Source organism: Danio rerio, chromosome 20, assembly GCF_049306965.1.
Source record: "Danio rerio strain Tuebingen ecotype United States chromosome 20, GRCz12tu, whole genome shotgun sequence".
Taxonomy (NCBI): Eukaryota; Metazoa; Chordata; class Actinopteri; order Cypriniformes; family Danionidae; genus Danio; species Danio rerio.
This window is the reverse complement of record NC_133195.1, coordinates 38,135,440-38,207,528: the sequence shown is the minus strand read 5'-3', so window position 1 is coordinate 38,207,528 and position 72,089 is coordinate 38,135,440. Positions and strand designations below refer to the sequence as shown.

Below are 72,089 nucleotides of genomic sequence, written 5' to 3'. Positions count from 1 at the left end.
CAACAGAAGAAAGGCAAGAACGTGATTATAAGTGATGACAAGATGGCATTTTAGTTGGTTTGTCTGAGTTATTTAAATAGAAATTTGGCCCCAAAATTAAAATGTACTTACCCTCAACCTTTACAACTTACTTTATTCTATTCTTTCTTCTAGATAAGATATTTTGAAGCAAGCTGAAAACCTTGGAAATCAAGAAATCAAATACAATGGAAGTCAATAGTTACAGGTTTCCAACTTGCTTCAAAATATCTTCTTTTTCAACAGAAGAAAGGCAAGAGTGTGAGTATAAAGAATGACAAAATTCCATTTGAATTGTTTTGTCTGCGTTATTTAAATCACTATTTCACCCCAAAATGAAATTGTACTCACCCTCAACCTTTATGAGTCTCTTTCTTCTTTTAAACACAAAAGAAAATACTTTGAAGAAAGCAGAAACCTGTAACCACTGACTTCCATAGTATGAAAAACAAATAATATGGAAGTCAATGGTTACAGGTTTCCAGCTTGCTTCAAAGTATCTTCTTTTGTATTCAACAGAGGAAAAAAGGAAAGGAACAAGACGGAAATGAGTAAATGATGGCAGAATATTCAGTTTTGGGTGAACTGTCCCTTTAAGAGAATTTATGAACTTGCATTTTGTCAAAAAATTATAAACCTTCGACATCCAATGGTTTACCCTTATTAACAGTCTATTTGCAACTAACAAACGAGACGTATAGGGGTACATCTTTGTAGCCAATCTTAAAAATGGGGACAATAAATTGTATAATATTACAAACTATATTACTTAGATTGAATTAACAATAGAACTAGGTATATTTTAAGCAGGAATGGGCATCGTAAATCAAGATGAATCGCGGTCTGGTATCGCGTGAGTCACCACTTATTCGGGAACATCCCTACCGCCCTGCGCTCTGCAGTCAAGCCATAATAAGCCGCATTAAACCATCAGATTCAACAACAGAAGCGTGCCAACCTGTCTCTCAAACCGCCGCAAGACAAATCCACCGTGGAGCCAGCGAAACTGAAGGCTCTGCTTATCGCACTATCGTTTTCAGTTGCTCATATATGCGTCAGTAACAGCATGCGCATTTATCAACATTAGGACGGACACAAACAGTCGTGACGTGAAACAATAGAGCACTCTCAGGTGCAAGATAAAGACACGTGACTGAAAAAAAACAGGTCTTCTGCGCTATCCTGATATATACCCGAGTCACACTGCACTTTGACCGGATGATTAAGATGATATTTCGAGTTGTTGCGGAGGGATTTTACGCTTGAGGTAATACTATTGTGTAATCAGTACATTCTGTGAGCCAGAATGTGTTTAACACGTGAGGATTTTGCCAATGTGGCGAAGGCAGATATGGGTTTGGGAGCATAGGTAAATCTATTTCATAGGGTTTGTTATAAGTGTAATAGGGAGCCAACCCATTTTTTATTTTTGTGACATTCGGTTCATAGAGAACGATTCATATGAGTCGGATCTTTTGGTAAATTAAAATCATAGAGCGCGTCTGACTCCGAGTTCCTCTGTAATGTTTATTTGTATGAATTCTATTGAGTGAATCAGCAACACCTCGTCACCAATATGCCTATAAATCAATTCCATAATGAATGATTCATGTGAGTCAACTTTATTAATTAACAATAATTAATGTGAATTCATTTTAACAATTAACAGTTATTCTTCAAATCATTAAAATATCCTTTCTGCTGAGGAACATGAATCTTTTAAGACCTGTTTATTAAAAACTTAATTGGGAAAGCCTTTTGGTAATCTAATTGGCCTGACTGTGGTAAGTCAGTTCTTTTGTAGCTTTGAGTTGGTTCTTTATCGCAACTCAACAACGAACACTGTTAATCGATTGCAGAATGAATGATTGATCCGAGTCGATTCATTTTAGTGAGTCAACAACATAAAAAGCAATCTGTCTGAATGTGATAAGTCAGTTATTTTGTAGCTATTGGTTGGTTCTTTATAGTGACTTAACAATGAACACTCGTCTTAATCGATTACAGAATGATTAATCTGAATCGATTCATTTTAATGAGTCAACAACAACATAAGGAGCGACCTGTCTGGATCTTACGTGTCAGTCGTTTTGTAGCTATGAGTTGGTTCTTTATAGTGACTCAACAATAAACACCCTAGTTAATTGATTGCAGAATGAATGATTTATCTGAGTTGATTCGTTTAAGTGAATCAACATAAGGTGCGACACGTCTGAATCTAATTAGTCAGTTTTTTTAGCTATTAGTTGGTTATTTATAGTGACTCGAAAACGAACACCCTTGTTAATCGATTACTAAATGAATGATTTATCTGAGTTGATTCATTTCAATGAGTCAACAACAACAAAATAAAGAGCGACCTGTCTGAATCGTATAAGTCAGTTCTTCTGTAAAAAATCAAACCAAATCAGCCAGAACTCTTTTAAACAGGAAGTTATTACTTTAGTCAGATTAAATAAAAATAAATTAAATAAAAAAGTTAGGCTACTGAGATCCAATTTGTCACACTGGCTGATCATACAACATGGCTTCATTATAAGTGTAGCTGCAATCTGGCTGCATGGTAGCCTAATTAATGAAATACGTACATCGTGGCACCATGTTTAGTATACTTATATAGCTAATTAAGCTATATTACCCTTAAAAAGACTATTATCTTTTATATAAATCTAATTATTATTAGGCGTAACATTCTTTTCCTCATTCTCTTTCCTCAACTGTGCCTAGTGATCAATGGAATCGTGCAGTAAATTATTTAGAGGCTGCCAGATCCCCAATCACATACGTGAGCCCACAGAATGATAGTCAGTGAGGGTATCTCCAGCAACCGCCCCCGCTCGTCTTTGCTCGAGCCCCCGCCCATCGTCTACCACCACCAGGAAGACACGCACTGATAATTACCGTGCCTCATCACATACAATACAGCAAGGTTGAGATGATTTGGTCCAAATAAACATCCGCAGAAAACGAACGTATCGCTTCTGTTCAATAAGTTTGATCACGGTTTGATCCCACCTGACTGTTTTCTCCGCAACACGCTCATTAATTCTCGACCACTCTGTCGCAGTTTGCCATATTGACCTCCCCCACTATCAATCGCTGATCAGTTTTCGATACATTTTCATTCGATGGCATCAGAGCTTTGCTATTTATATTCTAAGGTGATGGAAAATGAGTAAAAAAACGAAACACAAAAGGTGTCATTCAAGTGATTAATGGCCTGATGCTGTAGCGTCAACACAGCCTTGTCAAAAACTGCCTTCGTCTCTTTAGCATCTGCTGAAATCGATCATTGTTTAGATGGCACCTATGCGCAAAACTTTTCCAGACATATAATGGAAATTTAGCTGCAGGAGCTGAAAGTGTATTCAGGACAGAAACGCAGTGGAGCAAACGCAGTCGCTGTCCAGGGTGCTGAAGCGCAGAAACCGCCCACATCGTGCCGCATCCAGCACACGATTCAGATGCGTAAATTAACCACTCAGGATTATCCCTAACATCTTACATCCCTTAAACACTGCAATTCAAGCTGTTAGACGCCAGATTAAAAGGTTAATGATTTCGTTTAATTAGCCTGTTTCCACATTTCATTTTAGCCAATAAAAATACACTGTTGCTTTATGCCAGCGCTGCGACTTAAAGTCAGCCAGTCTTTATGTATTTTCAAGCAATTAACATCATAGAAATAACAGCGTTAGATCTTTTCTGTTGTCTTAAATAAAGCTTACCTGATCCCGTAGTCGCTGGAGGAGCGTCAGTAATGCAGTGTCTGTCTGCGGATTTCAACAACGAACCACCATCAACCCCTTTCTGTAGGGACTGAGCTGCTGCAACGGCGATGCGCGTGTGTTCAATGATCGTCAATGGAGAGAGCAGCTCTGCCCTCCACAAACATGGCGTCCACTTTTGACGTCAGCGACGTTTAATAGAAATCTGATGGGGAGGAGAGGCCCAAATAAAATGTAGCACCTGCCGCGAAACATTGTTTGGCAGCAGCGTGTAATTGTTGTGTTGACGAGAACATCAAAGCTCGTCCGATCTAATTTGATCTGAGAATCACATAATCTTTTTGTTTTGTTTGGTCAGATATTGGCAAAAAATATTACATTTGTTTTTGAAGTATACACTGAGTATTGTTAGACCTTCTGAAGGGCTTTCCCCTCAAAGAGGGATTTTATAATATAATATTATGTCTTTTTATTTTATAAATGTTTATTCATTTATTCTATTTTTGGCATAGTCCCTTTATTTATATCAGGTGTGGCCACAGCGGAATGAACCACTAATGTATCCAGCATATGTTTTATGCAGTGGATGCCCTTCCAGCCACAACCCATCACTGGGAAAATGTATAAATGTTGAGTTATAATAATAATGATGATAATAATTAACATAATAATAATAATGATTAATAATAATAATAATAATAATAATAAAAATAATGATGTTTATTTAACCAGGTAAGTCAATTGAGAACTAGCTCTTATTTACAATGACATAGCCAAGAGGCAACATAAAAAGCAGATATGAAGCAGCAAGGACACAATACAATAATAATTTCACATATGCAGATAATAGCATATAAACTAAGGAAAAACAAAAAACAAACACAGTGATCTTGTGCTATTAACTAGATTGAATTTTTAAAGGATGATCGTGGAATAAAAGTGTCCAAGCATCAGCAGCAGAAAACTGAAAAGAGTAGCGACCAAATTAAGTGCAAACTTTGGGTATACAAAGGTTAACAAAACTACTAGAGCACAGATTTCGACATGTTTTCTGAAAGTTAAGAATAGTATAGTGGAGTTTTCCCAATAAGAGTTTTGTAAATGAACAGAAATCAATGAATTTGATGGCGTGGTTTAAGAGAAGGCCAATACAATAAACAGGGATCATACGGTCATGGAAACCTAGAAAAGTCATGGAATTTTGACATGGCACTTTCCAGGCCTGGAAAAGTTTTGGAAAACTCATGGAAATTAGTTTAACAGATATATTGAATTAAGGCTGTGCAATATTGGAAAAAATCTGACATTACGGTATTTTGTATTTCTGTGATTTATGTTGCGATGTGAGTACAATTTCAGCAAATGATTTAACAGGTTTTTTGATTGATTGGGGGATTTTGTAGGGGAGTGAATCTCGAATAATATATAACAAAAAAATTACAAGCGTAGATAAATAAAATATAGATAGAAGTGAATTACTGTTTTCAGGTATTCACTATTCAGGTACAGATATTAAATAATCAACACTGCATAGTCTTCATTGTATATTATTTAATCTGTATTAAAGTTACAAAACATTTCTTGTGGCCAGATGTTTAAAATATTAAAATGTTCACACAGTCACAGGCCTTGGACAGTTCACTCGAAGATTAAAATGTACTCACTATTTACTTACACTTAACTTGTTTCAATACTATAGGAGATATTAAATTATATTCTTTTTGTTTATAAAAAAAAAAAAAAGAAAACTCATAAATGTTTGAAACAAGAAGGGCGAAATTTAAATGGCAAATACATTTTGGGTGAACTATCTCTTTAAAAGTGCATGCAGATGATAAACTTTTACTCCATTATGATTAAACTCTTTATTAAACTATAATCCCAACATTGCATATTCTGCGATGTGACTATTGCGGATGCACACATTGCGATAACAATGCTGAAACGATACATTGTGCAGCCCTAACTTGAATATGTTAGTTGTCTTTACTTCATTTCTGACCTTGGCCAAAAACTTGCTCTCACATTGTTAGTGCTGTGTAAGCATGATCAAAATCAATTTTACATAGATAGAAAAACAGATTTTAATTATATTCTATAAAATTCTGTAATAAACTTGAACGTCATTGTTTTTCTTATTATTTACCATGTATATGTAGACATTACATGAAACATTACATCATGAAAATGATCATGAAAACGAGTTGCTGCATGGTAAATAACATCCAGTTTGTGAAGGAGAGTTTTTGAAGCTGATCTGAAAATTAAATCGCCATAATCCAAAATTGGTAATACTGTTAATTTGACCAAATGCTGCTTTGAAGAGTGCACAAAGGATTATTTTTTTCTGTAAAGAAAACCAATATCGGCTTTAAACTTTGATTGACGTTAAAGGGATAGTTCACCCAAAACTGGGAATTCTGTCATCATTTACTCACCTTTTACTTGTTCAAAACCCATTTCACTTTCTTCTGTTGAACACAAAAGAAGACATTTTGAAGAAATTTCCATTGTATTTATTTTTCCAATAGAAAATCAGTGGTCACAGGTTTTCAGCATTCTTCAAAATATCCTCTTTTGTGTTCAGTGGAAGAAAGCGATTAATAAAGGCTTGGGTGAGCAAATAGTGAGGGCACTTTCATTTTTGTGGACTATCCTTTTAAGCAGACAGCTGAAATGAAAATATAGCATAGTTGTTTGCTTGTCAGCATCGCAAGCACTAGAAACAGTTGATACTCAGCCATTGGTTAAATGCTAGACCGTCAGCCAATAAGGAAAGGAATTTTCGCACTTATTTTTATTCTGCTGGTTTACAGAGGTACATGGAGAGAGGTTAAAACTATTTTCCTTTTTCTAAAACCCTTGACTTGTTATGCCAGGAAGTCATGTGACAAAAGCTCAACAGCTCAGCTCACTGGGGAAAGCCCTCTGGAAAACCGCACAACCAGCAGGACAAACTGCTACAGCAAAAACACCAAAAACTGGAAGAATGACTTGCAGTAAGTTAGTTAGACATTGTATTTTTGTATTTTTCATTGAATGTACTGACTGTTTGTTAGATGTTGTAAATGTAACCCTTTTCTTTGAATCCTTTTATTTTAACCCTTAATTCTCTTAGTAATTATGTGTTTTATTTAGTAATGGTTAATGGTATGTTTTAATAATAAAAATAATTTGATTATTAAGTTGAAATAAGCTGTTATAAAGACATAAAAGCCATTCAAAGACCTGTGATATATGAAAGGAATTAAATTACATTCTTTGCAATAACAGTAACAATACTTCCAGCCATAACAACAAAATTAAAAATATACATAATGTATTTATTTCTGTTGTTATTGCTGAGACCTAATAATGTTATTTTATAACATAATGTATTATCTAAAAAAGCAGTATAAAAGCAATATAATTCATACAGAAAACAAAATATAAAGTAGTAATAGAAACTAAATAAGTAGTTTCATTTACCCTTATAATCTTGAATAATATTTTACTGCAACTTAGACGTTTCTAAATACAGAAAAGTTATTAGTAAGAAACTAATGTTTTAAGACAGACATAATAAATATACACATACACACTGGTTGCTGGAATTTAACCATTAAAAATACAGTCAAAACATTAAAGAAATTTTCTTTTTTTTTGTTTAATTACCTTGTTTTACTATTTATCATACACTAGTGTTTTGCAGTGCTAACATCTGCACCACTTTACTTTGTAACAGACAAAAACACAACCATAAGCAGGTGTGGACTCAAGAAAAAAAATAACCATGGTAATAACAACAAAATTCATAAGTAAAGTGATTTTATATAGAATAGAATGCCTTTTATTGTCACTGTACACATATACAATGTACATTATATACAGTTGAGGTCAAAATTATTAGCCCCCTGAATTATTTGCACTCCTGTTTATTTTTTTCCCTAATTTCTGTTTAACGCAGAGAAGATTTTTTCCAACACATTTCTAAACATATTAGTTTTAATAACTCATTTCTAATAACTGATTTATTTATCTTTGCCATGATGACAGTAAATAATATTTTACTAGATATTTTTTAAAGATATTTTTTCAAGATACTTCTATACAGCTTAAATACAATACAAATCACAGTAAACAACAAGTTACAGTAGAATTAACTGTAGATGATAAACAGTAGTGCAAAATACAGAAAAAAAATACACACACACACACACACACACACACACACACACACACACACACACACACACACACACACACACACACACACATATATATATATATATATATATATATATACATACATACAATATATATACTATACATATATATATATATATATATATATATATATATATATATATATATATATATATATRTRTATATATATATATATATGTATGTATATATATATATATATATATATATATATATATATATATATATATATATATATATATATATATATATAGAATAAAAGCTTCTTTAAAGGTTACTTAAACATTTTAAAACATTTTAAGGACAAAATTATTTGCCTCTTTAAGCTACATTTTTTCCCGATAGTTTACAGAACAAACCATTGTTATACAATAACTTGCCTAATTACCCTAACCTGCCTAGTTAACCTAATTAACCTAGTTAAGCCTTTAAATGTCACTTTAAGCTGTATAGAAGTGTCTTAAAAAATATCTAGTTTAATATTTTTACTGTCATCATGGCAAAGATAAAATAAATCAGTCATTAAATTTAAGTTTTTAAAACTGTTATGTCTAGAAAAATCTTCTCTCCCTTAAACAGAAATTGGGGAATTTTTATTTTTTATTAAATAACTCAACTTAATTAACCAATTAAATCCTATTATACATATTTTGAATGCATTATAAAGGCTAATATGAGGTTGCATACCATATAGACTAAACTATTAATACTAAATAGACCTAATAATAATAATTGTAAATTAATTAGTGATTTTTATCCTAGTTACTTTATTATTTTGAAAAGTACCTAAATACATTCTATAAATACATAATTATTGTACCTAAAGATATATTTATAGATATAAAGACAGCTGCTTGTTGTAAAACATTACTTAAACTTGAAACAAAGCTTACTGGTTTTCTCCCCTCTCCGTTTTGGTAATGCAGAGATTAAAGCAAACCTTTTTAAAAAGTCTCTTTGAAGTAGTAGTTTTTTTATTCATCTGCAATGTTTGACTTTGCTGCTGCTGTTATTGCACCTTTGGAACAGAGGCAGTGGGAGAGAATTAGTAGTTGCATTATCAACTCTCTTTGTGACTAGACCTCGCTCTCTGACGTGTCACTCACAGACTCATTTCCCCCTTAATTAAAGCCCAGAGAGTGAAAGAGAGAGAGAACAGAGAGAAACTGGGCTGCTGACAGAGATAAAGAGGCAGAAAAAAGTTGGGGCGGGAGCGGGTGGGTGTGTGTCGATGTGAATGTGAGAGGGGGATGGAGGAAGAGAGAGGAGAGTCCAGAGAGAGGAAGAAAGCCAGCGGTTGAAGGGAGGGGGGGAGCTCACGCTTCTGCAATGGATTCGACCAGTGACTCAGCAGTCTCCTAAAAACATTTTTGTGCTCTGCTGCTGCTGCTACAAAGGAATCTTTATAGCAGCCTTGAAAATATGACTCAGAGGAATGTGAGAATCTCATACAATAGCAGCAGATTTACAACATGCCCATGGGAGGATCTGGCCCTTTTGATTTGATTTGATTTTTGGATCATTGATGAGACAATTAGGCTTTGCATTAACTTTAAACACACAGGCATTATTTTTAGTCCATTACTTTATTTTTAGTGTACTTTCTTAAAATAAAATTTCCTATTTAATAACTTGCATAACATATTATTTTTTATATTTATATTTATTTATTTAATGTAAATATAAACAAGTGAAGTTTATTCATAAACTAATTTTGAGAGGATCACGTGATTATGATTGAACACGACTGGTTCTGCATTAGCTATCTATGATCCACCAATCAGGCCATTCCTAACCCACTATAAAGAGCAGGGTTTTTCACTACAGTCATCTTCGATTTGAAGAATCCCCCCTTCCACCCCTACCTCTTCACCTTTTCCTCTATAAGGCGGCATGATGGACCAGTGGTTAGCACTGTTGCCTCACAGCAAGAACGTCAACAGTTCTAGTCCTTTAACAGGTCGGCGGTCGTTTCTGTGCGTAGTTTGCATGTTCTTCCTGTGCTCGCATGGGTTTTCCCCGGGTTCTCCGGTTTCCTCCCACATTCCAAAAACATGCACAACAAGTGAATTGATCAATCTAAATTTAGCACTACAGTCAAACTCGTACCCTGCAGCATATTTCTTCTTCATAGCAATCATTTTAGTCATCGGCTTTTATCAAGGGTGGAGTTGTCAAGATCAAAAGCTCAAAGCTCCCCTCTCGCCCTGCAAACGGGAGGGAGCCCAGGGCTCAAGGACCTTTTAAGCTCAGGACTCTCTGCCGGGATAGTATGCCAAACTTACTTATAATTAATCATCAGCTAAGTGTGAACTCTTGAATGGAGACTGTGAACAATATTAAAGAAGTGAATCATGCACATCGTGCACATCACAATCATTCACAAAAAATTTACTTGTATTTTAAATAGTAGTGGATTCTGTGCTGAAAAATGACATGATGCTGTACAGAAGATGCATATATCTAACACAGGTATATATATATATATATATATATATATATATATATATATATATATATATATTAAGTGATCTGTATGATTAATAATCTGCAGAAAATTGTCAAACTACTTGCTCTATAAACAAGTGTTTGCATGACTATGCAGACAAAGCAAAATAATATAATAGGAAAATATCAGTTTGCAACATCAAGCAGCCTAACGACCTGTTTTTAACGTATAAAAATTAATGCAAGTAATTGAGACCAGAAGTCTAAAGCCAAAAAGAGTCAAATTGCTGCACCCATTCATACGCAAAGAATAATAATAGTGGATGCTATGCAGAAAATGACCCAGAGACTGTTTAGATGCACGTCACTGATGGGAAAATGATGGATATTTATTGTATGATGACCAAAATGGCCCCAAACACCCAGCAGGCACAGAATGTCAACATGACGTCAGCCATTGTACCCCAACATTGTGGGGATGTTGTATCTTATTTAGAAATGAAAATCAGGTTGATGTCAGAACTCAATGTCAGGTCAACGTCAATTTTTAACATCCAACATAAAATCAACCAAGTATCATCGTCTATGACGTATATCAGATGTTGGATTTTGGTTGCCATACCTGACCAATAAATGTCAGTTTATTGGTATTTGACATTAATGTGATGTTGTTTCAAGATGTTGGCTTAACATTGGATTTTGGTCACTTTCTAACAACCTAAAATCAACCAAATATCAGCGTCATAGACATTAAATTTTGGTCAGCTGACATCATAACCTAAATCTAACCTAATATTAACGTCTTGGGATGTTGTGTGGCTGCTGGGCAATAACTAGATGCACTACAGAATGTTACGTTTACACACATGTAAATTACATGCAAATGCATCAGCTTTTTACAGCATAATACTCACTACTCTTGAGTCCTTTTTTTAAAGGGCTACTTTATTCTCATACTTTGAGTAATATTTACAACAGATACTTTTATTTTACTTGCGCTACATTTTTAGGCAAGTAATGGTACTTTTACTTAAGTATGATTTTTTCAGTACTCTTTCCACCACTGGATATTTATCAGATTATTCAGATTGAACTCGCCCTTTGTATTCTTTGTTTCAATTGCATTTCTATTTTGGTGTCAATAACCCTGCTGTTTTCATTAAACATTTGACTAACGTTTGCTTTGGCTGCCATGTCACTCCAACAGACAATATTGTTCTGGCTGCTCATTACATGCAGTCTTCTTTTGTCGTAGTCGTGCATGACCTATTTTTCACAGAGGTTCATTCAGATTTCTCACCAAATTGCTCCACTGAGCCCTGTGGAGTGAAAATGCCAGACTGCGAGCTTGATAATTTGAGAAAGTGATATTCAGTGCGATAATTGATGAGCGGCTAGATTTGAGACGAGTGGCAGTGTTGATAAGTGTGTGACTGTGTGGCTCCCGAATGCACTGGTGCAAATACATGTCGGAAGAAATATTGATCCGTATTGATCCGAGCTTCAGCCTAGCAGGACTGTAGTTTCATTTTACACCCTTTTATTCAATTCAAACAAGAAAATAATTAGCAAAAACATTCAAAATGCAGTGCTGTTATCAAATATGAGCATTTTGGATGACAAAATACTCGCTAATATGAAATCACTTCATTTTATGCTTGCTGTCACTTTCTTTCTTAGTGTTACAGGGGGCAGGATGGGGTTACATTAATCCTTTGGGCATTGGGAGCTTGCTGTAGCTCTGAGGTCAAAGGTTAATTGCCACCTAAATTGATTTAATCTGAACTAAAGTTGTGAAACGTCAATATGCATTTATATGTATATGGAAGAGAGTGTAACCAAAATGGAGTTTTAAGGAGACCCAGTCTAAAGTCAACCCAGAAATTAATGTTTAATTCTAGTGAATAGTAAAGTGGCTGAGAGAGCTCAATGCACTGCAACTTAAGAAAACACCTGCAAATAGAAAAAACACTGGCAAATTAAGAAAATATTCTTAATATCGAACACCCTGATTACACGATTCCTTTACATATTTTTCCTAAATAAACAGACAATTAACTGGGAATTATTATTATTTAAGATAGCTAAATTATCGTAATATCATCAACTAAATATAAATTCAAGGCTAATAATGACAATCACTTCTTAATGCTTCACTGAAGGTCAAAATAAATTGCAGATAAGGATAATATTTACAGTGCTCCGCATTGCCCATTCCTCGTTGCAGTGCCTCTCAAGCTCTATCAAGTTAGATAGGAAGCGACGGAGTACAGCAATTGTCAGATCTCTCCAGAAATGTTAAGTAGGATTTTGGTTTAGTTAAGTTGCAGCTTAACATGCTTGTGTTCATTAGGCTTGAATGTGGTTTAAATTCTAGCCAATTTTATCATAAGACGTCTTCTATTTTTTAATGTGAGCTTTTCTTCTCTCCATGTACATGTGCATGTAAAGGGATAAAGTGCATGACGTCTGTTTGTTTTAACTGTAGGCTGTGTAATACTGTACATGCTTCTGTGCACATCAGTAATCACTTCAGTATTCTGCATTTTGTCTGGCTGTTCGGAAAACATTTAATCTTCTTTTTTTCTTTATTAATGTATTTATTACAATGTGTGTGTTGATTTATTGATTATTAATGTATTGATATTGTGTCAAATCTTTAATACATCATGACTTTATATATTTTATTTTATTTAACTTCTCCAGTTAACATTTCACATTAAAATTTAGCAACTATGGTCACACAAGTTATGTTGATGGTAACAAAACCATAAGTAGTTAATTTTGGGAATTAAAAATATTTCAAGAACACCACACATGTGCTATAATTAACAAATTAAATTGATATTTAAATTAATTCATATACATTTTTATTATTATTAAAGTCATTATTTATGATACTTTGACACAAAAGTAATAATAAAATATTAATAGTGACTAATTGTAAACAGTTACTCTGGACTAACTGGTAGACTCACAATTCATTTTATAGGTGGAATTTGAAATACGGGTGACGCAGTGGCGCAGTGGGTAGCACGTTCGCCTCACAGCAAGAAGGTCGCTGGGTCACTGATTCGATCCTCGGCTCAGTTGGCGTTTCTGTGGGGAGTTTGCATGTTCTCCCTGCATTCGCGTGGGTTTCCTCCGGGTTCTCTGGTTTCCCCCACAGTCCAAAGACATGCGTTACAGATTAAATTGTCCGTAGTGTATGAGTGTGTGTGTGAATGTGTTTGTGGTTGTTTCCCAGAGATGGGTTGCGGCTGGAAGGGCATCCGCTGCGTAAAAAAACCTGCTGGATAAGTTGGCGGTTCATTCCGCTGTGGCGACCCCAGATTAATAAAGGGACTAAGCCGACAAGAAAATGAAAATGAATGAATGAATTTGAAATACATTTTTTAATTAAATTTCAGTTGAATATTACATTAAAAAATATTTTAATAAAAAAATAAAACATGGGAAATATAGTTCTTCTTTCACCCTAGTTCACAATTCTTTCACTTTATTACTCTTTTGAAGTTAAAACATTGGTACATGAAGAGTTCAGATGCAAAAACCTCTAATTGCCACCTGAAGTTTACTTTTAAAATGAGCATTTTTTGCAAGCTCCTGTGTGTATGTTCAGTGAATCCACTTTTATGGCAAAAAATTGCTTCTTTGCATTGCTTTTAAGTAAAATCATTCCACAAAAATATTGGAGGCTGCAGAAAAATGCAAATTTTGTAAGAAAATTTCAGATAGCACTTTTTGCTTCTGAACTTTTGCATTTTTACATCTGAGTTTTTTTCATCTTAATTCATCTTATGTTCTGTAAAGATGAATATAAACATACTGTAAGAAATAATTGCATTGATTTTTGTTTTGTATTTTATGCAAAAAACAAAATGCTCTAAAGACGATATTTAATCTGTAATATTTTATTTATCTGCCTTCCTAAGAACAGCCATTTAAAAGTCAAGTTTCTTTACAGTTCTAAATGTTCCACGACCCTTCCACTCACATCAATTGCTCTTGTTCAGAGGATGTTTACGTTTTTACTGAAAAACAAGACAAAAATACAAATGAAGGCAATGATTTTTGCAGTGATGCACTTGCTCATTTGCATCACAGGAAGGACTGTGGAACAGCTGAGTTGCTCTTACTGCATGACTAGATCTGATGTGTCCAGTGAGCAGACGTAATGACCGCCGTTTTAAAATAGGGACATCAGGCCTATATTAACAACAAAACGAAACGTGTTAGACCACGTGGACTGGCATTTGAAAGTTTCCGGTTGCATTCTCCTTTTTGACGTCTGTGTGTGCTATTGTTTGGAAAATAGATTGGAAGTGGGGAAGGTTGCAGCGTGTCTCTGAAGTGATCAGTCTTTCAGGGCTTGTACACATGGTGCAATACCCGCTCATTCTCTTCTTCTCCCCCTCCACCGTGCAGTGTTCTGGAGCCTGTGTGTGATCATTATCATTTCAGGCTCAGCTGGAGACATTAGCAGAACACAGGTAATTGGGAAATGAGTGTGTGTGTTTGTGATGGATTTAAGCAAGGACTAGTGTAAGACTTGTGCTTCATAGATGAAGAACTAGATTAGTCCTCGATGCCTTCACCTGCACGTTACCATGGAAACATGGGGTTCTCTCTCCGTGCGTCACCTGGAGCTTGTTTTTTTTTCATATATACTCCCGTTCTTGTAGAAAACGTGCAAAGAGGTAAAAGTGAATATCCCTCAAGTTTCGTAATGCACGTGGGGTTGATGAAAGATACTCAAATTCAACAATGATGCACATTTTTGTGCTTTGTTTTGTTGCTGAAGGGTGATTTCTTATGAAGAGTACTTATGAAGGTTTCAGGAGATGCTTGCAAAGATTCTGATTTTGCTTTGATATACCTGTAAAATAGAAAGGCAGTAATTAAATATTATGTCTGACAAAGGTTTTAGATTAAGTGCATATAATGTCATAGTGAATTCAGTTTATTTTTATAATGAAATGCAATATGTGCTAAAAGAAACATATATTGATTTATCAAACATATCTCCATTTTTACACATGAGAATGCTTATGTAAATTGCACTGCATTCAAAGCCTGTGTTTTTGAATAGTGTGAAGGCATGTGACCAACAGAATTTATACATACAGTAACAGCTCTTGTTGTAACCTATAAACTGAAATAAAATAATGCAAAGTTGAAACCTGCAGTGTTGCAGTAAAATGGAGAATATTGCATAATTTTACCTTATGGATTTATTATAAGTAGAATACCATTTTTTAAAAAGATACCAGTGTGCGATTAGGGTGACCAGTGCTGGAACTGGGAGCTCTGTCTCATATTTCCACAAGACACAATCACTGTCACACATTTAAAGGGTCACGAAACACCAAACACATTTTTCGAGATGTTGACATTCGTATATATGTGTCCCACGTTGCTAAAACCACTATTAGGTGCAACCTCATTAATATGCATGATAGCTTCGAAGACTGTTTTTACCTGTTACAGTGTTCAGGCAGTGTGTTTCCAACAGTTGTGTTGCCAACCGTAATTAAAACAAGTGGAAGAAGAAGAATTGTTCGGAGACATGGGTCGTCAGTGTTGTTTATAAATATGCTGCAACAAAGGTTTTGTTTTTATTTCCCTGCTATGAGAGCGCAGCTGGACTCACGTGTGGATTACAGTTTTCTGCTAACTTGACAAATATATGTTTGTAAGGATAATTTTTACTCAAGAGCTTTTCGCATCTGGAAATGGTAAAATCTGAATTTTTTTTCACTTTGTGACAGGATATGCGCACCCGGCTGTTTGATGCTTTTCTCTGCACATACCGAGTCTCTGCATCTAAGTTACAGAGAAATGCGTAGGTTTTTTTCTCCCATACGACATGCGGTTTCAAAAATTTCATTAAAACAACACTCTTCCAGCAGTTCCTCACATCCAATATTTTGTTTGTCAGGGCGGGCATGCATGAAATGTTCCTGAATGAAAGTGAAAGTGTCAAACTGCAGTTGAAGTCGACAAATTAAGAATGAAACACCTGAAATTACATGAAACTCTGGAGGAAATGTGAAGTGCGTGGTGATGCGATAATGCTAATCGAATTATGTGTTATAACATGTAAAACAGGATCATAAAAGGAACATTCAAATAGCAACTCATGTAAACACCTTAATCATATTATTCTCTTACTAATATTAAGGCAAATAATTTGATTAGGGATGTCCATGTAAACGTAGTCACTGTCTATCTCCCCTGCGTCCGTGTTTGTGTTGCTGCTGTAAACATCTCCGCGTGCATGTACTAAAACTCCCCTTTTCAAGCAAACCCTTTTCTCTTTCGCTACTCTACACTCCCACCTAAACAAAGCTGGACTCACCCACTTTCCTAAATTTTTACAGGACTTTTTTTTTGTTAATTACCCTTTGAATATTAAAAAAACAATAAAACAATAATGAAGAGCTTGTTTAAAGCTTGAAATATTCATTTGCACAGCTGATCCACCAGATCTAACAAGTTTAAGATGCACTAAATTTGGTAAAACTCGAATGAATGTGATTTTGTCTACTAGTCTGTTACATTCAGTTCCTGTTATAATAAGAGATCTGAAGAGATCCAGTGGGGTGTTGTGTTAATCAATATGTACTTAGTTTAATGGTAGTAAATGTGTCTCTCCCCCCATGTCCCACAAAATCACATCTGCTGTCCCGGACAGAACAGTACCCAGGTTATCATTCTGTGAGTGTCCTCATATTACATTCACAGCAGTGTCCATTAAAATTTTGTGTACTGGAAGTTTAATTATGGCACTGTGATTGTGATTGTGCCCTTAAGGTTTGGTTTTGTTTATAATTTTTTGGTAAGACTTTAGAAAAGGGTTGGGGTTAGGGTTAGGGTTAGGGTTAGGGTTTTAGTGTATACTAAAGTGTGAATATAGCATTTATTAATCATAGTTCAATATTACTAATGTCTTATTAAAATCCAAAGTCGTGTTTGTCAACATTAGTTAAAGCATTCTGAATTAATAGGAAATTAAATAATATATAATGTTAACAAAGATAAATAAGTGCTGTAATAAATGTAGTACTATTTGTTTGTTCATTTTAGTAAACACACTATGGACCATTATTTTAAAGTGTTACCAGAATCTGTGTTGATTGTGGCTCAAACATTTAGAGTTTTACTACCATGGTTTAGTATCATGAATCTAAAATCTTAGAGTAAAAGGTTTCTACTTTTTACATTTAGAATGTGACATAACTGAGACATGAGTCACGGTTTAAGTTTATAACCTGCTTAGCGAAGGCCAGAGATGGCAAAAGTACACACATCCTTTATATAGGTAGAAGTAAAGATACTCATGTTTAAAATGACTTTAAAAGTTGAAGTACTGACTACACTTTTGTACTTAAAAAAAAAAGTAAAGTACGGCCTCAAAAATGTACTTAAGTAAAAAGTAGCCATTACTGTAAAACTGTAAAACAGCATAAATTCTGAATTAGGAAATTCAAACTCATCGGAAATGAAGCAAATGAATCTCAATGCATAAAGTTTTTAAAAAGTATCTGATTTTTATTTGTAATAAATGCCCAAACTTTACAAAAAAACACTTTTTTCATTAGAGTGAAAGACCAGAGAAAGTCCTATACGGTATGATCAGAACAGGACGACTCTAACCTTAAGCATTTAAAGGGCTATTTTTGAACTGGAATGTGTCTCTCGTTTACCTGTGATCTGATCGAGCAAAAGGTGTCTTATTACCATGCAAACATGACAGCATCAGACGCGTTAAATTCGCCGTCTCCCTCTGTCTCATCTGTGTAGTCATCCTTGCCTTTCTCATGGCAATCTTCATAAACTAGTCTACATAAGGTGCGTGACAGCCTTGGTTGAAAAGGCCGCACACTGCAGCACGCAGGCCGCAATGACGAAAAATGTTTGCATCAAAAAGGCATTCAAATTGCGCAATGACAAGAAACAATATAGATCGTGCCACCAAACACATGAAAACAAAAGTAACGAACACCAGACACCAACTGATTGGTGGAGAGGAGACAGAGTGATGAAGCCAATTATGATATGAGGATGGTTAGGAGGCCAGTGGGCAAATTTGACCAGGATGCTGGGGCTAAACCCCTACTCTTTTACAAAGAACATGCTGGGATTTTTATTGACCACATAGAGTCAGGACCTCGGTTTAACGTCTCATCTGAAAGATGGCGATCACTGAGCAGTATAGAGACCGCTTCACTATGGGGCGTTAGAATCCACACAGACGACAGGTTAAGCTGGTCCCTCCTGCTGGACTCACTAACACCACTTCAGGCAGCAACCTAGCTTTCCCCATGTGATCTCCCATGCAGGTACTGACCGGGCGCAGCAATGCTTAGCTTCAGTGGACGACCATGTGAGGGCTGCAATCTGCCAGCAACACATATTTAACACGCATAACAATTGAGTATTTGATGGACTCTGGTATTAAATGCAGCATTTAATAGTATCCTGTGCAAGGCTTCCCTATATAATTAATGCAGCATTAGCTAAGAAAAAAATAAAATTATAATTCTAACCAAATTTATTTAATAAAAGAGGCGTAATTTGTTTAACAGGCCACTAAATAAAAAATAAGTCATTTTATGTAGTTTTTTTCAACAGAAACTTGACCAAATCTTGACTTTAACACTCTTATGTACAAACCATTTTGTGTGTGCTCAGTTACACTAAACTGTATTCTAATGTCTTTAGTAATGTCACATCTAGATGCACACGTCCAGTGCACACATCCTGTAAAAGTGTAGAGAAAAGAGCTGGACCCAGACTATCATGTCTAGTGCCTGCTAAACTGTACATACATAATCTCATGCATTCCTGATGCAGCATTTTTTTGCCAGTGTGTTACTGGCAGATTTCATCCTTAAGGGCTGCTCAAAGGGAGACTAGTACCTCAGTGCCTTCTGCTGCTTAATGAACCAGAGCTTCCAGCTATGCAAGACCTGCGTGTGTGTGTTTATGTGGTTTTGTTTGCCCAGAGGTGGAACAGCAGACGCCTCCACTGCAGTGAAAATGAAGCTGGCCACCGCTGATACCGTGACCCACTCCAGCTTGGCCAGATCGATGGAGTGCAGAGCAGATCTTTGCCAGCTTCACCCTGCTGGCTCCGCAGTGCTCCGCTCCAATCTCAGCCTTTGAACCCTGGCACTGATCTATGGCCACTTACTCCAACACTGCGTGCCGCTAACCCTCACTACAACACAGTCATACATTAGTGATATTATCCCTGGGGGGTTCATAAAAATCGCTTTTTCGCAGACCGCTGGAATGGCAACAAGACAATATGATTTCTTTCCTCTCAGCATCTGGTTGTGAGATTAAAGATTAATATCTGTCTGGGCATCCTCTGCAGCGCCTGAATCAAATGCTAAATGACCAGCATGTTGATTAGATTATTCACTATGTTACAGGCTTGGGTTTCAAGACTGATTCTGATGAAAGTAACCTGGCTCAAAAACTCTGCGTTTGTGTTGTTGCTGTCAAGTTCCCTTGGGTTGGTACCAAAATAAACCAAGGACAGCAAGTAAAAATGCCCAGGGGGCAAAAAGTGATGCTAGAAAGAATGGATGCCAAATGCAAACTCTAATTGCAGGAAAATGCTCAACAGCAAGGTACTTGAACTTCTGCCATTGGCTTCTATCGACTGAAATTGTACACCGGCTACTCGAGAGTAGAAATGAGGGAGCAGATCAAACCAAAACAAGAAGAGCAGCACTTGTACTTAGGGCTGCTGGTAGGAAAACTGTATTGTGCTCATCATAGAGAAGAAAAGAGCTGTATTGGAACTGACCAGGAAGAAAATATTAATTTTAGAAGTACTGGTGTGGCTAATATTGGATTTGTAGGCCTACTTGAAGGGATGGTTCGCCCAAATATGAACATTTACTCACCATTTACTCACCCTCAAGTGGTTATAATGAGTTTTATTATTATGTTAAACATAAAAGAAGTTTCGAAATATAAGAAAGATGAAAATATTTAACTATTGACTTCGACAGTTGGAAAAATAGTTAGGTGTTCCCAGCTTTATAGAGACAACAGAATAATGAAACTCAAAACAGGTATTAAACAAGTGAGAGTAAATGATGTCAGCAGTGCTTAATTTGTAAATGAATAATTCCCGAAACAAAACCAGGAAATAAAAGTTACCGTGACCGACGTCACCATACAATTTCAGATTTTCCGGAACAAGATGCCATTAAACGGTGCTAGCGGAAAAAAAAGAGCAGCACATTTCGGTCGGTCTTGAATTAATTTGTGCCATATAATGTTATTGTTCAGTCATGGTTAATAAAAACATGTAGCTACAACGCGAGCAATGGTTCAATCTACTCACGGTTTGGAATGTATCATGGTTTTGGGGTCACGGTTTTTAGTATGTTACAGTTTGTGCTATGCTTGGAAAACAATAGCTACAGAACAATTCAAAGAATAATAAACATTGGGTAACAAACACCTGGCAATGCAACAGCTTGTAGATTTGCAAGTTCTTGCATGAATCAAATAAAAGTAAGGCATTTTGAAAATTGTATGTTCAAATAAAATGTTTAATAAAAATAATAGAAAAAGCTTAAACTTCCCCTTTTTCTGTTTTACATCTCGAATCAAAAGTCTCAATCAAATATGTAGATAGTAATTATGTTAACAAATCTTAATAATTGAGCAGTCTTAAGTATTGATTACTTCTGTTTACATTATGCTTGCATTACCAAGGCAACAGTGCATTTTTATTTATCATTTCTTTCTGATTTTATTATGAGTCCAGAGAGCTCTGTTTCACTTAGCACCATTGTAGTAAAATAAGAAAAGAAACTTAAGTGAAACTTAATAAAAGAGAGAGTGTTCGCCTATTCTCTCTTAATTCAATGGAAACAGTCAGTCGAGAAGAAAACTGTTCTTAGCAGACAGCGGGTAAACAGAGTGAATAGATGAAGTGATCTGGTGCGAAAGAACTTAACCACCAGACCTGCTGTATGTCCACGTCCGTATGTGATGTTTTTGGGTCTGGACACAAACCGCGAGCCGCCTGTTAGTGACCACTGATCTAGGCTATCCTTGCAACAACAACAAAAAAGCAGCATCAGTTATGTTTCTGTGTCTGTCTAAATTTACATTGAGTATCTGTTTAAAAATTTGGCCTTTCCTGTGCATTTGCGCTATATCTCCTTCACTTGCCATGCTGAAACCCACAGAAACTCCACACGCACACATCACATGAGAAAATGTGATGTCAACAAAAAATGTACATACTAAGAGGTGATTGGACAGGTCTTGGCACGTGAAAAGCGTACAAAGGCAGAACTGCTTTGTTGCAGTTGATTTTTATTAACAAACCAATATTATTAATGCATATTCTGAACAGGGGATCACAGGGCGCACCAAACCGTGAGAGGACAACGGGACGATACGTTTTTTTTTTTTTTTTTACAGAGAACCGTTGCATCCCTAGTAGCTACAAACATAAATCGCATGAACAACCTATTCTGTTCACTTCACTATTATGTGCCAAGTGAAAAAAAAAATTATTCTCACTCAGACTCACTCAGTCTAATCTTCAAGAATAGCCTAGAGTTAGCTCTTCTATCATGTTTTCTGGCTGACTTGAGATCAGTTTTCTTCTGTCTCCCACTATCCTGATCCATTTGTGGTTTTATCTTCTCAAGATTTCTTTTATCCGGCTCATTAACCAATTTACTCTTGATTTAAAAAAAAAATGAAAATATGCGTGACTGCCTATTTCACATTTTAAAAATACAAATATTATTTAGCTAGGCCACTATGCTTTTATTTGTTTTCATTTGTTGGTGAACTATCTCTTTAATGTTGTATATAAAAATATTTATCTATTTGTAGATCATGACTATTGGGGTACTATTTAAGTTTTTTTTACCTCAAAATTGACTAGATTAATTAGGTTAATTAGGCAAGTCATTGGACAACAGTGGTTTGCTCTGTATCACCTTGATGAATTTCTTAAGAAGGCTACTAATATTGACCCTAACCATTTTTTTAAAGGCGGGTTTTATTCCAGCCAAACTAAAATCAGACATTCTCTGAAAGAAAAAATATGAAAGCATGAACTAGGATGAAAAACTAGCATGAAAATAAACTGATCACAAAGAACCTGACAGTAAATCCTGTTTAAATAAATACAGCTCTACTTTTCAACGAATTGAAGATTACCTCCTTCAGAAAATTGTATGTATATACAGTATCATCACGACTTCAATATGCTTAATAAGAATGATTTGAGCACCAAATCATTGTATTCAAATGATCATGTGACAGTGAAAACTATACATTTTACATGATCACTTAAGTACAAGAATAAATTGTAATAAATAAAAACTGCCTTTTTTCATCTCCGCAAGATTGCACGGATTAAACTCCTTCTCTCACAACCTGATGCGGAGAGACTTATCCATGCCTTATCACATCATGTCTTAATTTCTGTAATTCACTTTTTGGGGGTTTACCTACAAATTCTCTCAGAAGATTAAAGTATATTCAAAATTCCCGCAGCATGGGTTCTGACACACATCATCACGCCACCATTACTCCTGTACTTTAATAACTACACTGGCTTCTTATTAAGTCACGGATTGATTTTAAGACCTTGATTTTAACCTTCAAAGCAGTGCATGGGCTAGCACCTGGTTCCATTTGTGACGTGGTGACTATCGAAACTCCAGCCTGCAGTCTTCACTCGGCATTGGGACCTACCATGTATCAGCCACGTTGTAAACTCAAGACCATGGGTGTTAGGGCTTTCTCATACAGTGCGCCTAAGCTGTGGAATGCATTAGCGTTGGGAATGCCTCCTCTCTGGACTGTTTTAAGAAACTTCTTAAGACTTGCCTATGTAGCATTGCTTTTAACTTAGGATGATTATTTTTGTTATGTATTTTATCTTATTATTCAAATTTTGATTGTTTTGTTGTATTTTTTTTATTGTGCTGTTTCTGCTATTGGTATTTTGCCTTGTAGCTTTGAGTCTAAGAAATGCAAATTACAAATAAAAAGTATTACTATTATTATAAAATTATAAAACAGCATTATTCAAGCGCTCAAAAAATATTACTACTTGTACAAACTACTTATATAAAATGAGCTGAAACAACACAATTATTGAGTCTTTTTGGGGGGGACAACTTCATTCTTTTATGTTCAATTCACTTAAAGTTGTAAAAACTAATAAACTAACGGTGACACGGTTGCTCAGTGGTTAGCACTGTTGCCTCAAGCAAGAAGGTCTGAGAATTTCTGTTTGGAGTTTGCATGTTCTCGCCATGTTGTCGTGGGTTTCCTCTGGGTGCTCTGGTTTCCCCCACAGTCCAAATACATGATAAGTGAATTAGATTAACTACATTGGCCATAGTGTTTAAGTGTGTGTGTGTGTGTGTGTGTGTGTGTGAATATGAGAGTGTATGGGTGTTTCCCAGTAAAGGGTTGTGGCTGGAATGGCATGCACTGCATAAAACAGAAGCCAGATTAGTTGGCGGTTCATTCCTCTGTGGCGACCCCTGATAAATAAGGGATGAAAGCCGAAGGTAAATGAATGAACGAATGAATAATAAGCTAAGTTAATTTTTTCATGTTGTCCCAACAAATCGATTGTGTGGAACCCAGCATTTTTTACAGAGTTGTGTTACTGTATTTGTATTATTTCCATTTCGTTATGGTATTCCAGCCATCTTAGCATAATTTTAAGTGCACATTCACATAAACATCTCCACCTTCCAAGAATTACCCGAATAAACCAGTAATGACCTTTTTTATAGTGAATGTCAGATTGTACCCTACGCCAGTTTGTGTTGGAAAGTTTGTGTATAAGGGCATCTGAGGACATAATATGATAAAAGTCACAGCGTATTCGGTGGACCTCATAAAACCTTAATTCACAGTCTCTATGATAGTATAAAACCTACGTTTAAATAGCTCTTGTGTGCTGGCTAAAATGTATGCAGATGCCAATCTCCGGGGTCTGCAGGAGGGTCTGAACTCTGTGTCAGGACAGACCCAGTCGTCTGTACTCAGATCAGCGGCCTCTGGCAGTGGGGCAGAGCTGTGACAGGCGCTGAATAAAACACAAACACAGCCTGGTCAGAGCTCTCCGTCTCCCCCTGGTCCCAGGAGGAGCAGGAATGCTGAGTAAGCTCTGTGTGGGGGAGTGTATGAGGAGAAACACTGCAGTGCTGCAAGGAAAGACTTTCAACCCAGAAAAACAAGGTGGACGGGGCAGGCAAATCATTTCAGACGGAGCAAAACAAAGACTTGGCACAGCACTGTGTGACCAAATTTACAAAAGTAAAACACACATGTATTACTAATTAAATAGAATCATTTTTGGTTGTTACGAATATATATTTCTTATGCTGACCAAATTATTTTTTTCAAAAATGTAGTAATACTGTAAAATATTACATTTTAGAAACTATTTTGATTTAATATTCGAATATTTTTTCTTTTCTAAAATTCTGTTTCTATTTTCATACATTTTATAATGTAATTAATTTCTGTGATAGATAAGATTAATTGATTGTCATTTTTTCCAAAGTCATGATACATGATATGCTTTCTGCAGAATTATTATCAGTTTTCATTAGTGATATTTATTAATTTTAAAATAATACTAATTATTATTAGATTCTGAATATTTTGATGGAAACTATAATGCATTTTCCAGAATTCTTTAGCAAATAAAATATCAAAAGACTATCGTTACTTTTACAGTATTAGTCTGCTGTACTTATATACAGTATCAGGTGTCAAACACCTTTTAATGTCAGTATATAAAGGTTTAAACGGAAATATTAAAGCAAAAAATAAATTAAATAAAGAGCATCAAATCAGTATTTTAAAATGATTTCTGCAGCATTATGTGACAGAAGACTGAAGAAATGATGCTGAAGAAAACCAAGCTTTAACATCACAGGAATAAATGACATTTTGGGAGAAAATGTAAACAAGCAACAGTTTAACTTTTTTAAATTGTAGTAATTTAATCACATTTTAATCAAATAAATCTTTGGTAAGCATTTGATAGTTCTATCAAAAGCAAGAAATTCATTTAATGTCATATATTGTATATATAGTTGAAGTCAGAATTATTAGACCCCCTGTTTATTCTTTCCCCATTTTTTGTTTAACCGAAATAAGATTTTTTTTCAACACATTTCTAAACATCATAGTTTTTAAAACACATCTCTAATAACAGATTTATATTATATTTGCCATGATGATAGTAAACAATATTTTACTAGATATTTTTCAAGACACTTCTATACAGCTTAAAGTGACCTTTAAAGGCTAGGCTGGTTAGGGTAATTAGGAGAGTCATTGTATAACGATGGTTTGTTCTGTAGATTATCGAAAAAATATAGCTTAAACAGGCTGATAATATTGACCTTAAAATTACTTTTTAAAAAATTTAATCTGCTTCTATTCTAGCCGAAATAAAACAAATAAGACTTTCTCCAGAAGAAAAATATTAACAGACATACTGTGAAAATTCCCTTGCTCTGTCAAACATAACTTGGAAAATAATTAAAAAAGAAAAAGAATTGAAAGATGGGCTAATAATTCTGACCAACTGTATGCTACCTGAAAAAAGTCTTGTCGTCAATCCCAGTTGTAAGAGCAATAAATAATAGCTTGACTTTAGGTTGATCGTTTGGAAAAGTGGTAGAAGGTAAATTTTCCCGATGAATCCTCTGTTGAACTGCATCCCAATCATCACAAATACTGCAAAAAGACCTAAGATCCTAAGAACCCGCATGGACCTAAGATTCTCGTAGAAATCAGTCAAGTTTTGTGAAAAAAACATCATGGTTTGGGGTTACATTCAGTATGGGGGCGTGTGAGAGATCTGTAGAGTTGATGGCAACTTCAACAGTCTGAGGTATCAGGACTTTTGTGCTGCCCATTATGATAATATCCATAGGAGAGGGCAAATTCTTCAGCAGGATAGCGCTCCTTCTCATACTTCAGCCTCCACATTAAGTTCCTGAATGCAAAGAAGGTCAAGGTGATGCAGGATTGGCCAGCCCAGTCGCCAGACATGAGCATTATTGAGCATGTCTGGGGTAAGATAGAGGAGGCATTGATGATGAATCTAAAGAATCTTGATCTCCTTCTTTGTCATTCCAGATGACTTTATTAATAAGTTATTTGAGTCATTGCAGAGATGTATGGATGCAGTCCTCCATGAGAATCAGACACAATATTAATTATTTTTCCACTGGACCATGACTTTATATTCTATACTGTACATTATTTCTGTTAAGTGACAAGACTTCTAAGCAAAGTCAGACCTTACAGTACTAATTAAATAATTAATAATCAAGGCATGATGATATTTTATTTAGGTAAACTAAGCTTAATCTAGAGGCCAAGACCTTTGTCAGCTAGTGTTTAAGAAATCTGTAATATATATATATATATATATATATATATATATACATATATATATATATATATATATATATATATATATATATATTTTTTTTTTTTTTTTTCTAAAATCCTGTTAAACACAGCAATGTTCTTGAGTATAAAGATAAAAAACAATGTCAGTTGAGATTAATTGACATGCACGCATTAATGTGCAAACATACGCCCATGTAAAAACAATGTGTATCTGTGTACTCTTTCCTCTTAAAAGATCTTGTTTGTACTGAAGCCAAGAGCATTGATTTTATTAAATATTCACACCATTTCCATCCCTGACTCACCCCACACTACTCTGTGTTTCCCACATCTACAGTGAAGAATGTCACCAACGGGTTCACACTCACACTATCACTTTCATTCGCCCTGTCCTTCTCTCTCTGACGCACTCTGAGCCACCCCTATTTCCCTCTCTCTCTCTGCCACTCTCACATTTGCTCTTTTGTTGTTTTATCTTCTCTTCCTCAGCCTCCGTATCAAACATAGTCAAAAATTGGATTCAGACACACATGCAAACACCAAAATCCATATATATCGCTCCGTTGCTAGTTACAGTATCTGATAATTGACACAAATTCTCCATAATCTGATGGATGTGTGGAAAGCCAGTAATTTCAATAGCCTTGATTTATAAGTGTTGGTTTTGACCATTTATTTTGTTATGTAACCATACTCAACAGAGCTTGAAGGCAAAGCAATCTAACGATCTAATTCTGTGGTAAACGCTGGTATCAGCAGACATGGGCGCTTTTAATCAGATCCACGTCGTACAAATACAAAACACCTTATCTCTGTTTTTCAGATGCCAGTGTTGACATTTACTGACGCTGCGGTTACAGTAAATGTGTTTCTACGTTGATTTGGCACTCAGATTTATTTCTTTAACGCTGTGCGAATGCTTTTTGCTAAATTGTGGTATTTCACTATTGATTTTTGAGCAAAAAAATGCATCAGAAAGACAGCAGCTATGATTCAAAAAGCATAAAATCCATAAATGCATATGCTGACTAAAACTTCAACTACATGTGATCTAAATTAAAGATCAAAATGCAACTCTAAACAATCACAATTGTCTTGGCTGCCATTTTGCAGCACTGTGCTGAGGCTGTAACACAAGAGTCCCAAAGGAGCTTAGAACAACCATCCAAAACACGCTGTAAATGTAAACACTATGGCGCCATCTGTTGGCCAAACAGATCAACAGCGAGATAAAAAAAATACAAGAGTGGCGCATTTACTTATACCAGAAAGAATCTAGAATCTACTCCAAGGCCATTGCTGTCTTAGTAGAGAAAATACAAATGGCTTACATTAGCAGACAGTTTTAATGTACTCATTTCCACTACAACTAAGTCAGACCTGGCTAATCAGTAGTTACTGTATCCATTTTAGTTAAAGCTAGCTTGGTTTTCTGAGATAAACAACATGAGGGGTTTTGCGCAACGCTGCCTGTGGTGAAAGGCCTGTACTCAGCACAGCCGACAGACGCTGAGACATGGAGGAGACTAACTGCATGCCAGCACGTAGGCAGCAGCTCTCATCTCATGCCTCTCCTAAACGCATAATCAATCTTACTTACCGTACCTCCCTCTCTGAGACGACAGAGAAACAGCCGTGAGACGTGCGCTATAATCCCTAAGTCACTACAGCATCAAACAAACAGTATATAAGTACCAAAACTACAGATGCCCAATGCTAAATATGATTTTATTATGGTAAGGAAGGTTGGAAGATAGCCAGGGCCTGGTGATAAAATGGAAAAGGTCCCTGTTTTCTTCCTGCATCTAAACATGCCTACTTTTATACCACTTAAAAGGCAATCAACAGTATGTGAGTTGAGTAGTATGTACAAATTTAAAGTAGGCAACGAGAGAGGATTTGTGAATGGCAAGTGAAGCAACACAATTGATAGTGTATGTGACATACAGTGACAACCTGCAGATATTCCACCAATTAGTGTGTGTATTAAAGGCTCAGTTCACTCCAAAATGAAAATTCTGCTATTGATTGTCCTCATGTTGTTCCAAAACTCCCTTACAAACACAAATTAATATTGTGAAATCTGAGAGCTCCCTCATCCTCTAAAAACGGCAAGCTTTCCAACTCGTTTAAAGTTCAAAAAATACGAAAAAACATATTATATGCCTTCAGAGTTTCAATCAGAATACTATCAAGGATAGATATCAATACATAAACATCAATAACACTAAAATAATGACATTCTCAGGAGTCTAGAATGACACTAGGTTTAGTAGTTCATCACAATTTCATTTGAGTGAACTTACCCTTTAAGACACACTGTATATCTTATTGTCTGTCATGTTGTTAATGTATAGTAAAAGCAAAGACTATAGAATACACAAGATGTGTCACTCGTATAGTTTTGAATGGGGAAAAGTGGCAAATATGGTGAATGAATTCCCGCCTACTAGTACAGGAGCCAATCATCGATCGCTATAGACTGATGTTTATCAGAGGGAGAAGTTTGGACCAGACGTGTGTTTTTACGACAGTTTGGTGGTCAACAAATCCACTGGAATTTCAGCGAATACATGCTTCACAGACATAAGAAATATATCTGAATAAAGCTTTACTTTTAAATTAACCAAGTACACTTGAAAACAAAAGTTTTCTGTTTGTGTAATTTGTATGAAACAAACGTGAGGTACAGTCCCTCCTGTCTGTAAATGCACGTCACATGACAGCAATTACTCAAATGCCCACAAACTTGTAAACAAAGAGTCACTTTTATTTCTGCAAGAGACTCGAGAAAGTTGTGATTTACTTCAGAAGAGCAGCGCGATCTGACAAAGCATTATCCAGAGGATGATAATGTGTAGAACAGCCATAAGTGAGGTTGGTGTCGTGATCTTGTTACTTTCGAGTGCGCATTAACGTTGGCAACCTGAAAATATGGCGATTTTGTTTGATTTGGTCTTTTAAAAACTAATCTTATGAGACGGTTGTTGTTTAACTTTATTAGTGATTCCAAATATGTATTGTAATTGTAAGCTTGGCAAACAGTTTTAGAGAATTTGATGTTTCCCCATTCAGACAGAATGCCCGAGCATACTGCCCAAGAGGCGTTTTGAAGATGGCAATGTGTTTCAAAGAAATGACTTGTCTTAAAGAGACTTGGGTAAAAGCACAAGCTACAATGTAATACCTCTCTTCTATGGAGTCTGTGCAAATCCCTTAAAATAATAGTTTTTGCTTTTGCACTCATCAATATTTCTACACTTTTTCAGTTTTAGAAAAGACATAGAGCTCACCTGTTAGTCAGTGAGCTCAAACTCCATAGATTTCTTCTGAATGTTTTTATTGAAAGGCATCTTAAAGTCATCAAAGTCCACCTCAAAACTGAAACGTTGCCTCCTCCTTGCCATCCTGTCCATCAAATCTCTGGTGGTCAGATGGTTTTGCCAGTTCTGCAACAGAAGCACAGTAGCACAGAAAAAAAGACATAATAATCCACTGAAAGCAAACCTGCAACCACATCACATTTTTTAATTAACAGTGTGTGAAAACATGTTTGTGTAAAAATAGATTTGATTACATATAATTCTAAAAATGTTTTATATAAGTGTTTTGAATACTACATTTTACGATTGTGCAATTAAATAATTAACATCTACCAAAAACTCTGAGAAAAATATGTAGATTTGTAGATTTTGCCTACTATATATAAAATATATAGTTACTCAGTAGTTGTGTGAGTTTCCAATCCAAAGACATGGAGTGTAGGTGACTTGAATAAACTAAATTGGCTGTAGTGTATGAGCATGTGTGGGTGTTTCCCAGCACGGGGATTTAAGAGTTAGCATACTGTCAGTGCTGGGTTGGATCAGTAAAGGCATCCGCTGTGTAAAACAAGACAATCAATGTATTTCAACAGATACTCACAAAAGTATGCATGGTCAGCTCTTGCTGCACGTTTTAATGCAAACCGTGATTGTTTACATTTAAAGAGATGCTTTACTAATTAATCAGTCCAATCCAGGGGTGCGTTTCCCAAACAACAACAACATAACTCGTGGCTGAACTATAATAGTACGATACATTGTTTGGGAAAAGAACGATGTAGTGACGAGTGTTTCCTAAAACCATGGTTTCTCTGTCACAGATCTGTCATTTGAACCATGATAGTTATAACGTAAAACGTCCATAATGATGCTCTAAACGGAGTTTCTTTAAAGAAAAAAACTATCATTTTTTGTGCAAATTATATTGTTTTACACGCACACACATTTAAGAAAAAACTGCCAATATTAGTTTTTAATAAAAATATGCACTCTTGATTTGAGATATATATACACGGCACATATAGGACCAGTGTTTCCTTTACAAATAATATTAAGAATATTCCATAATCTATTCTAAAACTATTCTAAACCACTTAGCTAACACATATTTTAATCTCATATATATATATATATATATATATATATATATATATATATATATATATATATATATATATATATATATATATATATATATATATATATCATACAGGATTAATTGCTGTTAATGGTTGTAATTTACAGTAAGCCACTTATTAAGAAATAAAAAAGTCCCACTTAAAAATAATTAATATTTTTATTAAGATTTTTTATTGTTATTAAGTAGGATATTGTTTATTTATTTATTTATTTTATTTATTGTAAAAGTCTACTTTTGCATTTTGACACTTTTAAATCATTGCAGAAATGTTCTAACCACAAGGCCCATGTCATATACAGGGCAGATACATTTCTTAATAAATAACCTACTATAAATTAAAACCATTCACGTATATTATACTGTATATTTTAGTATTGACAAGCTTTGGAGACATAAAATAAATTCCGCTTTTAAATAACAGGTCACCTATAACTTTTAAAAGTTTTTAAAGTGGCAAAAAGTGCACTGCAAAGGGAAAGCAATTGACAACATGAAGTTCGCTAAAACTGAACTGTAAAAAAAAAATCTTGCAAAGCAAATTAGACCTAAGAGAGATGACTTTATTGCTTTTTCTTAAATGACTCCAAGTTTAAATGTTAGAATGTTCTAAATAGGGCATAGGGGGGAAACTGGAAATAGAGCACAGCCAGGAACTATGCTTCTAACTACAGCTCTAGAGGTGTAGTTGCAAGCATACAAGTTTGGGACGGAGTTTGCGAATGTTCGTTGGAACGATGGATTTGGGAAACACCAAATCAACAAATTATGTTTGTAACGACGCAATTTGCGACCTTAGTTGGCTAATGATAGTTTTAGGAAACGCACTCTAGATTATTTAGGTGTAGAAAGAAAGTAAAAAGAATGTATGTGCATGTGCACTTGATTTTGCATGTAGACCAATCCACATTATTTAGGAGTAGAAAGCAAATAAGAAGAATATATGTGCATGTGCACTTGATTTTGTATGAAAACATTAGTTACTGTAAGTGTATGAGGCCTACTGTGCCCCCACACACGTAGTTGACATTTATCTGTGCGTACACCTGTGAGTGGTGTCCAGCTTACCGTTCTTGGCACAAAACTGATGTCCAATTTGTTGAGCCTGCCGCTGGTGATCTGAGTGCTGTGCACGATAACACTGTCTTTCTTCATTGCTTTCTTGACTGCTGAGTTTGAGGAGGCTGTAGGAGTGGGAACGGGGCCCTGCTGTGAAGATAAAGCGCCAACACCATAATCAAGACACAGCGGACGCGATGACACATTGACAATGGTGTGACTTTCAACAAAGGTTTAGTGGGGTTTCCCTGAGCACGCTTACAGAGTTACAAAGCCGCCCATGCCTTGTTGGGGCGTAATGTGACACGCTTGAACTCATTTACTTACTCTTTACTTGGGTTTCATTTGCTGTGTCACCTTAATTTCCCAGCGAGATGATTTTGATCACAGATCTTATCATCAATCGACCTTAGATTTGAAATGACATATTTGGCAAAGACAGTATTGTATTTACCCGCTTTGGAAAATGAGCAAACTGGAGCAAAGAAGAGCGATTCATTTGGTCACACTGCACTTTGCGCCCTATGGACCTTTTTGATCATCCTACCAAGTTTCACATGTTCACTCTGACCCCAGTGTGGTGAAAATTTTTTAAATCTGAATACAGCAAATCAATATAATGACCTGTTATCTAATGCCTCTGTTTGCAGAATGTGTGATTACCGCATTTATATAATGGCATCAAAATGTTTGGAACTGTATCAACCTGCATCCACACCATACATGTCGGCATAAAATATGTGGAAAGGGAAACAGCATTTCTTGCAGGTCAACTTCAGACTATTTTGTGAAGAAAATATATTGTTGGTAAATTTGGCATAAAACGGAAATTATGATAATTGTTTCCTCCCTTTTTTGACTTACAGTATGTGTGAGTGAAGCAGCTTTGCAAACATTAAAAAAAAAGTAAAGTGGGGCACAACTTGTGCAGGAATTGTTTGGCTCATTTTAGTTGCTGATTTCTGTTTTTGTGGGCCCAGAAAGCGAGAGTGGATGAGCTAGCTAGCATATCAGGCTTTGATGGTGTTTAACAGGGTGCGCGCGACGTGTCTGAAGATTGATGAGGGATGCGATGAGGATGGGTGAGAAGGGTGCGCGACACAATTTCCGGGAGATTATCACTCATTGTTTATGAATGAGATTTAATTATCACTTGTGGGCATCCGAGAGTCTCTGTGCATTTACGGGAGACTCCCGGAACTTCCAAGAGACTTTGGATGTCTAGAATGACCTCCCGCCCTACTCATAATTCTCTCTTCATATAGCCGTATGCCTATTACATATCCATAAAACACTGTGATATAGCCGGGCTCGGATCGTATCGCTTTCTCACTACAATCGATCCGCACCAGAGTTCGTTTCAATCGAGCCAAGACCACCTCATTCAGGCGATCTCAGACCGATTGTTTTGGCACGGATCCGAGCGCGATTGCTGGATTCACATATTCCAAACGAACTGCGCTAACTGGGCAAACGAGACAGGTTCCAAAACAAAAGTCTAGGTGTGAAAGCACCCTAGCCTCAGTATACATACAAAAAAGAGAGCACATGTAACATTTACTAACAAAAATAATATTTAAAAGACATTTTAAGGTAGTTTACCATTTAAAATGCTAATGGACACTGGTATAAATGACTTCTTATAACGATTACATTTTACACAAAGGAAATCTGTACTGTTTCCCCAATGGCAGTACTTTATACCTTTAAGGTAAAACATGATTTGAATCATTTGCTATAACTTGTGCATTCCTAAAGATTTCTTAGATCTCTGAGCTTCTGTGTCAAATCTAATGCTCCTTGTGCTCCAGAACAGAGTGGTAAGATCATGTCCGGCTCCCTTACCAGCTCCCATCCTGAACAAACTACATTTTTATAGTGATTCCTAGGCACCAGATTTTTAGACTATTCAATTTTACTATCAAGAACAATATATATATATCACTTTTTTGGACATTTTATGTTTGAAATTTTCACTTAATAAACACCTTTCTGAGCCCTGACACCCCACACACTGTGTCTATTTTCTCAAAACAGTTTTGTAAATGTTTATATACATTTTCTTTTAAAGATTGATTCTATGGGATGCTTTGTAAACATGTCTAATCACATAAAGTGCATGTGTTGTACCTTTTCTTTGATAGAGCCAGGCGTTGAGGCCGGTGTTGGTTTGTGGTGGATTTTGACCGGCTGTGGCTTCTTGTTGTCCTTAGGCCTGGGTTGTGTATTAATCTTAGCCTGGAGCAAATCCACCACCCTGAAGTCTGCATAAGCGTGGGCGACATCCAAGCAGTTCTGCTCTGCAATTAAAGGATTGAAAGTTCCTGAGTCGAATGACAGCAGAGCCAAAAGTTGATCAATCTCAGAGATTTAATGCACTGTAAATCAGGTTGTTCAAAAGATGAGTTGGCATTGTGGAAATGACGTAAGGTCTGCACTGAGACGCTTACGAAATAGACTTATGATATTGAGATGTTGAGTATTATCATCTGTTTTTGCAAGAAGGTGGGCTGTACCTGTCTTATTTACTGCATTGATCTTTGCACCAGCTTTGATGAGGTACTCCACACAGGACGGCCTACAGCTCTCAATGGCTCTCATTAGGGGAGTGGCTCCATTCAGGGCGGGCCGGTCCACTGAAGCGCCTGCCTCTAGGAGCAGCTGTATAATGTCCAGCTGTCCTGCATGACAGGCGTGGTGCAGAGGTGTCCATTTGAACTGATCGCATGCATTCACATCAGCCCTGTGAGGAGGTTATTAATTCGTTAAAATTGTTTTACTATCCATGGACATATGCAAATGTACTGCAAACATTTATTCCTTTAAAGGGGTGGTCCAGCGTGTATTTTTAAGGCTTGGTGGCATTTATAAGATGCAAAGCAATGTATGCTCATGCTTCTCTTGTAGAAAATCACGTTACTTTTTCATATATCTTATTTTGATTGTTTACAGCTACTCAACTAACATGAAAACCCCTGTCATATTTCCTGGTTCCTCTAAAAGGCCCGCACTGAAGAGGCTCTGATTAGTCAGCTAACATATTATGCTGTGATTCGTGAATTGCCTCGACGTCACCACGTTATCCCCTTACAAGCACATGCTTTTTTGCTGTGTAAGCAGCCATATCAGTTTGCCTGAATCAGACAGAAAATGAAGAGCACGCAGCTGAACCTCACACCTGCTCTCTAAAATAAAATCTGACAGGTGTCTTTCAAATATATTTGGAATAATGTAGAATGCAGGGAAAGCGGCTGCATATAGAGACAAGGAAAGCATCCGCACAGAGAGACATGCAGCGCTGCTGAAGAATGTGGGTGTTTACAGCGGTTTGACTAATAAATATGAATTTAAAGCTAAATTGTTAGCGGTGCCAAACAGCATTTTCCGTTGTTTACAACCTTGTTTACGTGCTCGTTACAACATACCGTTAATTCTAGAAACTGTGCATGCAATTGATCAATTTTAACAAATAAAAATACTTACAGGTTGTGGCTCACAATCCACAGCTTGTCAGTTGGAGGTGTTTTTGACCGAATCCAGCACTGAACTGGGAAAGATTCTGGTAGTTGTCCTTTATCAAATGGTAGTTATATATATATATATATATATATATATATATATATATATATATATATATATATATATATATATATATATATATATTTAAGGGTGGAGCCGAACCCGAATACGGTATTCGGAAAGGCACGAATAGCGTGTTTTTACGAATACTTGATTCGAACAAATACTTGAAAAATTATTTGTATTCGGGAGCAAGAAAAACACTATCAAAAAGCAGCGTTTCCTCATGAGACCACAGTGCATGCCCGCGTGAGTGAGTGAGAGAGTGAGAGAGAGAGAGAGAGAGAGAGAGAGAGAGAGAGACACACGCTCAGTGCAAAATGCGCCAAAGCCCGAAACTGAAAGCGAGACGTGACTTTTAAGGGGTTGTTTCATATGGATTTATTAACCATTCTTGCTGTTCAGTGATCGCAAACTGCCGTAGTTTAAAGACGCAAACTCCTCACAGCACGACAGCTGCACCTTCAGCAGACCTCCTCATTCCTGCAGCACGAGAGCTTTATGATTGTTTATGCGCGCCAAAAGTGGCGGATCTGTCCGGTAAAATATCTGACTGCGTGTCGCCGCATCCCTAAGGACTGTTTGGTGAAATATTTGACTGCATGTCACTGCATAACAAACGACTGAAAGGATATAACTAGAGAACTCTCCACTGTGCTACTGGATGAGAGCGTATGGCAAGCCGTTTTAGCATTTAAACCTTGTTCAGACTATCCATAAATATATTTAGAGATATCTCTAATTATATTTTGACTTGTCATAATTATAATTCGACTAGTCAGATTGGAAATATCTGCAAATATATTATGACTGACTAGTCATATTCCTCCATTGACTTCCATTGAAAAATATTTGCAGATCTCTAAATAAACAAACAAACAAACTTTGTGTCCGTTTTGTGGCAGGCAGATGATACTAGCAGGGCTGTATCTTTTAGTATTATATAGAATACTTTTGTTCTGCCAGATCTCCCAGGCAGGGTTTTATTTAGATTTATTTACAGTAGTTAATTTTAGTTTTCGGAATTCTGTGCATTGGAAAGAAGTTCTTTCAGAAGAAGAACAGTTTTAGAAGTATTATTTGTTTTTATTCTGTCTATTCAGTGTCCTTCAACAAGAACGGTGGTGGTGGGGTTCATAATATTCACAATGGTATTTTATTAGTTGTTGGTTTAACCATGGATGAGATAATGGCTTCTATGTTATTTTCTTTTCAATGACATTTCTTATCACATGTTCAAAAACAACAGCCAATATTGCATATCTATAATTTATATAATGGGTATAATTAAACAATTCTTTCACTATAACGTAAATTAGAAGTGTAATAGAAAAAATATATATTTTTGCGCCATTTTGAATTTTACTCGAATACAAATACAAATACTTTTCCCCCCTCAACAAATACAAATACCGGCTGCTCTGCACATCCCTAATATATATATATATATATATATATATATATATATATATATATATATATAATTCTCTGGAACACAATTAAAATTAAACTGTAAGCACTTGTCTTTGTGTAATGTCAATTGGATGCCCAAATACACAAACAGAAGAAGCTCTGTGGAATTAGCAACAATTGTACTGCATTTTAGCTTTCTCTGCTATAACATTACAGCCCCTCTGGCCATGCCCCTTCGCTGTGCAGGGTGTATGTGTGTGGTGAATACGTGTAACCTAAAACCCTTGTAATCTCACTAGCTCGGATGTATTTATTTGTAGTCCCAAAACTTTGTTAGCTGCAGGCTTTGCTAAGCAAACTCTGTAAAAGCCAATGTCTCTTTTTGCATTGAACTGCGAGCATATTACATTCAGAGATGTTGTTTATGTTCACACAGCTACATTATACATCAGCTAAAGTTTAAAATATGATATCGTAGTGGACCACCCCTTTAAAAAAAAATTTAAATTGTCGTTTGCTACCCTTATATATTTCCAAACCTGTATTATTTACTTTTCTGTGAAACAAGGAAGAAGATATTTTGAAGAATGTTGATAACTAAACTGCTTTGGTTCTAATTGAGTTCCATTGTAATTTTTTTTTGCCAGAGTCCTGCATTATCAACATTCTTCAAATATGTTCTGCAAAAAAACGAAACAGGGTGTGCAGAACTGACAAAAAATAATCTCAAGATTTTGGGTGATTCGTCAATTGATTGTTCTAAATATCTACTGATTGTCCTCAGTGCTGTTAATGACAAATTTGACACTAAAACCACCAATAGGTGGCAGCATGTGACTGTTCTAATCAGTAATTCATTGAATAATTCATTGATACGATTTGTTTTGACTGACTTATTTTCAAAATGAAGCAAGTAAGTCTAAATGAACGGATCATTGAATCTCGAAATAAGATGAATGATTAAAAAAGAAATACCACAGTGTTAACAGTAAACACGAAGATGTTCTGTTCCAGCTTTGTTTGGAACAATTTTTGTTGCGAAGCATTAAAAATTACTTTTAATATTAACTTCTTGCTTGTTGATTTACTGTTCAATTTACAATAAAATCAAAATCCCATTTGCGACTGTGCTCATACTGTATGCTGGTATTCAGAAAAGTGGCACTCTTGCAAAATTTGACATAAGGTTTTCCTGCACATTGTTGAAACTACAATATTATAAACGATAAATGCTGCACAACCCTAATACAGGTTTAGAAAAACATGAGAGTGAGCAAATGAAAAGAGAATTGTCCTTGGCTGTATTGTCTCTTTAATTCAATGCTTACAGTTGCTAAGTCTTACCCATTATCGAGGAGAAACTTCGCCATTTCGTAGTTCCCACTTGCACATGCAGCCATAAGTGGTGTCTTGTAGAAGCGATCTTTCACATCTACAGGAACCTTTTGGCTGAGTGCCAACCTAAGAGACTCAATATCTCCAGTTTTAACGCAGTAGTTCAAATTGATGTATATCTTTTCTGGCTCATCGATGTACCATGCCGTGTCATCTTCAATAGGATGTCCCGGTCGATGGTCCCGGTCGTATCTTTGGGTGTCTGTAGCATGCTGCCAACTTTCAATCATAAAATGAGGTGGCCCTCCATCATCACGCCGATGAATGAGATCTTGCGGGACTGTACAGATGGGCAATGGAAGGTTGAACTTACTCTTTTTGGTCTTTCCTGCCTTGGCTGCCTTCTTCTTCTTCGGCCCATAGGAAGCCATAACATATGTCTTCGGAAGATATTTAAGACCTCTTAAGAAGTCATTTATATTTATAAAGCCCTCTCTTCTCTTATCAAGAGCAAGCAGAAGAATGTGAATTTGAACATCATCTAGAGGAGCGTGAAGTTCCTTTAGAACAGACACAAATGTCCCCTTGGGCACAAACTCTACTCCAATGAAGCCATCTGTTGCAGACTCGAAAGCACTTCTCAGTTCATTCTCATTTTCATGAGACCAGTCATGAAGCATCAGAGCCCATGGCCCATTCGTGCCTCCTTTTGAGGACTTTCCATGCAGCCGTTCAGCCTTCTTAAGCTCTTTTACAGTGGCCTTGTGCCCACAGTCCTTAGCAATCTGACGGGGAAGCAGACCTTCTTGGTTCTTCAATTTGGGACTGCACCCTGAAGTAGAAATATATAAAAGAATTAAAGATTATATTTCAGATTTATTTTACTTTAGCTAGTATATTTCAGTTCAGCTTGGATTGAATATTGCTTTTATGGTAGGGCTGCACAATGTAAGTAATTATTTTCAGTTTTCTGAATAAAAAATTATGAATAATTTTATTTACTTTTCCAAACATGAAGCATTAAGAAATATTATTATTGCAACATTACAATTGAACAGTCACTAATCATGTATTAAAGAATAATAAAACAATAAATATATTGTGTATACTGATTTATGATGGACTACTCAGATTGGGAAAGCAGAATAGAACAATGTAATACATAAACTTTTTTCAGTGACCACTCTTCAAGCATTCCGTTAAAAAGGAAAAAATACACAAAACAGACTGTAGTAATATCACAAAATGCAATTCTAATAAACTACTTTACAGTTCAGCTAGTCAGTTGTTTAATATTGAAATGCACACCGTCATTTGTAAAGTACAACAGTACTTAATAAACAATCTTGAGTAGACTTCATAACAAATTTATAGGATGTTTTCAATCACGTGGTTCTGGTGACACACGAAGTTCATATGGAGGGCAGAAAGTAAAAAACTAAATGGGAGACATAAAGGGAAGTCTGTATTTTTGCGATTTATACCATATTTCAAAGGAGATATAAATAGAAAATAACCACATGTGTTGGGTAGGATCCTATATCATGAAGAGGGCTGAGTTTTCTACTAAACTAAAATATATTTGCCTGTCATTGAGGCGGTAGATGCTGTATAAGCTATTACGTTACATGAAAAAGTAGTAAATACTAAAGTGTTTGGAAGCATACTATCGATAATTACTTGAATTAAATTGTCGTAGTAATTATGTTGTTGCTGTGGTACAACACAAGTGTAGTAATAAACAAATTATTCAATAAGCTTCAGTTTTCTACGCTTTAATCACAATGCACTACAGTTAACATTAATATTGAAGGATTTATTACAGTTTATCAGTTAACTATGCTCCAGTATTCTTTAGTATTCATTAACAAAGAGTTGTACACATTATACACTATACTACGTGGTTCAAAAACATGCTTATTATAAATTCCTATAGTTTTTTCCCCATGCAGATATCTCCCAGACAACCTGAAATAACAGATGAAAGCATACAAAAATGTGGACGCATAGCCTACATTACTATTAATATTATTATTATTATTGTTATTATTATTTGTAAGTGGGAAAAGTTCTCCACAATAATAACCATCTAGTTTTGTCGCAAAGGTTGCATTTCTTTTTTGCTCAGTAGATGAACTTTCAAACATTCACATTTAGACGTTAACGTTACGGTTGTTTATTCCACCAAAACTTCAGTAAAGACACCGATTATTGCAAAACAAGACAAATATTTCATTACATCAATTACAGGGCAGGGTACGTTATTTATATTCTCCTGAATTTTGTGTGGTGGTGTTTGTATCTAATTTTTATATATTTTAATATAACACAGTAGCAGGCGACGCAGTGGCGCAGTAGGTAGTGCTGTCGCCTCACAGCAAGAAGGTCACTGGTTTGAGCCTCGGCTGGGTCAGTTGGTGTTTCTGTGTGGAGTTTGCATGTTCTCCCTGCTTTCGCGTGGGTTTCATCTGGGTGCTCCGGTTTCCCCCACAGTCCAAAGACATGCGCTACAGGTAAATTGGGTAGGCTAAATTGTCCGTAGTGTATGAGTGTGAATGAGAGTGTGTGGATGTTTCCCAGAGATGGGTTGCAGCTGGAAGGGCATCCGCTGTGTGAAAACGTGCTGGATAAGTTGGCGGTTCATTCCGCTGTGGCGAGCCCAGTGTAGGAGCCATACACTGTATATTGGCGATTGGCCACTAGGTGTCAGTACGACACTATATAACTGTGGCTTCACTGCATGGAGGAAGACAGTGTTGGTAGTAAGCACACAGGCTGCATCCGAAACCGCATACTTCCATACTATATAGTACGCCAAAATCAGTATGCGAGCCGAGTAGTATGTCCGAATTCCTAGAATTCAAAAATCAGTATACGAGAAGTACCCGGATGATCTACTTCCGGTGAGATTCCGGAGTGCGCATCCCATGCATGCTGCGCTATCCCATGATGCCATGAAGCGAATTCATGAATGGAAGTAAAGCGACGCAACTGACGCAGGTAGGTCATGTGACCATGACAAAATGGCGGATGTAGTACGTCCGAATTCCATTTATACTTTTCACATTCATACTGTATAAAACGTACTTTTCTAACGGCCGAGTAGTACGTTTAAATTCAAATGCAGTACCTACTGAGTAGTAGGCGGTTTCGGACGCAGCCACAGTTTTTGACCGTCTTGTCTCGTCTCGTAACTGAGTGTAATTCAACTCAACTCAAGGTAACAGAGAAGTGTGCATATAGATTAGGGAAAGTGATTAAGTAATTCTGTTGATTGGAAGTTGATTGGAAAATAAAGACGTTTTTATTTGCATCTATTTTGCTTACGGACTTTTACGCGTTAAAAACTTGCTCACTCTACCAACAATAGCGGCATTGGAAAGCCGCTACACCCAGAATAATCAAAGGAATAGGCTGAAAAGAAAATGAATGAATGAATAAGACAGTAAAATTATTATACACATAGCTAGGCCTGTATATAATCTTTTTTGGTGCTGTCAAATTAATTATCACGTTTCAAAAAAGTTTGCATGCATGGATTTATTGAAAAAAATGTTGATTACATGCCACCTTTTCTTCCGTTTTTCAGCTACTTTCTTCAACTTTGAGCCAAAACCTTAGGAAGTCCATAAAAGCTGTTCGGCATTTCTTATTTTAGCCAATTTAAACAAAAATAAACAACATAAAACAGAAACATTTAGATGTTCTGCTAGCGATTCCTATGTAGAAGAATCACTTCCTGCCCTCCATCTCAATTTCACGCATCATCAATGACGTCTTGTGAAAACAACCAATTGATTCTGTAAGAGAGATGTTCATTTACCTCTTTGAGCTAGAAATCTGCAGCAGTCTGTGTATCCACCAGAAGCAGCAAAATGCAGAGGTGTATCGCCCTCTGTTGTCACCCCGCCAACATCTGCTCTATATGCAGACAGCACCTTAATGATCTGGAAATGACCAGAAGTTAAAAGCATTGATCAATAATCACTGGGAGAATTGTAATGGCTTATAGACAAAAGAAAACAAAGAAGATTGCAGGAGAGTCATTACTTCAAAGAAGCCTTTTTCAGCTGCAAAGTGAGCTGCGTGGAATCGCTTCTTGTCCAGAGCATTGACGTTTCCTCCTTTCTTGAGGATGGCTCTCACTAGTTCTAATGCTCCTGCTCTGGCCGCCTCCATCAGAGCTGTTCGACCTGTTTCCTGTGATAATGTACACACAGTGAAGGGTAATACTACTCAGTATAGTCAATGTGATACCTTTACTTATAAGTAGGCTTATTACGATTTCAGATTTCTCTTGTAGCGATTAATTGCGCTATTTATTACTATATGCCATGATATTGACCTAAGCAGCAAAATAGGTTACTTTAACAAATATAATAACCAAAAATGTAAAGCTTTTTGTATATAAATAATAATAACAGTAATAATACATTTTATTTAAATCGCCTTTTAAGAAACCCAAGGTCACTGTACAACATATATACACAATTCTATAATTTAAAAAAAATAATTAACCTACAGTATTAAAATAGAGAAGATGATAAAATACACAAACAAAATACAAAATGTAGTAGTGCGGTTATAAAGAGTATGTTATTTGAAACAGATGAGTTTAGGGTCTGGATTTGAACAGAGGGAGAGAGTTAATGTTGTGGATGTCGGGAGGAAGTGAATTCCAGAGTTTGGGAGCAGAGCGGCTGAAAGCTCTGCTCCCCATTGTGCTGATACAGGCAAAGGGGACAGAGAGGTGGATGGAGGAGGAGCATCTAAGGGAGCTATGAGTGGTGATATAAAGGAGATCAGATGAATAAGGATGATTGTTAATTGTATGATGAAATGATGAATTGTAAATGAATGTTCAGAGGAAACAAATGTTTTAAATAGGGTTGGGTCGATAGACGATGTCATCGTCCTTTGTTGATGGTCGATAGACATCACGATGCTGAGCAAGCATCGCGATTCTCCGCCCTGCCCCCTTCTCAGCAACAACCCGCTTGCTAAAAATACAGACGGCCCCATTTACACTAATACGTCTTAGTTTTATAAGGGCATTTTAGAATGAAAACGATCCACGTCCACAAGGGCGTTTCACCTAGCATTTCTGAAAATCCCTCCTTCCACACTATACCGCTGAAAACGCACATCACGGACCACACACACACACACACACACACACGCACACACACACTGTCATGCGCTCTAGCATATGCGGGCGCGTCTGCGCTCCAGGCAGTCAATGGGTGCTTTGAGCACAAAACCCCAGACAGCAGTGCACGTCAACAGTTATCAAGCATGTACAGCTGGATCGCATCTCACTATAGTTGTTAAACATGTTTCATTAATCTTGTCTCTATCTAAGGACTCTTGTATCTTTTGAATCTATGAGGTAACGTGACACAGCGTCAGTACACCGCTTCAATCTTTCGCTTTCAAGCTTGTATTTAGTAATTTTAACAAAAACCTCAGATACTGTTGGTTTCTACCTTTCGGTTGTGCACCTTTTGACCAACCAAGTTTGTGGACGCCATTATAACGACACAGATCACTCTGCCTATTCATGCTAGAAAAAAAAAAGTGATTATTAGTTATGAATGAATGAATTAATAATAAATAATTAATTCACAGCCGCCTTTTACGACGATGCCATCGTCCATTGGGATGTTTCACATTAGACATTGTACAATGCCAAATTAGTCGACATCGCCCAACCCAAGTTTCAATCAAATTAAATTGAAAAAGGATGATAAGGTGCAACAAGTAACACTTGTCACATTTGTAAATGTTAATTAATGGATATCAATAGTATAAAAAATCCCGATTTATTACAGTCACTATGTTAATTTTAGTTCAAAATACAACTGAAATTTATTATTTATTAGCTACATTTAAAAAATGTCATTACAACTGCAATTTTAATGCGTTATTAGGCATTCATTAATACATTAACATAATCTAAGATTACTTGAGCTTTTGTAGTATTCATCTAGAGTTTAGTTCAATTAAGTAATATGCTAAATAGTCACCAAATTTTCAATCAATATTTTAGCATGTAGTAGACCAGATTAAAATGTAAAAATGTTTGAATTGTTAAGTTCACCAATCAAGTCTCAAAGCATTTGATGTTGTTATGACCAATACGGCAAATACAACATTAATATTCTCAAAAAACACTCTAGAAGTTTAAATATTAAATGATTATTCACTGTATTTTGAAGTCCTCACATTATCAATATTGTGCATGTTCAATATTACATTAATTTTCTTTTCGGCCTAGTTCATTTATTCATCAGGGATCGCCACAGCGGAATGAACCCCCAACTTACCAGCATATGTTTTACACAGCGGATGCCCTTCCAGCTGCAACCCATCACTGGGAAACATCAATACACACTCATTCATACACATACGCCATGGACAATTTAAGCTTACCCAATTCACCTAAACCACATGTTTTTGGACTTGTGGGGGAAACCCATGTGAACACAAGGAGAACATGCAAACTCTACACAGAAATGCCAACTGACCCAGCTGGGGCTCGAACCAGCGACCTTCTTGCTGTAAGGCGATTGTGCTACCCACTGCGCCACCATGCTGTCCTTCATTATTACAATATAGTGAATTATTAAATATCGGCACATACTTATAAGTGGTTTGGTATTACATGGGTGATACTCTTTCAGAAGGTCATAAGTTTAAATCTGCTCAGGGAACAAGGATTCAAATACACCATTATCAATTACACCACATTTGCATACCTGATTTGTAGCATTGGGGTCCGCTCCTCTCTCTAGGATGCTGAGGCACATTCCTTCACAGTCCTGAGCTTGTTCACAGGCCAGCAGGAACACTGGTATGCCAGTTTCTGAAACATTGTTGACATCTGCATTGCCATTAAGGACCACCTGGAGGCAGCGCATGTGTCTTTTGGTGGGGTGAAGGCAGTAGAAGAGCACGCCTGGCAGAGAAGCCACAGTACGGATTACTTGGATCAGTTTACACACTAGTTTTACTGGTCGTGCCCTGATCTGTAATTAGATAGACTGCATACAGTAAATCTCCAAAATGGCAGGATGCTGCCTGCCACTGAGGATCTTTGTCGACAATGTGGATGCTCTTAAAGTACAAATGAATTCAAAACTAACAATATGATTTTGTTAGCTCACATTGCTAGTTTTGTGGTGATCAATTAATCTGTGCATGCCATTAAGATGAAAAAAAATGCACTTGTGGTCAGTTAAATTCTCAGATTATGTCAGTCTCTGAGGTATTAGGTGTGGCTAACATAATTAACCACGCCCCTCCAGCTGTTAGTTTTGACAACAAACCGAAATGGCAAGGAGATGTCTGTTAGGTTGTAATAACTCTGCCCAACCTGTTTCCTGATCTATCTGAATGAAATGCCTACTTTACTACATCCAATCAGCTCGCAGTAGAAAAAAAAAACAAGCCACGCCCACTGTTTTCTCATTTAATATTCTGAATGTGGAAAAAAAAAATCAGATTCATGCAGACTTTAAATTGTCTTATGAAGGATAAAAGGCATGTTCACAGAATGATAATTAAATCAATAAAAAAACTGAGTGATTCTGAAATAGTTTTTTTTTTCTTGCGCTTTTATCATGACATTAACTTTTTAATTCAGAACACTTATGAAACAGTTCTGTTATCTCTATAGTTATCCTTGGTGGGAAAAGGCCTTAATTTCTGCTGAGGTCTCAAATACTGGAATCTTCATTGATATTTAACCCTTGGTGGAGGAATTGTACATCAATAAATAAAACAGTACATTGATGTTAGCATATATTTACTTTGCCTTTGACTAAAAATTTCAAAGTTGCATTCATATTTTTAATTTAAAGGGGAGCTGTTAAAGGGGAATGTTTTTGCCAGGAAAATAAAGAAATATGTTTATGCCCACTTCCGAGAGCCTTTCTTTCTGTCCATGCAGTGAAATGAAAGAAAAGTGTGAAGCCACACACGACAAGCCACAGACCGGAAGTCAGTCGAATGAGTTCCGATCATCTCTGTATGTGGAAAACTTGGATCCGATTTGAGCTGCGGATCTTTTAAAATATTTGGACTCCTGCGACTACACTGTATGCGATGTATTCCAGTGTTGTCCAAGCAGACCCGTGTGCATGAGATGAAAAATAAGAATTTTTCATTTTTTTTTTTATCAGAAATAAGTCTATATTAAAAAAAATCTATTTGTAAATAAGTAAAATATTATTTTTAATCTTGTCTCCACATTCTCTCCAAAATTTTTAGCAGTCTATGATTAGTTTCTAGTATTCATTCATTCATTCATTCAACCATGTTAAACGCACAGAGAATAAAGGCTCTAGCTTTTGCACTCCTTTATTGTGTCTGAATGTCATAAGCAGTAGAAAAGCTGGCTTGAGGACCAGCTATATGTTGCTATGTGCAGTTCACTCACGACCACTGGTCCCACAAGAGTTTGTGTAGTCCACATACACATACCTTTAAACAATATATTAAGTAAAAAATAAAACAATTACCTTTCCCTTCTATGTCTACAAGTTTCATGTCTGCGTTCTTTTTGGCTAGTAGAGACACGATACCATCATATCCAAGTTCGGCAGCCAGCATCAGTGGTGTGCGTCCACTTCTGTCCTGCACATCTGGAAGGGCACCTTGATCAACGAGGAACTCCAGCATGTCGGGTTTGTTGGTCACTGCTGCCAAGTGCAGGACCCCATTGCCATCACGTGGCTCGGTCAGATTGATGAGGTCGTCAACACCCATGCTGATTAGTTTCTCTATGTACGTCTTATCTCCATCCTGGATACACTGAAGCAGCCGATAGATCTGCAAGACTTGAAGCCTTCCTTTGGCCTGTTTGCAGGACATTTTGAACCTAGAAAAATGTCAAATTTATAGTAATATTCATACGTTTTGCTATTTTGAGGTGATTGTATTCTGTTGAGAATTTAATTAAGGCTCAATAGTAGGGTAGAACATGGCTTTGAAAGAAGTCTTGTATGCTCACCAATGCAACATGGACCGTATTTGATGACAAATACAGTACAACAGCAATTTTGTTAAATATTATATTTATTGAATTATTATTTAACCCCTTAACGGTCGTCCCCTCTTTTTAAACATAAACATGAAAATAACATGTTCAACCTAAATGATTGTCAATCTTCAACACTTTGGTGCATAGATTGAAGCTTGGTCTTTTTTTTAAGATGGTAGATGTCAGATTGTAGCTGAAGTGAAAAAGTAAAAAAAAGTTAAATATAACAAAAGTTAAGTATGTTTATATTTATGAAAATAATAAAAAATAAATAAGTGTAAAAATTATAATACATAAAATTTCCTTTTTGCTAAAATTAAAAGATACATATCTGACCAAATTATATCCCAATTTTGAAGTTGATATCGCAAAAAATGAGCTTTCAATAAGATTTTGCATGGCCACCAGAATTCCGTTTACATTGATGACTTTACCTCGGTGCCCCCTGTTTTGAGGAATATGAACTGTATTTTTTCATACTTTTGACAATGTTTGTAAAATAAACATACAATTCTAAAGTACTATGGACAGTTTGGTGGTATTTGATTTGAACTTAGTCTCTACAAAACATCTTTAAAAAAAAACCTTTACACGTGGATTGCTGTAGCAAAGTAATGCTTTACGACTCTGATGAGTATCCTTTTTGCAAATTAATATTGCTCAGTAATGTCAGGTGGCAGGACGGTGACAGTTAAGGGACATGCAAATGTTATCCCTGTGATAGGTTTTCAGCATCAGTACTCTATTCTGCAGTGATCATTCAGAATTAATTCTGTATGATTTGGAACTCAAGAAAAATTCTGTTGTAAATGTCAGACAGCGGTACTGTTTCATATTTTTTGCACTCAATTTTAAACTGCCATTCAAAAGTTTGTGTAATATTTATTTTAATATAACAATTTAATATTTACTATTTATTTTGTTGTTGTTGTTGTTGTTCATCAAGAATGGATTGAATGACCCAAAACTGTTTTAATATTTAAATTAAAACAAAAAAGTAAAGACACCAATCTTTAAAATAAAAAAAATCAGCTTTGATAATGGTAAGAACTTTAATAAATATATGTCATCATTTCCACAAAATAGTTTGCTATTAACACCACTAATAATATTAAGAACCATTATAAAAGAGTTCCAATAATGACTGAGAACCAAATCAGGATATTAGAATGATTTTTAAAGGATCACGTGAACTATTTCGTTTATATATATCTTTTACATTGTCCCGATTTTCAACGTTGGATCTTTTCCCACTTTGCAATTGACAGATTTGTTTTAGCAACCTCACTACTATACCTGTACATCCACACGTTTTATAACACTAATGTTAAACAATAATCAGATTCTCTTACCTTTAGTCGATGTCTGAAATCAGCAGTGTATGTGACTATTGTTTCATTCAGCATAGTTTGCAAGCGCGGCTTTCTGTGTGTGTCTCTATGGAAACAGCACGCCGTGGCCCTTGAACTCTTTAAAAGCTTCTTGAAGAAGTAAATTCCGCCTCGCCTCGTTTGTCTCCTCCTCTTTCTGATTTAGAAATGGCCTCAGGTAGAATTACCGCACTTTTACGTGATCACTTGACCCGGGTTGAGCTTGAAGAGAAACGGTGTATCGGTTTTCATGGCATGTCTTCAAGCGTGTGAGTAACTTTTTGAATGAGTGACAGTAAGTGACATCCATCACAAAGAGAGACTTCCTCGAGCTATGGTCATAATGGATATGGTTATCTCACGACCAAGTAGAGTTCATGCATAATTTAATCTGTTATCATCTAAACCTAACCTCAGTCATACAGGAAGAAGAGACCTCAAGGTTCAAGAAAACTTGTGGAATATTGATGTCGTCCACTAGAGGACGCTAACACTTTATAAATAGCATTGTAATGTGGGACACAGGACAACAAAACACCAAAGTGTCAATTTTATGAAATTGAGATTTATACATAACATGAAAGCTGAATAAATAAGCTTTGCATTGATATATGGTTTGTTTAAACCAAATTTGTTGGGGATGCATCTAACCTATTTGAAAATCTGAATCTGAGGGTTAAAAAATGTAAATACTGTACTAAAAAAAAATCACATTTAAATTTGTCCAAATTAAGTGCTTACCAATGCAACTTAATTCAGTTTATATATATATATATATATATATATATATATATATATATATATATATATATATATATATATATATATATATATATATACATACATACATACAGTAGGAACATATAAAATATTTTCATGGAAAAATTTCATGGAATTTTCTAATGATTTTTGGCATAAAATAAAAAAAAAAAATTTTTGACCCATACAATATATCTGTGGCTATTGCCGAAATTGTTCCCATGTCACTTAAAACTGGTTTTGAGGTCCAAGGTCACATATAAATTACTATTTAAACAGAAAATACAACGTATATCTCTAATACAACTTAGAAAAAAGAAATGTACAAATACACAAACCGATAGACTTTAATGATTACACAAAAAGTGTTTTGTCAAAATTTCATTGTTTATTACAAAAGCAGCTTTGCAAAACATATACTGTGTATCCAGTAGGGTGACTCAACATTTATGAAAATCAAATGTTGGCTGAAATAATGTGAGGACTTTTTTATTTACTTAATACTGCTATGTAATGCCTGTAGTGAGAATTAAGATGATGCTGTCTGATTATAACATTATAGATCAGATTACAACTGATACAACTTCCCAATTGCAAATCTACAGAGACCTGCACATACTGTATGATGGGAAGAAAAATATGTATATTGTCACCACAAATTAACCAATTCATTCCATTATATAACATTGAAGTCAGAATTATTAGCCCCCATTTATTTATTTATTTATTTATTTACTTATTTTCAAATCTTTCCCAAATGATGTTTAACAGAGCAAGAAAATTTTCACAGTATGTCTGATAATACTTTTTTCTTCTGGAGAAAGTCTTATTTGTTTTATTTCGGCGAGAATATAAGCAGTTTTAAAATTTTTAAAGCCATTTTAAGGTCAAAACTATTAGCTCCTTTAAGCTATATTTTTCTGATTGTCTACAGAACAAACCATAATTATACAACAATTTGCCTAATTACCCTAACCTGCCTATTTAACCCCATTAACCTAGTTAAGCCTTTAAATGTCACTTTAAGCTGTATAGAAGTGTCTTCAAAAAAAAAATCTAGTAAAATATTATTTACTGTCATCATGGCAAAGATAAAATAAATCAGTTATTAGAAATCAGTTATTGAAACTATTATGTTTAGAAATGTGTTGATAAAATCTTCTCGCCGTTAAACAGAAAATTGGGGGTAAAAATAACGAGGGGCTAATAATTCTGACTTCAACTGTATACAGCACGAAATAAAAATGTTGGGCTGTTTAAAACCACATGTAGATTAATTAAGGACAGACACAACAAATGAATTCATCATGGCTACATTTTGCTTAAATGATGGAACTGGTGATCATGATACACCTAAAAAGAGTGAACATATTACTAAATTGTGGATATGATTTACTAAAATAAGATTAAATTTGTAATTTGTGCAAAATTTAACATTTAGTTTTATATATTTATAAAAACCTTGGACTGGACTTAATGGTCTAGGTTTGATCTCATAGTACTAGACTCCATGCAAATTCCTTTAAATCCCTTTGTATTAAAGAAAACATTAGGCACAGACCACCAAGACAGCTAAGGTCACACAAACACACATGTCTGGCAGAGAGACAGATTCTGAGCTGTTAGATTTAGACTATTTAGAGAACATCTGCAGCCCAGAGACGAAATAAAGATCCATTGACAAAAATATAGCCAGGATGCAATCTTTTCTGCATCTATAGCATAAACAGCTTCGATAGTTTTCTTTGGAAGAGTTAGAGAAGTTTCCTGATCTATAGCCTCTGGCGTGGCTAAAAATGTCCCGTCTCTGCGCAGTGTGCTTTATTTGAGTTCATCCTTTTATAGTTACTCTTCCAAATTTGGAGATAAAGTGAAGAAATGCACCACAAATATGAATGAATAACACACCAAGGAAAAGGGATATAATAGATAATATAATGTGTTATATTTATTGCATCCATCCTAAAAAAAACAACAGAAATGGAGCCTATGATGGAGGAAAATCTTTCTTTAGTTTAAAATAAAACCACATCAATGTTACACAAAGGTTTATTTTTTTACTCACGATCCATGGTTGTTTTTATATTTTATATTTTAGTGAAGCTTACACTGGCAGGTAAAATTATAAGGGAATATTGGTGGTGTGATACCTTTAAAAAAAGAGAAAATTCATTAAATTAAATACTTATGATTAACAAAAATTTAAATGTGAGCTATTATGCAAAAATCACTTTTATAGAAGGTTTAGGCGCAGTTGTGTGGCAACAGAGTGTAAATATTTAAAAAGTTAATTATATCTTTTATTATGATCATACTTATAAAAACAGTGTGCAGAAACACTTTGATTGACATTTTCCCGTGTCATCAGAGGATTAAATCCTGCCCATTAGTGACGATCTCTCCCTCATTAGAATAAACAGCCCTGAATGAGAAGCAGCCGTCCACCATTAGAGTTTTTACGTGCTGAAGATAATGTCAGCGACTAAGAAGATTATAAATATGTAAATGAATTTAGGGATGCACAAATGAACACTGCAGTCTCCATAGACTGCCTTCTTCTGAGACACTTCTTTTCACATTTTCAGTTTCTCACACTGATAACTTTAGTCCTGTTTTTAGTCTGCCGCTATGTTGACATACAGGCGTTTGTAGCTCTGCGACCTCTTAAGAGAAGAGTACAGTCTTATTTGAATTTAAAGCGACAGTCACCAAAATGGCACAATTTGAATCAAAGCCTAAAAGGGGCAGTTTCAAAGAGTTATAAAACCATATTTGTTGAGTATTTTGAGCTGAAACTTTAAATATATTCTCTAGGCCACCAACATCACATACTTATTTTACATCTTGTAAATTAAAAGAGGGCATAACAGGTCCCTTTTAAGGACTGTAAATACACTGTACTGTGCGTGTCAATACACTATATTTTGCTCTGTTTACCTTTTTACCCTGCTGCAAATATTTCAGTATGTTGTCAAACTGCCTGAATGAATAAATTGCAAAAAAAGAAAATCGTAGCTTTTTCAACATTTGACCAAAAGTGTGTAGATTTTGCATATTGCACCTCATTAGACATTAACATACCGTATGATGTGACTGCTGAAATATTATCAGGAAAATTGACTCTCAGCAATGTCCATTCTCCATTTTTTTGATCATTGTTTGCTGCAGCACTGATCAATTTCGAGTGACGCCAATTACTGACAACCACAGAGTACTTTTCTTTTTAATGTAACAAACATTCAAAAAAATCACATTCAAATACTAGTATGAAAGGTTATAGCAGCATAGATCAAAACACTGATGTAAATCCCCATTCAACACTTGATGACTGTTTTAGGTGATTGCGTAATAAGAAATCCCAGTTTAGCAGTCGATCTTCAAGACAAAAAGTGATGTGTGTGGGCTTTTTTCAGAAAGATCTTTGCTGCTCAAATCTGCATTATACTATAAGAAAACATGACACTCACATACAGTATACAGTATATATATATATAAAAACATTAACATATAAAAAAATCTCAGTCCATTGTTCTGATAATAGATAAAAATATATCCTTCTTGCGTGTCCTTGTGGCCTGCCATAAATGAAACTTGCATATATTTTGTATCAGCGCTGAATATATATATAAAACTGTTCTTCAAAAAAAAAATCACCATACAAATTTTTTACATCCGTCTTTGTCCTCAGTGAGTCTTAAATGAGCCTTACAGCCTGTCCTCTGATTCCTCATAGAGCAACATCCCACTAAAGATGGTGAGCGGCTCCACGGAGTGGGCAAGTTTACCTGTGACCAAATCAATGCAGATTGTATCTCCCTCCTGCAGAGGAAGTACGATATTAAAAATGACCAGAGAACCTGGAGTGTGCCGTGCTTCAGCCATGGGCTTCTCAAGACCCTCGGGCTGATAGCCTGCTGAATCTCCACGGGCAATGCCAAAATTGGATTTAGATAAAACCGCCTCTATCTTGACATTTTTGTGACCTGTCAAGACTGCACTGAAGAAGTATCGCCCCCTCACTGGAGCAGTGAACACACCTGTCAAAATACATTTGGTTAGAGTTTTTGATTAAGGCAATCCTTAAAGGTGCTGTTTGTAAGTTTTTGACTCTTCAAAAGCATAAAAATACCATGTTTTCAAATATTTAAGAAACATGCCAGGTGAACATTCTTGTTTACCTGAAAAACAATGCTGAAGTCAGATATTCTGCTTTAAAAATGTGAGTTTCTTGTTGTAATGCTGTCTTTGTTCTGGTTCTTTTAACTCACCCAATGCCAGTTTAGCATTTAAATACAGTCATTCAGAAGCACAGACTATGCACTCACTCACAAAATGGTAAGGTTTATGATCTAATTAATACATATTAAACCTCTTTAACATTATTAAATGTACATGCTGAATCACTATGTGTTGGTTTTGCGTCACAGTTCTGAAGTTTAATTTCAAACAGTTTATTTTATTTTCAAGATCTGAGGTGAACTATCTGCTGCTGCTTTCAGTTTTATGGTAATAAATCATCTAAGTCATAAGCCCCTTTCACACATACAGACCTTTCCGGAAAATTACCGGCAATTTTCCGGAAAGGTTGTATGTGTGAACAGGTCCTTTTTGAAAATACCGGTAAATTCGTTCTGGCTATTTTCCGGAAAGAGAAGTTGTAACATTACCGGCAATTTGCCGGAATGCTGCGCTGTGTGAACGCAGAAGGAATATTTCCGGAATAAGCGCGTGCACGTCTAGAACGTGCTGACGTGAGCCGTCTGCTTTAGCCAATCACAACAGTCAGACGCATTTACGTCCGCGCGGTTTGTGAGAATAAAAGCCTTTGAATATTTTTCCAGACGCATTTAGCTGCTAGAAGTTAGTCAGATCACGTTTATATGTTCTTCTTAATGCCAACTGTGCAAATAATCATCGATAAGATGCTTATGATAAGCCGTTGTTTGTTTACCTTCAAGCTTTGCGTGTGCCCATGAAACAGCCTGTGAGCGCCAGCACACACACATATTATGATCTCGACATGCGAAAGTGATCCTGCGAAAGTTGTTCACAATATTGATCATCAAAAGAGTTTGTAATTTAGTCAAATGTTTACAAATACAAGCGCAGCCGTTTCAAGCTCATTTGTGGTGAATGATGTCAGAATTTACCGGTATTTTGGAATGGATGTGTGAATGCTCTTTTCCGGAAAATTTCCGTAACGTCCTCGCCTGTGTGAACAGCGCTTTTTTGAATATACCGGTAAAGTCGTTCCGTAAATTTTCCGGATATTTACCGGTATCACTGTGTGAAAGGGGCTATAGTCTCTAGTCATCTAAAATGGCATTCAAAATAACATTTAACACTGAAAAAAAGCACACGAGGTGTTGGTTAGAACAAAACTCCTTTTAATATTAAAAATATTCCTTCTATTGTGGGCCGTTGGTTTTATATAGAACACAATTTATCAGCCTTTTGGCTCGATCGTTAGACTTGAACGCTGTTGTTGGTCCTTGTGTTTTTTTTCCAGGAATGCAATACCTAGTTCAACCACTGGGTGTCAAACTTACATACTGCACCTTTAATTGACATATGATAGGGTCGTCTTTTTAATACATACCTGTTTTTGGATTGTAGGCCTTTCTTTCATTGATGAAGACCTTGTTGAAAATAATTGTGCCTGAACTGGCTTGGGGTCTTGTGAGGGCTGCTGAGAACGACAGTCTTGGAACATTGGCATCCTTTCCAGGAGGTCCTGGTAAGCACATGAAGATTTTTTTTAAATTATGTTTATTTGCAATTAAACAAATATTTGTAGTAGAAACCCAAGCCATGGGAGTTGTATTAGTTAGATTACTGACCTTGTTCACCTCTGAGCCCTAAATAGGACACAAAATGTATATAAATAGTATTAATTTAACCACACCAAAGCCAGTGTTGTTACAACTTTGTAGTATTTATTTATTTGTTGTCATTTAATTACCTGGGGGTCCTACCGGCCCCACTCTCCCTTGTGGGCCTTCCTTTCCTAGAGGTCCTCGTGGCCCAGGTGGTCCTTTAGATCCTTTCTCTCCTTGAGGACCTGGCAGACCTGGAGGTCCTGTAAATTGACCCAAAATAGATTTATTTTTACATTCAGAAACTGAATATGAATAGTTGATGTATAGTATAACGTGTCCATGAATTTTTTTTTATTATGTCAAATTCAATATAGAAGATAAACATGGCTCCATGCTTTGGAGATCATTTATTTAAAGTGTTTGAAATATCTTTAGCCCTCAGTAATTTATTAGTTAATCATTTGGTTTGGCATATTAATTTTCTCGGTTAATGTGCCATCATAGAAGCTTAGTGTAAAATAATTTAAATAATGAGAAAAATGCTAGTTGAAGTTTTGTTAGGGGTTTAGAATATCATACCAGGTCACACAATGGGGGAATAGTCATTATTAAATACTTTACATTACTCAAAACTCCACTTTTAGAGATAGTTTGCAAATGAATTTGATTGTATTGCTTTAACAGTGTCAATGTCAATGAATGTGTTTAAACAGCCACAAATAGCCTCAGACTCTCTGCCTGCTGACCTATTTCTTAAACATTATAGGAAGTGTTGCTGAAGTGCAATAGCCAGTTGGAGTTGAAGCTTTTCTGTGTAAAAATGTCCATTTGGAGTAAAGGCAACTAAAATGCTAAAAACTACAAGTTGCACCCTCTACTGCTGCTCTCTGTATCATTTTTCATCATCTCATTTCATGTTCATGTGTAAAATGCACAAACTCATTTACCAGTCTTACATTAAAAGATCAAAAAAAGCCTGTTACTGTACATAAAACCACCCCTCATAAAAATCGGCAATTACAGAGTCAAAAAAACTGATGTAAAAATGACTGTGTCTGTCTGTCTGGCTTTTCTACTTGTAATCTGATTGACCAAAATCCATTTTAATACCAAGTCTGAATAGGGCCTTAGTCATTCTGTTGAATACAAGTAACTTTTGCAAGTAAAATTATGTGAAATTGATTTTTTTTAAAAACATTTGCCAAGGTATGTTTAGCAAACAAAACTTTCACAGTATTTATTATTATATTTTCATTCATTCATTCATTCATTCATTCATTTTCATCCACTTTTCTGGGACTGGGTCGTGGGGGCAGCAGTCTTAGGAAAGAACCCCATATTTTCCTCTTCCCAGACACTTCCTCTAGCTCCTCCGGGGGGAATCCGAGGCGTTCCCAGGCCAGCCGAGAGACATAGTCCCTCAAGCGTGTCCTGGGTCTTCCTCCAGGCCTCCTCCCGGTGGGACATGCCTGGAACACCTCCCTAGGTAGGCGTCCAGGATGCCTGAGCCACCTCAGCTGACTTCTCTCGATGTAGAGGAGCAGCGGCTCTACTCCGAGCTCCTCCTGGGTAACTCCTAACTCCTTAGCCTATCTTTAAGGGTGCGCTCTGCCACCCTGTGAAGGAAACTCATTTTAGCCGCTTATATCCGAGATCTTGTCCTTTCGGTCATTATCCAAAGCTGATGACCATAGGTGAGAGTAGAAACGTAGATTGACCAGTAAATCGAGAGCTTTGCCTTTCGGCTCAGCTCCTTCATTACCACAACGAACTGGTACATGGACCGCATTACTGCTGCTGATGCACTAATCCGCTGTTCACTGAATATGTTTTTCTTATGGATAAATAAATAATAGTATTTCTTGTAGTATGGCTGGAATAAAAAAAAAAAATATTTTAAACAATTTAAAAGCTTCCAATGTCAGTATTATTAGCAATATCATTAGCTGCCTCAATTTTTTTTAATTGGCTACACTACAAACTGTTTTCCAATGACTTGCCTGATCACCCAACTTAATTACTAGTCACTGGAGTGATAGAATATAAAGTTTGTAAACACGTTGTTTTGATGATCTGCCAGCCTCTATTTTATTGAAATGTAGCAAATTTCTATATGTTGTATACTGTATAAATTCTAAGAACGTACCAGTAAAGTCCTGTTCAGTGAAGATCTGGAACTCCTTGAGAACATTCCGTATGGAAGAGTTAAGATTGTTCATCCGGCCTTGAATGTTCTCCAAGTGAACATTATGAATGCGGCTAATGGTCTCACTGTGAGAGATAACCGTGGAGTTTAGATCATTAACACAAGTCCAAAGCCCAGAGACGTGTTTGCTCAGGCCATCTTTAATTGTCTTAAGGTTCTCTGACAAAGTATCCAGTCTACCGCAGACATCTTCCATCTTTGAAAGCCTTTTATCCAGGCCCTCTCGAGAAAGTCTGCATTCTCCCATTTCAGTCATCAAGTTGCTGTTAAAGCTACTGATGCTGTCGAAATGTCCTTTGCTGTCCACTTTGTGCTTGTTCAGATCATCATAAAGCTGATCCAACTCCAAGTAGATTTTGCCCTTAGACGTGTTCAGATCAGTAATATTGTTGCCATGCTTCTGTATGGTGTTCCTGAGGCCTTTTAGAGTATCGTTGATGGAGTTGAATGTTTGGAGAATCCCTGTAAGCTCACCCTGAATAGATTTGAGGTCTTTGCCAAGCTTGCGAGTTACAGTATTTTGATTGTCTACATTCCTCTGATGGTCAGCCATACTGATCATGCATTGGCCTGTGCATTTTTCAACCTCTTCTTTCAATTTGCCCACTTCCTCCTGGAGGTTTGAGCACACCTGTGAGCAAACGTGCTCATCTGAAAATACCTTTCTGCCCAAAACTGTAAGCTCTGCCTGGAATTTGTCGAAAGCGTAGCTCGTGACGTTTCTTATTTTTTGTAGTTCGCCATCTATCGAGCTGCATACGTCACAATCACGTCCCAGATTCTCCACATCGGTGACGATTTGGTTAAAGTGTTCTCCATTTTGTCCTGTCAGATCCTTAATTTTTTGAACGTCATTGCTTAGATCTATTACACGGTCCAATAAGGAGTCACCAGACACACTTATATCCTTTAGCTTGGTGTCAAACTTCTTAATGTCCTCCTCATTGGCAACAACCTTCCATTCCAGGCTTTTCACAGTATCTTCTGTCTCACTCCCTTTGGCAGCGCATGTCTCTGTGCACAAATGAATCGCTGACTTAAGCCCACTGTCAAGATCGTTTGTTTTGTTCCCTAACCGTTCCAGGTTATTTTTATGATCGTTAATAAAACGCTTCAAGTCTTGGATGTCTATCTCAACTGTAGATATCCTATAACCATGATCATCGTTTCGACCGAGGACTGAGTTCTTTATCTGGCCGATCTCTCTCTGGACAAACTCCTTCATACTTGTCTCTGTATGGGAGCATTTTTGCTCAGTTTTTCTCACAGTCCCATTCAATCTCCGCTCCAGGTCTCGAAGGCGGTTATTCAGTTTTTCCTCCATAGCTTTTCCACGACCTCCATTGCCATTACCTCTCAGCTCCTTCTCAAGGCGTCCTCTAAGGATATCGTATGTCTCTGCAGTCGAACTGACCTTTCTGTCAATTGCACTGAGCTTCCTGTCCAGGGAATCACAGCAACTCTGAGAGCGTGATAGCAAGTCTAAGGTTTGCTGGTGGTGCTGTTCCATCACACTGATGTGCTTCTCCAGTTCTCGGATCCTCTCTCTGTCTTCCTGATGTTGCCTTTGTATGCTCTCCACTCCGTTTTGGCAAGACGAACAAGACAGCGTCACCCGCCGTTCAAGCTCCCGGAGAATCTCCTCTTTAAGTGTGCCATAGCGACTGTCCAACTCATTCTCAATTCCATTGCCGCCCACAAGGTGGTTGTTGATGTTTGTGAGGGTCTTGTCATGCACTCGTGTCATGTTGTCCAGCATGTCCAGTTTGGTCTGGATGCTGTGAATGGTCTCTTTCATCCCTGGCTGGGCAGCGTCTGCCAGATTGTTGCCACCGCTGATGCCTTCCCTTTGAGATTCTTCATATATTTTCTTTTGGAGGTTGTGAAGGTTTTTGTTCAAGCTTTGTATTTGTTCCTCGAGTTGTCTAATCCTGTCGCTGTCACTTCTCCCTAAAGACATGGTTGGACAAGTTATTAGAATCAATGTTTTTAAAGGGATAGTCCGCCCCAAAAATTCTCCCATCATTTATTCATCCTTGACAGATTCCTAATCAATTTGAGTTATTTTAGTCTGCTGAATACAAAAGATGATATTATGAACAATGTAACCATTGGCATCCTTAGTAGGAAAAACTAAAACTACGGATGTCAATGGTTACAGGTTTCTTACATTCTTCAAAGAAAGTCATGTTTTGTGTTCAACAGAAGAAAAAAAACGGTCACACTTTGTTTTGATGGTCTGTTTGTTGAATTTAAGTTACATTGCATGCCAACTAATTCTCATTAGATTATAAGTATACTGTTAGGTTGGGGTTGGGGTAAGGGTTAGTTTTGTAAGTTGACATGTACCTTCAAAGTTTCTTATAGTTAGCTAAATGTCTGTTGAAAGAGCAGTATCAACAGATATTAAGCAGACAGTCTACTAATGCTCAAATGGACAATCAAAATAAAGTGTTACCAAATAAACAAACTCAAACTGCTTTGTAATCAGTCAAGGATGAATAAATGATGCCAGAAATTTAAATATCCCATTAACATTTAATATTATTTCCTTAAAATGCATTTCAGGAATGTTTGTGTAATTTAAAATATCTTTATTATATATGTATATAAATTCTACCTTCTTCACCAGTAGGTCTTGCCCTGCTGTCATGTATGGCAGAGGAACCGTCACTGCAGTCATCACCTGAGTAACCATGACAGCACTTCCATTCCATCTCTGATACCACTTTATAGGCAACCTTATACCGTGGTTTTCTGTAAGTCCGATACCTGTGGTGAAATATTTTATCATGTTCAGTTCTATTTACTGAGCTTTGTTTGCAAACAGTAAACATTTACCCTCATGCATCAACATAACAATTAATCATAAAAGGATTATATTTTATTATATTTTTAGCTTCACTGACAGATTTATTTGCCAGCATGAGCCCTGATTATAACTATCAATTTTTATTATTTATTTATTTATTTTTGGTATTTTAACACTTTAAAGTACAGTTTGTTTACACAATGCAATGCTTTTTAAAATAATAATAAAAATCTATTATTTTCTATATACTAAGCAGTTTTTATTGAGATCATTACAGTCTTTGATAAGAAGATCAAAAGCAATATTCATTTTGATGCATTCACTCACAAAAATAATGTGCTAAAATATTACAAATAGTTGTATTTTTTTGATTATTTGTATTTTTAAGCTTTGTCAACAAAACTGAAACCTGTTTAAGAATGTAGGACTTTTACTCTTAAGTAGTGTGAAGGAACATTGCAATTTTAATGGTTTTCTAACCTGAAATATCACAAAATGAAACTAACAAAATGTCCATAATGATGCACAACAGTTCAGCTTCTATACTATATGTCAACTTTTCCCATGTTTATAAAAGTTGTCATTTTTCATTTAATCATCTTTCAAGACTTTAATTGAGAGTCTCTAATGGTACTGCTCAAGTAGGCAGATAGAAAGTATTTCTGTTGCGTTCTTTCCTTAGCTGTGTATCGCTTTTCAAAAAGCCACAAGTCTGCTAGGCAACGCTACAATAAAGGCCTGTTCTTCATTTTCTGAGAGTTGTTGTTTCTGGGCATGTTTTTGTTATTTTATTCAGTCAAAGCTTTCAATACATCATTAAAATCTTTGAAAGTGTTTGCTTTGCTCTGGCAAGCCTCTTGTGCGTCTACTTAACTTTCAAGTGCAGTTGTTGCTATTATTAGGATATTGTTTATTATCCATTCATACTTGTGATGTGGCTTCTGTATTTTATAGCGGACTAGTATTACGGCTTTCTTTGAAGATCTTGGATAAAGCTGATGTTCACTGAGACTTAAGTAAAGGTCAGGTTCATATTGGACTTGTGTCTGAAATGTGTTCTCTACTAAATGAGTAATATAACAGAATGCAAGTAACTTTCCGGAACATTAGCGGTTTTATATGAGGTCGATTTCTCTCAGTGTCTCTCTCCCGTCTCATTCCACACATAGTTCTGGTGGACATGAGTCCAGTTAAGGAGAGGGAGATGGGCCAGACCTTTCCAGCTTGACACTGTCATAATAACAAGTGGTCACAAAGATTAAATGAAATGTAATTTGGCAGTGCTTAAGCATGAATACTTACAAAACCACATGGGAACATTGGCCCCAAGCACAGCGCTGGTATTCAGGTTTGACATAAGTTTCCACTCCATCTTCCATAACACAGCTTACAGTCCGCGTCACTACGTAGGCACACCAGTTCCTGTTTGTGTACATGAGCAAATCATACTTATTAATCTTTCAATTCACATGACTGAGGACTGCTAAACTGCAACCACAAATATCACATTAGAGAAACTAGTTAGCAAGTTTATGACCACATTATTTGGCTATACTTACTGTAATTAGACTGCACAGAGCAGCCTTATAACTAACCTTAAAATGTAGTTAGTTTGATAAAACAAAGCTGCTTCTTCCCCATGTGCTTACATCTGTTTGAAACAGAAGCGGTCAACGCACGTCATGATTTTGCCAAGTACATTAACATCTATGTTGATCCTGGAACATTAGTTTTGTTCGAAAATGTAATCCATATCTATTCCCTACCCCTAAACCCAACAATAACTGTAAATTATTCCCAAAATCAGAGGGGAATAATAGTTGAAGAACAATCATGTAGAAGCACACAAACCTAACCATAAGCCTAAACTTAACATAAACAGTAGACGTATCCCTTAATTCTGATTGGCTGATTGGAATGATGGTCCAGGATCAACATGGATGTAAATCCAGGAACATGTCCTTCAGTACATTGTGAAATCAGAATGGCGAGTGGTCGACTGTGGCACTGTGATGTGTCACACTCATATATCATTCTCAGTGCAATTTTGGAAGTGGCATTGTTTCACTTCAACAGCTTTCAGCCTTACTCTGCTTCATACTAAAAAGAAATTATAAGTCCTGAAGGATGTAATGAAGATGAAAACTCCCTTGATTCCATACTTAGTCAAGTTGTCATCAAACTATACCTTTGTTTGTTGTGAATATGCACCCTTTAGTGGCGAAAATTAGATGCTGTGTCTTTAATGACACTTTATGCCAAATAAGATATAATATATACTTTAGTTTTCAGCCACTCTTTTGCCACTTAATTTTTAAACATCCACCCATCCTGTCAGAGAATGAGGGGATGGAAAACTCCATCCTGCTCACAGATATACATCTGCTCTGCGCCCACAATAGAAGCAGTATTAAAATAAAAACTGATATTACTACACATTTTATCCTTTCTTGTTCATGTGGAGTTTTATTAGTGCGCCTTTCTTTTAGAGTGTAATGTAGTTTCCCCAACACCTTTGAGCGCTGCATGATTTAAGAACTCATTTTTTGATTAAAGTGATAAATGATGCTGGGGAGTTTTCTTAAATGGGATCAAAACCCGGCTTGAATCCAAAGCTTCTGGTTCATCACAATAACTCATTGAGTCTGGTTAGTCATTCGTTATCACGAGTCGGGAATGTCTCGATGCATCAAGACCAACTGCTCTCACACGTACAAACAAATGGGGCCCAGACACTGAGTACACAAGTTCAACAGGGGCATCTTCACCACAGACAACTGCGGTTGTCCAAAATCCAAAACCTTCTCAACCTCAGATAAGGCACGTGTGGCATCTATTTGTGTTTTTGTGTACTTAAATGTTAAAGTCTACTGTTTAACCATACATTGTAAATACAAACAAATGTTATATTTGTAAAATATGTATCTAAAGATATATTTATGTGTTTATGCGAGTGATAAAAGAGAATGAGTGTATGGGCAATCTACATATAAACCTACATTAATAGACTTCAGATTGACTTGTAAAGAATACAATGTGTATAGAAGCAGTAAATAGGGCACATATAGAAGTTGTGGTAATTGGGATATACAAACAAAAGTATGGCAGCAACAGAACAGTGAGCCATTGTTTTAGATTTACTCTGTGGGGGTGGTTAAAAAAAACAAGGACAAAGGCTTGGGTCCATGCATACCAATGAGAAAAAAGGAAATCATGGTTCCCAGCTTTATCAAATTTGAGAGCAGAAAAGTAAACAAAAACTTTGAAGTTACAATGGACCCTTTGTCCACAAATGTACTCAAATCCATTCTGATTTTGTAGCAGATCACTCTTAAGCGTTGGGTTCCAATGTCCAGCATTCTTGTACCATGTATTCTTGCTCCCGGTTTAAGTACCACCCAGTGGTTGTGCAGCATTCAAGCTGATTTTGGAAAGAAACCCTGTCTGTAAACCCTTCCAGTCTTCTAATTATTTTTTACAACACTACACCTGCCAGCATGTAATTTTACACAAGAATCAAATTCACTGCTTAGTCGTAAACATTAAGACCCAGACGCACGAATTAGACCTGAAACGCTCACACTCAAGAACGTCCAGCTTAAGGGAGCTGAATATAAACACTCTCCGTTGACAGGAAAAAAAATCCACAGAACCCAATTTGGCAAGGAATGAAGTATCACATCAACATCTCAAGCAGAAAAAAACAGAAAGAAGCAGAGAAATAATAGCAGGAGTCTGAGTAATACACAACAACAGTAGGGCAACTTGCACTCAAAAAAGAAACCGTGGGTAGGCCTACAGGGTAATTGAGTTATCCATACAAACAAAGCACAAGCACAGCATATCTAAGCAAACTGTCTTAAGACAGATTAGTAGTTTTTCTTTTGTTTAAGGCCAAAAGAGGGAATGCATGCAATCTAAAACCTACAGACTATCAAAGAAGATGTGCTCTCATATATTTTATCCGGTATAGACTTAATAGAACATTCGCTTTTTGGGGGGGAATAGGTTTATTTTACAACTGCCCTATAGTTAAACAGGTGAGTTTTACCACATTAAAATCCTTCAGTCGGTCTCTGGGTGTAGCAGGAGCAGTTTTAGCTTAGCTTAGCATAGATCATTAAATTGGATTAAACCATTAGCATCTATAAAGAGTTTTGATCGTTTTCTCATTTAACCTAAGTACTAAGAAAAGCTGCTATTTTCATTTTCCATTAATTTTAGTACCTTATGTATAGTCATATTGTACACTCACTGATCACTTTATTAGATACACCTGTCCAACTGCTTTTTTAGGCAAATAGACATGATCAAGACGATCTGCTGCAGTTCAAACCAAACATCAGAATGGGGAAGAAAGGGGATTTAAGTGACTTTGAATGTGGTTGTTGGTGCCAGATGGGCTGATCTGAGTAATTTAGAAACTGCTGATCCACTAAGATTTTCACGCACAACCATCTATAGGGTTTACAGAGAATGGTCTGAAAAAGAACAAATATCCAGTGAGCAGCGGTTTTGTTGGCGCAAATGCTTTGTTGATGCCAGAGGTCAGAGGAGAATGGCCAGACTGGTTTGAGCTGATAGAAAGACAACAGTAACTGAGGTATGCAGAAGAGCATCTCTGATCGCACAACATGTCCAACCTTGAGGCGGATGGGCTACAACAGCAAAAGACCCCACGGGGTGCCACTACTGTCAGCTATGATCAGGAAACTGAAGGTACAATTCACACAGGCTCACCAAAATTGGACAATGGAAAATTGGAAAAATGTTGCCTGGTCTGATGAGTCTCGATTTCTGCTGCGATATTCGGATAGGGTCAGAATTCAGCATCAACAACATGAAAGCATTCATCCATCCTGCTTTGTATCAATGGTTCAGGATTTTGGTGGTGGTGTAATAGTGTGAGGGATATTTTCTTGAAATACTTTGGGCTCATTAGCACCAATTGAGAATTGTGTCAACACCACAGCCTACCTGAGTATTGTTGCTGACCATGTCCATCCCTTTATGACAACAGTGTAGCCATTATCTGATGGTTACTTCTAGCAGTATAACGCACCATGTCATAAGAATAAATAGTATCAGACTGGTTTCTTGAACATGACAATGAGTTTACTGTACTCAAATGGCCTCCACAGTAACCAGATCTCAATTTATTAGAGCATCTTTGGGATGTGAAGGATGGGAAAAACTGCAGCAACTGTGTGATGCTATCATGTCAATATGGACCAAAATCTCTGAAGCATATCTTCAGTACCTTGTTGAATCTTTGCCAAAAAGAATTAAGGCAGTTCTGAAGGCAAAAGGTTGTCCAACCTGATACTAGTAGGTATTTTTTGAGCAAGATGCTAATGATCTAATCTGATTCAATGATGTATGCTAAGCTAGCTTAATGTGCTCCAACCAGACCAGAAAATCGTCTGAATGGATTATAAAATGGTAAAACTAAACTGTTTATTTCATATTTCCTAAAAGAAAATGAAGTGTTCCTTTAAGTCATGCTGTTTGTTTGATATTAGAGTTGGAAGCTGTGCTTTATTATAACAATAACTGCTTAACTTGTTAAAGACAGACCTGCTATAAGCTCAGAGGTTGTTATTTGATTGCACATGCTTTTTATTGAACCCATCTGTTTCCATTAATCATGCAAAAAATCCAACAATCAGAGAGTCGCAGCAGAACAAAGAGTGTCAAAAGAGATCACCACCACCTCCCATGAAGCACTGCTAACGACATAATTTTTGCTCCCAAAATACTTTAGCAGTTAGCATTAAATAGATTTTTCTATATACAATACAACCAATGACTTTAAATTAGTAGACTTTTATTTTGGATTATGACATTTGGACTGTAGTTCTTTCCCTTATTAAACCCGTTAAATAAATAATTGGTTGATTTTTGTCATTCATAGGAGGCCACAATGCAAGATACGTTGCAAAATCAGAATTGAAGATGAAATCGGATTGCAATTTTAATAAATCAGCTGTTTAAAGAAAAGATTTGCAAAATTTGTCTCAGAAATGCCAAATCTTGGCTAGAATTATACAGTATGTATATCCAGCTTTACTTGCAGACTTTTCACAATGAATAAGACCAGCACATCATTAATCTGCACAACCACAAGAATCCATATCAAAGCCAAATACATTCAAATTTCCCCATACAAAGATTTTAGCATTGCTTTGGTCAGTGTCCCTTCATTGCTCCCTATCATATTTACTTATTATATTCAATTACACAAATGTTTGCAATTATGGTTTAGATGTAAGAAAGTGTGTATTTCCCATTTGAGTTCCAAATGATTTACATAAAAGCTGAGCTCAGCAAACTGTTTTGAGAAATGCTTAAACACTCTCGACAAGCAAACACTGCACACGTTTCCTGAGGCCACTTACATGTATGTATACACTTTACATCACTGATGAAACTAACAAAGTTGGTGCAGTGTGATAATATGTCATAGCAGGAACTACTTGTTTATGACTCTGGGCAATGCATCAAAGTGCAAGGTAAGCATCTGGCAATAATAAATGAAATGAAAGGTAATGCTTAGTTCATTCGTTCATTTTCTTTTTGGCTTAGTCCCTTTATTAATCAGTGGTCACCACAGTGGAATGAACCGCCAACTTATCCAGCATATGTTTCACGCAGTGGATGCCCTTCCAGCTGTAATCCATCACTAAGAAACACCCATACACTCTCACTTACACACACATACACACTACGGACAATTTAGCTTACCCAATTCACCTATACCACATGTCTTTGGACTTTGGGGGAAACCGAAGCACCTGGTGGAAACCCACGCCAACACAGAGTGAACATGCAAACTCCACACAGAAATGTCAACTGACCCAGCCGAGACAGAGACCTTCTTGCTGTGAGGCGACAGAACTAACCACTGAGCCACTGGGTTGCCGCACAAATCAAAGTTAACTTAATTATTTTTACAAATTTAAGTGGATTGAACATTAAACAATGAAGCTGTCCCAAAAAATTGTGTTTATTCAGCTCATTTTACATAAGTAGTTTGAACAAGCAGCAAAAAAAATGTTTGAGTGCACTATTACAAAAATGTTTGATGTTTGAAACAATTTATTGTATAATAAATAATAAATAGAGAATTAAGTCTGTAAAATAACACAATTTATCTTTGGGACCATAAAAATATTTGTGTGCAAATATTAAGTAGTCTACTAATACTGGAAAGTGTACTGAAAGTGGTTAATTTAAAAAAGTGAGCAAACCTATTGCCTTAAAGGGCACCGATTTTACTCCTTTATCAAAATTTTAGATAGGTCTTTTGTGTCTCCAGAATGTGTCTCACACATGCACACGATTAGATTTGCACTGGTTTTGCACGTCAAATGTGATAGGATACATGTTAATATCCACTGCTGTATGAATATCTGTTATGTTAATGTACAAAATAAACCTGATTTAACGTCCACAAACTGCGATTGAAGTGTCTTGTTTTAGAATTGTACTGACATGCGACTGTGATCATAAAGTAAAACCAGTAAAATTGCTGTAATTCATTACAAAAATGCGCTGTTTTATAAACTTTTTTAACTTGTAAAACTCATTCTTAAGTTGCAGCTGACCACAGAGAGTTTGAACAGATCTTTTAATCCCAGTTGCTTTGCGCACGTCCTGTCTTGTTGATATGATTTTATGACGTTACTATGAAAACATGTTAATACGCATCTATCAATCAGTTTGGTGGGCGGAAAAACCGCACCCCTACGTCACGTTGCGGTGGGCCTCAGAATTGCAGTGATTTGGAGCCTATTTTATCGTCAGGAAATTTAAAAAAAAGAGACTTATTGTGTTTCTATAACTTTAAAATGACTGCGGACACATTACACCTACACACAGTTCTGTCCAAACAGCTTACAAAAGTTGATTTTCATCATAGGTGCCCTTTAATAGCGATAAGTTGACTGTATTTTAAAAAAGCGAGTAAGCCTGTTGCGACTTGGAATTAAGTTGTCTTCATTTTTATAATCATGCACATACAAGGCAACAGGTTAACTCTCTTTTTTAAGTAAAATCAACTAATCACTTTAAAAGCAATGTTTTTTTCCACTTTTTTAACATCAACCAATTACTTTTTATAGTTTTAATGACAAATAGTTGACATTCAATCATTCATTTTGCTTCAGCTTAGTCCCTTTATTCATCAGGAGTCGCCACAGCGGAATGAACCGCCAACATATCCAGCATATGATTCACACAGCGGATGCCCTACCAGCTGCAACCCAGTACTGGGAAACACCCATACACTTTCACATTCACACATATACACTACGGCCAATTTACCTGTACTGCATGTCTTTGTTCTGTGGGGGAAACTGGAGCACCGAGAGGAAACCCATGCAAACACAGGAAGAACATGCAAACTCCAGACAGAAATGCCAACTGACCTAGCCAAGACTTGAACAAGCGACCTTCTTGTTGTGAGTGCTAACCACTGAGCCACCCCAGATTGTCGATCTATATAGTTACAAATTTGACAGACACTCTTAAGGCAAACATCAATCTTATGTTACAATACGAAACGTTTGGAGTAACATCAATGTTATGGAGGACAGTTAATATCTCTTTTACTAATCATCACACATCTGTTTTGAAGAAATAGCTTCATAACTTATTCGTCAGCAAAAAATATTCATTTTATTGGCACATTACTTCTGTTGTATATTGAAAGCATCTGTGCATACCAGCTGTTTATGAGCCATAATGTGGACTGCAGGTCACATTACAACTCAATCAAAAATAGAAAGGCTACTGATATCATCTTAGATACCGGGGCAGACAGGAAACAAGGGACACTGTGTGTAGGAGGATTCCAGCTACCACAAGTTGTGTAATATTTCACACATCTGTAAAAACAAAAGTGACTTCAAACAGACAGTCTAAAGCAGCGGTGCCAGAGGCCAAGACATTCTTTCACAAACAGTGGTGTGCAAAACCTCTGTACTCCACTGGGTTGTGCTAATGCCAGGATAAGTGCACTTAAGGTCTTCACCGCTTGGCCTCTGTCCCATTGCACATGCATTGACGTCTGCTCAGTAAAGCCAAAAAAGGGCAGACGTGTCTAACCATTGCTCACTCACCCAGGGCAAGAGTTTGGGATTTCATGCTAGCTTTAGTGACTAGAGACCAGCTAACTTATTACTGGAGGACTTCATATTTGCAACATCAGCACGGACAGTTAGGTGTAATACAGGTGTAACGGACACCATGTGAATACAAAAGACCTGCCTGGATGTTTGTAATAGTACAGGATTTAATAAAGTGTTGTTAGTTGACTTTTTAAGAGTTCACACTTAGCTGATGAGTTCTAATAAAGCATGTTTGGCATGCTGTCCCGGGAGAGAGCCCTGAGCTCAGAAGATCCCCAAGCCTGGGGCTCTCTCCCGTTTGAAGGGCAAGAGGGGAGTTTGAGCTCAGGTAGGTCTCGAGAACTCCTCTGTTTGTTATGCTATTAGTAAGTAGGAATTGTTATAAGAGATATATAAGTGACTAAGAATTAATCTATGGTGCCAATTCACTTATGTCGCATGTCTTTGGATGGTGGGAGGAAACCGGAGAACTCGGGGGAAACCCACTCGAGAACATGTAAACTCCGCAAAGAAACACTGACTGGTAAGGACTTGAACTAGTGACATTCTTGCTGTGAGGCAACAGTGCTAACCACTGGGCTGCCGTGCCGCCCATGTCTAGGAAAAGGGAGGAGGAGTACGGGTGGAAGGGGGGACTCTTCAAGATGAAGATAACTGAGGTGAGAAACTCTAGTTATTTATAGTTAGTTAGGATTCATCTGATTAGTGCATTGTGTGTTAACTGATGCGGGACCAGCTGTGATCAATCATAAGGCTGTGATCCTCTCGAAATTAGTTCATAAATAATAGCTTCAATCCAGACAACAGAGTTAATACCTGCCTTTTTATTTAATCCACATTTTAAACTTTTAGGTTCACAATTTTAAACTTTAATAGGGAGATAAGTGCTCCAAATTTTAATAAACATTTACAGAATAAACAAAAAATCAGCTGTAGACAGTCAATTCTGTGATTGTTTAGGTAGCAAAACAGCATGAATATAATGGTATAAACTTATACAAATATTATTTTGTAGCTTTTACAGGCTTACAGGCTTTTACTCATCTTTCAACCCAAGTACTGCAATTGACTTGATTTAAGTTGAGTAAACTGAATATTTGTCCTGAAGCTGGTTGCCTTTAAGTTTTAAGTTGAGTCATCAAAAAAAAAAAATAAATAAAGTGTATATATTAATTCTGTTCTCATTCATTAACTCAACATGGATTTTTATTACTCGTTCAAACGAATATATATATAAAATGAGCTTAATCGACGCAATTCTTGAGTTTTTGGGGGGGATTTCAACTTAATTGTATTATGTATTGTATCCACTTAAATTTGTAAAAACAATGAAGTTAACTTAATTGATTTGTGTTGGGATAACATGAATGAACTGTGTGGAAGTCTGCATTTTTTACAGTAAAATGTGATTTTTATTTTTTATTTTTGTATAGGATTAATCTTAAGGGCATTAAGACAAATGGCATCAGTATCATCATAAAGTTTGTACCTATTTGTGTTTAGTCACCAATCTATCTAATATGGTTATTAAATTATAAATTGTTTTTAAAATGAAGACACTGGTGCTGTCTTACCTATGTCTGCTGGTCACCTTAGATCCACTCTGTGCTGCTGCTCCAAACTGATTCTCATCCACATGTTGAGTGTATCGAGAAGCGTAAGTTCCCGCTGCCCAATTATCTCCAAGCAAAATCAGCGCCAATAGAGTGGACAAGTAAACAAAATATAGTGCCATGGCTTACAAGTAAAAACGATCGTTAAAAAGTACATCCAAGTGTTTCAAAGTAGAAATCCGCCTGGTAGGTGCAGTCCAGCAGTCCCACTAACTCTCCATGAGTTGATGATGTTCAGCGCTTGGATTCATAAAGTTCTATGTGTTGTCTCTGTTTATGAACCGGTGTCATAATTTTGCACAGTGTCCATTAATCGCAAAATATGTTATCGTCATTTTCTACTTGACAGACGCTCCGCAGTCAAACGCTAATGAGAAACGTCCGGTTTTTTTCCTTCATCGTCTGCGCCGTCATAATGTGAAAACTGTCCTGAAAAGATGCGGATCCAAAACTCTCTCTCTCTCTCTCTCTCTCTCTCTCTCTCTCTCTCTTTCTCTCTCTCTCTCTCTCTTTCTCTTTCACCCTCTCTCCCTCTCTCTCACACACACACAGGAACCACGCTCTGCTTTTAATTTTACGTGCCTCGAGAATTGTTTAGCTTTCAACTTAATTACGAAAGACAGATAACCGA

General features: G+C 36.4%; 3 protein-coding genes and 1 long non-coding RNA gene across 8 annotated transcripts in view; 1 reads left to right on the top strand and 3 right to left on the bottom strand.

Moving 5' to 3' along the window:
• Window positions 1-3,873, bottom strand: part of snap25a (synaptosome associated protein 25a) — a 42,727-nt gene extending 38,854 nt beyond the window's left edge. For 2 of the 3 annotated variants that reach the window (XM_073932144.1, XM_005160623.6), the window contains exon 1: window positions 3,747-3,873. The gene's annotated coding sequence lies outside the window, so the exon portion shown is untranslated. 3 annotated transcript variants of the gene reach the window in all.
• A 10,422-nt stretch (window positions 3,874-14,295) lies between these two features.
• On the bottom strand, window positions 14,296-49,195 carry ankef1a (ankyrin repeat and EF-hand domain containing 1a). 2 transcript variants are annotated; one of them, XM_005160755.6, is made up of 11 exons: window positions 49,101-49,195; window positions 47,228-47,586; window positions 45,464-45,663; window positions 42,756-42,905; window positions 42,529-42,652; window positions 38,715-39,537; window positions 34,895-35,121; window positions 34,509-34,678; window positions 32,388-32,528; window positions 30,152-30,307; window positions 14,296-15,276 (listed from the first exon to the last, which is right to left on the bottom strand). In XM_005160755.6, the coding sequence occupies exons 2-10, from the start codon at window positions 47,577-47,579 to the stop codon at window positions 30,155-30,157; spliced, it is 2,340 nt and encodes a 779-aa protein (XP_005160812.2). In that variant the 5' UTR covers window positions 47,580-47,586; window positions 49,101-49,195; the 3' UTR covers window positions 14,296-15,276; window positions 30,152-30,154.
• Window positions 40,761-46,626, top strand: LOC141379372 (uncharacterized). Its single transcript, XR_012395960.1, has 3 exons — window positions 40,761-41,479; window positions 41,872-41,925; window positions 45,500-46,626. It is a non-coding gene; the product is annotated as an uncharacterized lncRNA (long non-coding RNA).
• Window positions 49,196-50,243: 1,048 nt separating the features above from the next.
• emilin1a (elastin microfibril interfacer 1a) lies at window positions 50,244-71,884 on the bottom strand. Of its 2 annotated transcripts, XM_005160756.5 has the most exons (8): window positions 71,420-71,884; window positions 62,017-62,136; window positions 60,523-60,674; window positions 57,843-59,852; window positions 55,840-55,956; window positions 55,718-55,735; window positions 55,477-55,611; window positions 50,244-53,914 (listed from the first exon to the last, which is right to left on the bottom strand). In XM_005160756.5, exons 1-8 carry the CDS (start codon window positions 71,578-71,580, stop codon window positions 53,583-53,585), a joined length of 3,045 nt encoding a protein of 1,014 aa, XP_005160813.2. In that variant the 5' UTR covers window positions 71,581-71,884; the 3' UTR covers window positions 50,244-53,582.
• Window positions 71,885-72,089: the final 205 nt, after the last annotated feature.

Coding starts and splice junctions, on each gene's coding strand:
- ankef1a (XM_005160755.6), bottom strand. CDS start 47,579: ATGTCCTGCAAACAGGCCAAAGGAAGGCTTCAAGTCTTGCAGATCTAT. Junction 42,906..45,463: donor ACCCCAATGCTACAAATCAG/GTATGCAAATGT, acceptor ACATTATCACAG/GAAACAGGTCGAACAGCTCT. Junction 34,679..34,894: donor CAATGCAGTAAATAAGACAG/GTACAGCCCACC, acceptor CTTTAATTGCAG/AGCAGAACTGCTTGGATGTC.
- emilin1a (XM_005160756.5), bottom strand. CDS start 71,580: ATGGCACTATATTTTGTTTACTTGTCCACTCTATTGGCGCTGATTTTG. Junction 62,137..71,419: donor AAGGTGACCAGCAGACATAG/GTAAGACAGCAC, acceptor GTACACAAACAG/GAACTGGTGTGCCTACGTAG. Junction 60,675..62,016: donor CAATGTTCCCATGTGGTTTT/GTAAGTATTCAT, acceptor ATTTCACCACAG/GTATCGGACTTACAGAAAAC.